This window comes from Lottia gigantea, assembly GCF_000327385.1.
Source record: "Lottia gigantea unplaced genomic scaffold LOTGIsca_16, whole genome shotgun sequence".
NCBI lineage: Eukaryota > Metazoa > Mollusca > Gastropoda > Lottiidae > Lottia > Lottia gigantea.
The window spans coordinates 1,630,478-1,702,566 of NW_008707965.1; the positions used below are offsets into that span (position 1 = coordinate 1,630,478).

At 31.4% G+C, this 72,089-nt stretch overlaps 1 protein-coding gene across 1 annotated transcript; it reads right to left on the reverse strand.

Moving 5' to 3' along the window:
• Positions 1-24,820: 24,820 nt before the first annotated feature.
• On the reverse strand, positions 24,821-55,391 carry LOTGIDRAFT_158254 (hypothetical protein; the record flags this gene model as incomplete). The annotated part of the gene is made up of 6 exons (XM_009050970.1): positions 24,821-24,837; positions 26,514-26,639; positions 28,511-28,611; positions 31,647-31,836; positions 41,571-41,692; positions 55,363-55,391. The coding sequence occupies 6 exons, from the start codon at positions 55,389-55,391 to the stop codon at positions 24,821-24,823; spliced, it is 585 nt and encodes a 194-aa protein (XP_009049218.1).
• Between the last annotated feature and the right edge of the window lie 16,698 nt (positions 55,392-72,089).

Below are 72,089 nucleotides of genomic sequence, written 5' to 3' on the forward strand. Positions count from 1 at the left end.
GTTATAAGCTCACAGCTTTTGACAGAAGGACTACCAACTTTAAAAGACATTAACTTTTATGTCTCCAAGGGAGAAGCCAACTTTAAAAGACATTAGTTCTCAACAAGTTCATTATAAGCCACTGGTCTGAGTATTAATAATCTTTAATATCCCATTCTTCATTGTAATCATCAAGTGCAATTTAATTATCAAATTATTATTGAACGGGAATTGACTGTCACACATTGCTAGTAACATTATAGTTCAACATTGTTATTTTGCTTGTATATTGCAAACTTTTCCTAGGGTTATTTCCTATTGAATTGAATTGAATTGAATTGAATGGAATGGAGTTTTACATCCTACTTTTCTACACTAATGAAGACGGTATATTTCCTGATGAGGTTTGTGTATCAGAAACCCATCTTGGCAAAAAGAAATAAGGTCTCATTTATAACTACTAGGTTATATTTCTATTTGGAGTTGAAAGATACAATAGTGTAACATCTGAATTACATCATATTTCAATGGTTTAGTCATGTTAATAACTTTTCACAATTTAAAATATATCACTTCACAAACTTGCCCTTTATTCAGTGGTACATTTTCAATAAAAATTTGTATTTTATGATCTGAAGAGACAAGAATTGCTAATATTTTGTAACAGTTTTTCTACGTAGAATCCCAAAGTTTTAATTTATTACAGTGTATCATAATGATTTCATTAATATGCTTTGATTAGGTTATAGACCGAAGGTTTAAAACCATTTAAACTAAATAATAACTATACAACACCAGTTTAAATCCATTAATTAGCTTTAATTCAATTGTAGGTTCAAAATTCCATTCCAAATTAATTTGATAATTAGTTTTTAAGACTAATTAGAATAATGGGCATGTCTGCCGAGTTTGGGGAAAGGATCATCAAAAATACATTTATAATATTAATGTCAAAACCATGACGAATTTGATGAAATTCAAAACATGAGAAATTGACCATTTAATGAAAGATAAACGTGCATGTAAAAATCCTGGCCACTTTTTAAACTTCCATCTTTAAAACCAAAACAATTAGTCTGTTATCTTAAGAGATGGTGTCAAACATCAACTTGCTTTCTGCAGGTATAAAGGATCCATTCCAATAAAGATGTGTGATATTAGCAAATTTTAACAATGAACATTAGTTGAGTTGTTCTCCACCTACACGGTTTATTTTTGTGGCTTTGATATAGTTTACTCGTTAGAAAGTTTAATTGCTAGTGGGTTTGAATACTACTCAAGGTGGGAAAAATTATGATGCTATGGCCAGTTTTACCAAGAGACAACTCAATCACCTCTGATCTTTTAAGATAGAAAAGAAGAAAAAAATTTACAGAACAATAACCATTCACCTCAAAGCACTGTATGCAAATTTTCACAAACCATTCTCTAAATCGTTAAAATTAAACGAAGCAAGACAATTAGCAAAAGAGTTTCTGGAGATGTTTAAAAGAAAAGACAAAATAAATTCGATATAATATTTTTCAAGTACATTAAAATTCTCATGGAAATTGTATTCAAGTGTGTCTGATGCACAAATGAGACGTTTCTTCTATTTATTTTGAATTGATTTCTCAACAGACAAAAGCCGAGGAAAATAATTCTGTCATTGATTTTTTAGATAATTTTTTTTTAGAGAATCAGTCAATAATAATTGTTCTTTTCGTTGTTTTTTTTGTTTCGATGTTGTTGTACAGAGCTATTAGATTCTATACTTGAAACTTGGAATTATTCAACTAGAAACCAGTTCTTAATACATTGTCATATTTCAATCAAAACTTTACTAATTATCACTGACAGAAGGTATCTCTAAAAAAAAATGTGAATATTGGAAAATACAATTCCCTTTATACAAAATAATCTGGTCAGGATTTATGGAAATAATAGGGCTGTGTTCATTTTCAGAAAAGTAGGACATTTCATTTTACTGTAATCATTTGAATTTACAGTAACCTCAGATGTCAGAAAAGAAGAAAATAATCAGAATGATGGTAATAGAAGCTATAAGTGTGCCTGATACATAAAATGATTAAAAAAACTACTTTGAATCCTTCAACAGAGTATTTTCGATGTTCAAAATAAAAAACTAAGTGAGTAAAGGTATACTGTATATTTGTGTGTATAACGCAAAATTTTTACCCTAAAAAGAGCTTGCCAAACTAGGGGTGCTCGTAATACACAGAGCAGAAATTTTCAACACAAGTTCCCCAAACAATATTGACGATCCTCTATTATATAATCAATCACTGATGATCAATTTTTGTCAGATTTTTCCCCAAGATTATCTTGTATCATAATATTAATTCTAATCATATTATGATGTCAGTACCAAGTAACATGAGGAAAACAGCGCTTTAGGTTCAAATCCCAATAACAGTGAGAAGTGAAATGAAGATATCTTCCTTTCCTTTGAAAGATCATCAAATATCCATGGTGTTAATATAAAATATGAATATTTAGCTCTGACTTTGATAAATGACATCTACTTTTCTTGACAACTCAGGAGAATTTGAGATTCTGACAAGATATTACACCATATTTGACAAGCATCTTACTCTGCTGAGGTTGACCCCTTGTTGACACAGTAATTTTATGCTCTTTAAAGGTATCTACTCCCTTAAACATTAACTATGACAGCTGATGAACTGTCTCACTTTGCACAAACAATCTTATCATCAAATGCTATTTTGATGTTCACAGCCAAAGATAAATCTTAAATGGGGACCTGACTGCATAGACCTAAATTTTGCTATATACAATTTTGATTTCTCAATCTGAAAATCATTGATCAAGATTAACTTTCTTTCTCATACGTACTGCCATTACAGATACCCAAAATATTATCATATCATGTGCAGAAAGACTCGTGACCCTACAAAATACCTTTGAAAAATTAGCTAGTATATAATATGGCTTCAACAATATCCAATTGGACTGGTATACTCATTTCATTTAGTCTTCTGACAATAGAATAGCTTCCTCACAAACCACTGCCAAACTTTATTCAGTCTATCAACAGTAAGATAGTTTTTTAAACATCTTAGTCAAATATCACAGCTCAGAGATTCTCAATGATGAGATATTATTTATACAAAGATTTTAAATTTTTTATTATTAATGGCTAAAATATCATATGTCCAATTTAAATTGAAAAATGTTTGCTCTGGTTTACATCAAGGTGTCCTACATCACTTCTGTATAAAATATATCTTAACATCATCCATCATTTTCTTATTTTATTTTCTCAGCGTTACGATTTGAATATTCATCAAATTCTTTCTATTTTATTATTGCTTTCTGGTTTTGTCATTTCTTACAGTTGTTGTATTAAAGTTGGTATGTTCCAGACTGACATATACACTCTTGCTCTCATTGCAATACAAGCATAACATTAAAACAAACTTAAAATCAACATCTCATTTACTTTTAAGCAGAATTGGTCAAAAAGAAAATGAAAACAGAAATGCATAATGGTTGATTGAGCATGAAATCTAACAGCTGAAATAAATCATTTTCAAATCCCATAACTCATGTAGCCTACTAGCTAGCACCAATCAACACTTTAGAAACAATAGCAGTTATCATATCATCAAAGATTCCATTAAAAGACTTGCAGACCAGATGGAATTAGAGTGGGTCTCCTTTCATTTAATATTTAATCATTCGTCAACTTATTAGAGCAGGAAAAAACTTTAGACTTGATGTGATAGCAGCCATCTTGCAAAAATACACGAGGCAGAAACAATACCAAAATTAAATTTAACTGAATCAATTATTAAATCAAAAACTTTTTTAACTCAAAAAGACACATGTCCAAAGGTACCAAGAAATGAAGTTCTGAAAATACAACACTAATCCCAAAATTTAGGCAATAATGACCTCTGTTCACACTCCAAAACTTAACAGTTCAACTAAAGCACAGATTGTACCCAATAAAAATGAGAAGTTATTAGTAATTTATAAGGAGGCTATCATATAGAATTTCCATCAAAATATAATAGAATTTAGTTGTCATGATGGATATTTTCTGATCTGGTCCAAGTCTAAATGGACTGATGATTGAATCAAAGTGGTCATAATGGATTCATATTAGATCCTAAAAATAAAATGACGTTTTACATCTTAATATTGCAAGAACAAACTAATTGAATAAGATTATATTATTCATAAAGAATCAGATATGAATTAATTCATGGACAGGTAAATATCATTGGGCAATACGTCAAATAATAAGTGCTGGTATATGCAGGCTCGTTTAAGTCATCTTAAATTACAGGTGGGGGGGAGGGAAATCATTTTTTTCATGGGACCCCCTCCTCTATCTACAGGCCTGGGTATATGAAAACATATTGATATTAAATGAGACGGCACAGAGTCACAAACTTCTTGTCAGCATAATAAAATATCCAAACTGCAAAACAAACCTGAAATCCAAAACAAAATTTAGGCGAAAAGATTGGTAGCAGCTAATGAACTTTTCACACGAGGAAGTATAAAAGTATAAATGATTGTTTTAATTTCCATTTAGTTTCATAATAAATGTCCAATATGGTTCTCTATTCAATTGTGAATCCATGCAATCCATCTTTAAGATCAAGCCCATAAACTTGATGCAAACATCATTTAATCTGCATTGAAATTTCCAGGCAACTGCCCTTTAAAATGAGAAAACTTTATTTGCCTGAATGAATATAAACTGAATGATTCCAGTATTGGCACAAGAAGCCTGTAGCCAGGAAAAATGTAATAAAATATGAAGAAAGAATGAATGTTTCTTGACAGGTTTCCAATAATTTACTTTATGAAAAGCCCCATTACAATCTGAAGGGCATTAAGAGAATAAGTTTGACTGGAATCGTTGAACCAGGATAATGGCCACAGGAAATGATCCTCGCGCTGCAATTGAGGCCATTTCTGATTCCTACCCTAATATAACGATAATTCGCCATTTCATTAACGCTATATTGAGAAGAAATGAAAGAGTTAGGCTAAGATTTAAGACAGTGCCTGTCAAATTCCAGGTAAAGTTCAAAAGACTGTGTGACAGGTAAGATATGAAGATCAATGCCAAATTATACATCAACCTAATAAATCTAATTGACTTGGAATGGAAAAGAAAATGGAATATTGGTTTTTCCATATTTAGTTTTACAGAATAATTGTTTTCACCGTGACAACTAAACAATTTAAATAATGAAATTTCCGATCATCATTTATTATACTGTCTATTTCAACTTCATTTGCCTTTTATATCAATTTTCTTGCATTTCAAGGGATTCTTTCTCGTATTTCTCCTTATGTGATTTTTCATATTCTTTCTCGAACTTCAATAATATATTTCAATTTCTCTTTAGTTTCTGTTTTAGAGAGTGACATTTGCATTTGAATTTTTGTCCACTTCAAAGGAATCCATTCTAGTAGTCTACATATATTTACTTATATTTTTTGCTCAATTACTCTTTAATTTCAAGGAATTCTTTCTAGTATTAATATGTATGTGGTTTTTACTACCCAACTTCTCTATAATTATAGTTTAAGAGTTTTACCTTTTGCAGTAATCTATCTATATATATTTCTTTTCTTTTTACTTTTAGACTTTTTTTTAATTTTCTGACAATTCAAGGAATATATTTTAATATTCTTCCAACATATCAACCAATCATTTCTCATACTCTACAAGATTTCTTAAATTCTCATATTTTTCATGATGTACTTTTTGCTTTTCTTTTCTTTTTCTCAAGCAGATCTATTTCAATTTCATTTTTATTTTTTATAAAGGGATCATTTCCCAAAAATCTATAAGTTTTGTTATACTAAAATCTTATTTACTATTTCATTTGTCTCCACAATCAAAATCTTAGTTTGTGATAAATTCTGGCACACTATACAGCTTTGAACCTAAAGCATCATAGATACTCTTCAACAAACCCACCCTCCAACCTTTCAATACTTTGTTACCCGAACACCTGTATAAAATATAGAATTAGAGGAAAGGATGCCTTGAATATCAATCTTACTTGAAGAGAGATTCATTATCTTTCAATGTAGTTTATATCTTTCTAGAATACCACAAGATTTCATATTCCATTCACGTTTCAAGTTGACAGACATCCTCACAAAAATGGTAAAATGAACGAGTTTTCCATTTTTCTTACTCAAATTGTAAGTGATTACGGGATAGCAATAATGGCAGTCGGACTGTCATGGATGACAAATGGGCAAGAATTACAGATTCTTGTGACACTAATCAAAATCTATTATTGAAAGATAGAAACTGAAATTTCCATATTTTTCTGTCAGCGCCGGGTAAATTTGATATGAAAATTGGAGAGAAAACAGGAAAAGATAATTATGATTATAAAGTAGAAGAAATCCTTCACTTATCATCTTCTAATATTCCAAATCTCGATTTTTATTGAGTTAAGTTAAAGTTGGGTTTCCACTAAATTTAAATATTCCAAATCTCAATTTTTTTTTTTATTGAGTTAAGTTTAAGTTGGGTACCCACTATATTTTAATATTCCAAATCTAGGGTTTTTTTAAGTTAAGTTTAAGATGAATTCCCACTTAATTTAAATATTCTAAATCTGGATTTTTTTTTTATTGAGTTAAGTTAAAGTTGGGTACCCACTATATTTAAATATTCCAATTCTTGATTTTATATTGAGTTAGATTCAAGTTGGATTCCCAATAAATGTAAATATTCCAAACTTGGATTTCAATTTCAACAATTCCCCCATAAGATCAAACAGTTTTCAGATCTGTATACACCAGTTTTTACATGTTATCAGAAAACTTTGTATTTGTTAATTCAAGTTATTAATCTGGAATTTTTTGAATCACCTAGCAACCATTTAACAAAAATGTACAAGAAGGGAGGTAACTTGGAATGGTAAATATCTTACAAACAAAGAACCTTTCTTCTATCATGAGATACCAAACTTTGATCAAAAAGAACAGATTGTAATATTCATGTCAGCTTGTGAATTTCATATTTTATTGATAATTTTGAATATCAGATTCTTTTTGTAATTTTTGAAGATATTTTGTACAGGTATATATCAGTTCTCTGTATAAATAAACTGAATAAAAATAAATAAGAGTAAATGAAATGAAATGTTTATTTTATTTTGTTGTATGTTTTGTCTCAATGTACTAACATCAATAGATCTGTTGGTAGCCAACAATAATAATATTCCTTTAAACATTAAAATCTTCTTATTATTCTATTTCTTTTAACATCACCTCCTACAATCTGGTATCTTTCTCTTTGTTTTCTGATTAAAGGGAGTGTGCCACGATTCAAACTGATTCTTGAACACATCTAACTTCAGGTTTGTTTAAAAAAGCTGTGTCAAACTCTTAAATGCCTTTAGCCTTTCTCTTGTTTTCTGGTTTAAATGAGATGTCACACAATTTTTGGTTGAATTCAATGTTGCTTTCATTTTAAAAGGGGTTGGAATAGATCATTTTCAAGAGAATTTTACTCAAAATTGTCGCTGTTGTCTAATGCAACTCCTTTCAATACAGGCCTACCAATTTCAAATTAATGGAATAGAAAACAAAGATGTTTATAAAAATATAAAGTTAAATTATGTCAATTCTAAAAGAATTTTTAACCAAAATGACCATTGTTGCCTAATTCAACTCAGTAATTTTGTTCAAATTGTTAGCTTGCTCTCCTTTAATACGAAAATGTTTATAATAATATTGAGTTGGAATGTAGAAATAGTAAATTGTGAATAGAAATATCATCAGTATTAAGACAAGAGGTATAAATTAATCTGGAGTTTATCATATTACACTGTTTATAGTGATATTCACAGTTTATTACCATCTAAACTTACTGTATATCTTACTCTCACAAATAGTCTCTAATACTTTTCTGCACCAGTTTCGGTAAAAAAAAATTGGGCAATGTCCTGCGTGCAATGAGACTTTTGCCCGGAAAGTGACATGAGCCTACTCTTTTGCCATTTCAAACTGTCAAGGGTGTTTACAGCTGACAGGTCACAGGGTATATTGAGCCCTCCGAATGACTAGACACGTTTTACATGTCAGCCCCTCCTACCTGCATCACTGACAAGATAGCATTTAATTCACTGAGCCACAGTGAATCCCTTTTTAAACGGCAGGATATAGGATTGTCTAGAATAGTTTATATATCTCGTAATGACAGAATAAACTGACAGAGTTTATTGGAATGGTGTGAGAAGTTATAATAACCAGAACAAAATTTTACATCTGAATATTTATTTTTATCATTAATGAATATATTTTAGTGAAATCTGATCACTTAACAATTTAATATTTATTTAGATGTCAAAATTCTTGTCTAATTCCATGTTTCGTCTTAGTCAGCTTGAAACCTGAAACATGACCGAGCCTAGAAAAGACTGTTTGTTGCTTCAGAATATTTTCACTTCTCGGAAAATTTGAACTCACAGCACCTAATCACCTAGCTCACACTTCTCTACCAAATGAACTAGAAGACAGTAAAGACTGGAATAAAAATTTCCTATCAAATTGATGTATTCCAATGCTGAAATCCATAGTCCCTACTTGTGACCTAGGCCAGTGCTTCTATAAGAGAGTATCTCATATAAAACCTTATACTGCTAGTGTCTGTTGCTAGTGGTCTCAATGGGGGTATATTATTTTACCCCTGTCAAAAAAGCAGATTAATAAATGTTCAGAAACCGACGTCTGCCAGAACTAAAGGGAGATAATAAAACAGTTGTTGAAGTTTTTATGAGGGTAGAATCTGTTTATTTGGGATGTTAAACATGAATTAAACAATAAACATAAAAATATTGTGGGATAGTATTGTACCACACACAGACACAACTAGTAGTAGTACTCCTATATTGATATCAGCAATAGATATGTAATTGAGTTGTCTTAAGTCATACTTTTCTATTCCAGACTATGATGGACAATGCCGTACAGTGTGCTATGAAGGAAATTATGCCAGAGCTAATAACCCTACTCTTTTTTTAAATTGCTTGTGCCATGAAAATGAATAATCACAATTTCCATGTCTGCTTTCATTTCCAATAGGCATTTGGAACAATGCAGTTCCAACAGTTAAAAAAAACCAGATATTTTTTGCAATATTATGAAAAGATTCGAAAAAGAACCCCACAAGATTGAAAACCTCTTAGTTTAGAGTAATTAGGCTAGAAAATATGATGTGAACAATGACATACTTTGACGAAATTTCCAACTTGAGGGTTGTATATTATATACAGCTCATATCACACGGGGCCCACATTTACTCTCAAGTTAATGGGTGGAAAATAAAATGTCATGGTTGGATGTTTCTATTACCCCTTACTTTAATAAATAACAATTTTTATCAGTTACATCAATTTATATTCAATTTTATTTCTTCTACAATTTCTAAAGCTCAAAACAAGTTTTGCAACATTAAAAAGACAATTCAGTATTTTGTAATTATACTCGCGGAATTCACAAAACGAACATGTGTAAATTTTCTTGAAATGGAAACAAATAAATACTATCAGTTGATCTTGTTGTTAAAAGAAACCATTTGAACTGAGAGATGATCACTGATAAACTTCTAAATGCTTTATGATTTTCTCGTTTCAAGAGCTATTTCGTATTTTTAGGCTTTTAAATGGAAACATTAGAATAAAACAGCGAGTTATCTCACGCTCCATCATGACTGGATAAAAGGGACTATTCAACGCGGCTTTATTATTGTGAGTGTCAAGTTACATTGACAACTAAGTATTGAAGACTACATCGACTGACAATAATCTCACGCAATTGTGACGAAAATCATCCAACCGATAGATAAAGATATTAAAACTATTTAAATTTCTTTATAATAAATATTAAAAATTCATAAATCATAAAAATATGAATAAAATGATATAAAAACTATATGAATTAACTTTATTTTTAATGTCTTTTTTTTGGTAGTTAAAATAAGTATATAGTTGCTATTCTTTTTCAGGGTGGGATAACAGATACACTCTATAGCCCCATTCTATATCTAGGTGCATTTTGTGTTTGTTCCCAACGTAGCAAGATTTTAACTATCTTCATCTTTACAATATCAAGTTAATATGCACTTTGACTTCTACAACTTGATATAGATGAAATGTAAAGATGGATTTTGTCATTTATAAATTTGAAAATTTGTCATAATATGAAAGGGACCACAAAATTAAAGAAAAGTTTATCAAATCAGAAAAATAAAACTAACATGTTTCCAACCCAAAGTCGATGCTTAGATATAATCTAAAATCTCAACTGAATTCAGAGCCAAGAGAATGCATTGAACCGTTTTGAAGCAAATACAAAATCTTAAAACTAACAAATAATATGGAGGATATTCAGAAGATTAAATATTATTAAAATCATAAAAGATTTATCTATCTTTGAAATAAAATAAAGGCAGCCGTGAGGTGATTATAAAAACTATTAATTTATAATAATTATAATATAAATACAGTACAATAATATATTGATATAGTTATAATGTCAAAGGTCACCAAATATAATGATATTTCAAAATCATTGAACAGTTAAAATCAATGCCAGTAAATAGTAGTAAGTACCATATATAGGCATGGTGTTATGTCTACCTGCCTGAGGACCACAGGAGAAACTGTTCCTAAATATTGAAGATATATTGACAACTATCTTGTTGAGAATGAAGTAAATTAACCGATACCTGGTTCATGGCTATTATTCTAAACAGTTACTCAATCTTAATAGAATAACTTGTGCCGTTGGGATTATCAAATAAAGTATATCAATCCAAATAGACTACAAAAACACAGTGGGAGTTGTATTAATAATAAAATCGCAAGTGTTTAGTAAAATTTATATACAATAACATTAAAAAACAACGCACATGGATTTTTTTTTTACCCTCAAGTCACTTCTGACACAGGCTGATAACAACTGATAATAATAATGAAATGCTCTTTTAATTTGAAGTTTATAAAAACCGATATGATTCCATATCTTCAGGCTAAACTTCATCAAAAATTCTGTTTGTTATTGCACATCAAAGAGGGATTACTCTCAGGTTTGTTGATTTTGCTTGTTTGTTAGTTTTTAGATCATTTACGCAAGCTTTTAAGTTTTAATAAAGTGATGCATTGAAACTGTTTCACTCATTACTTAATTCTCATCATTGATTATTTTCACAGTGATGGATTCTGACGGGCAAAAACTCTGCGAATATCACATGAAGTCTATATAAATTGCAGCATTCAAATTAGACGTCTATAAAAATTCTTTCTTCCAACAATGTATCGCATGAATAATGACATTACAAATAGGAATATTCAAATTCTATATGACAAGCAAATCAGAAGACATAAACAAAGTACACACAAAACCCAAAACAACATATTGGCAAACACTGGTCACATTAGGAAGTACATTGAAACATTGAAAATTAAAATATTCAGATTTAGATTTTGTATCTTCTCAAAGAAAAGAAGAAATTTAAGATTATAACTGATAATACCATTAATAGAATTCAATCAGTGAATATGGAATCGTCTGTCTTGGGGAGAAAAGAAAGAAAGCGAAATAGAAATAGGATAATGACTATAACAATACATCTAAATAACCGTTCTACCAACTACAATAGTCGCCATTTACGACGTGATCCAGTCGTCTTATCTCAAACAGATAAAAGCTTTCAATTCCCGTCGTTAAAACTTCTAAATGCGATAATTCCGACAATAGTCTAAACAAATTAAATCAGCTTATTACCTACAATTGCTTTCTGCCGACTTCAATTTTTTATCGGCACCCCAGGGAGCCTGGATTTAGCGATTGTAGAAATAAGGAAATGGAATTGAATCTAGTTTAGAATCCGTCATTTAACGGACTGATTTTTAGCAGTCTAGCCGACAATCAGAAAAAGCTTTTTAACGGCTAATAACATGACTTGTAGACCAACTGACATTCCAAAACCAATTCTCATGACGAATACAATTTATTGTTTTATCTCAATTTAACTTTTTCTAATCAAACCAATGGCTTTCAGACAAAACCCTCACGTCCTCAAGTCCTCAAGTCCAAACATTAATTTAAAACAATTAAATTACAATCTTATATCACCATACTTTTCTCTCTTTTGTGTCAAGGTCTCAGACTGATGCTAAATTTAAATTAAAATTAAATAATCTTTAAAAGGTTTAAAAAAATTTGTCATTTTATCTATGTGATTCAAATCAATGAAAGAAATCAAGATCCAGAAAGATTTTGAAAATAGTTCATCAGAAATTAACAAATACACCTTTGTTTTTGAAGAGTTGGTATGCTTTTTGATCGCAAGTTTCAGTAAAGCTCTTGATAGGTTAAAGTTTACTGTAGTAATAGAAACTGTGGTGATTGATAAAATATATCTATAACTTAGAATATTACATATTGTATCCTCAATAAGAAAATTGTCCATTTGAAACTAGACATGAAATGATATAACAGATATAAAAATTAATAAAAGTTTGTAAAATTTCTCGTTGGGTGCCGATTTATCAAATGAAATGACAAGAAAATGATTAAGAATAATGAAATAATAATATTGTGTGTAATAAAATAGAATATGATTGTCTAGAATGTGTATTTATCCCAGTCAAATCAATAATAGAACAGTTTATTATAAACTGAATCCTCCGTCTTCTCGTCATACTGCTGTCTGTACAATTGTTTTGAATGATAAAGAAATTCTTTAAACAGTTAAAGGGGTAGAATTCATGAGCTTCAAAATACAAAAATTGTCTTGAAATTGCCACTGTACAGTCTTATCAATTTTAATTCACATTGTAAAATAGTTTTTGCTCTCATCCTTAAGAAAGTTATTTGTTGATAACATCTTGGCAGATTCACTTTTTTCTATCAAAAAAATTTACAGTCGAGATTCAAATTGTCATTTCAGATTCTACAAGGTTTATCATAGCTGTTTTTATAAATGTCTCTTAGAGCTCAATATTTGAGCTTAAAGCTTATTGTGTTCAATGATATTTCTATGAGAAGGCAATTAAATGGAATCTGAGATTTAAAAGATCTGAGCTGCAAGCTTAATGTGGTCATAGACATAAGAGATGGACCTCAATTGATAGTCTTTGCTCATATCAAATCAGAATACGAAAAGAAAAAAAACTGGATTTTGACTCCTAATTAAAAACCTCTTCAGACAGAATCTTAAATTAATACTAACGAATTTTGTATCATCTTTAATTTCTTGTTTACGTCAGATCAATAAAAGAAATAGATCTATCTACATTATTTATAAAACAGAAAACAAGATTCAAAACAATTAATTGTTAATAATTACATTCTACCTAAGATTAAACGACAAAACCGAAACCATCATCTATCAATCAGACGTGATCATTTTACCAGAAGACTCAATCATCCAGAAACATTACAAATACCATACAAATTATTCCTCATGTATGCACCATGGGATATCTAATCTACCCGATTAACTTGACTAGTTAAAGACAATAGAAATGGCTGGATAACCAAGTTGAAATCCATCAGTGGATAAAAATAATAGAAATGTCTGGATGATAAAAAATTGAATCAGCAATAACTTATAATAACAGAAATTACTGGATGTCCAAGATGAAATCCCAATTGGATAAGATTTATAAAAATGACTGGATGTATAAATCAAAACTATTAACTTTATACCTTCCTAGAAGTTGCAAATCCCTACACAAAAAAAAACCGAAGTCTAAGTTCTAAATCGCCATACAATATGAAGAAATGACTGGATAGTCTGGACTTAATCTTCAATAAATAAAAACAATTAGAAAGTCTGGATGTCCATGTCCAAGATGAAAGTATCATTAAATCAATCTCATTACAAATCGTAGATCAAGGGAGACGAGTTAGAAAATATGGTTTATGTCATATCAAAAAAATAATTACAATTCCAGCGTAGATTGGTTTGACTAATCTTGTCGAAGCCTGGTGTATGTTCGACAATCCACTCGGATTAGTATTTATATTAATATATTATTTATTTCATCTCTTCCTATTCCTTTATTCTACTCACATATCATAATCATTATGGGATAGATTTAGTCCTCGGCAATGATACCTAATCTTTATGAGTCTGCTGGGATGTAAAAAATCAGACATGATTTCAAATATTATGCTTATAAATCATTTATTTTATTAAATTCCAATTCCACATATCATAATTATTCTCATTTAAGGACCTCTAAGGAGATTAACATCCAATGTGATATTGAGAGAATGTCTGAGTTCAGAAATACTGGATTTAGAGGACTGTATCCCTTTAAATACAGGCATATCTGAGTTACTCTCAGTATAAGCATTGGTCAGCCATCTCCCATCGTAAACTTCGTCACAAAGGCAAAGGTTGGACAAAATTCATGTCATCCACTAGGGTAAGGTAATTGGGTTTGCCTCCCAGCAGACAGTCAATGCTAAATCGACTACGTTTCGCTAGACTTAGGCCATACCTGTTGTTAGTGTAGCAATAAGCGAAGAGAACAGGGGTCCAGTTTTCTCTCAGCAATGATGATTAAAGAGAGAGTCTAAGAGGTTTAGAATCTATTACTGTATCACTTTAAATGCTGGTGTATCATATTGAATTCAGAACAGAACAATAGCTAATAAACATCAATACAGCTGTAATACACACTTTATGATTAGTAAATATCATTTTATGAACTTTGTAGATTGGATTTGGGACAAAAGAAAAGGCCATTATAGAACGATGAAACTTATTATATTGTGATCACTCTAATAATGTGTCGATTTGTTTGAAAACTCAATAAAAACTTCTTTCAATCATTGGCAAAGTGTTCGTTAATTTTTCTTCAAGGATCACCGATTTTGTTTCAAACAAGAATCTGTATTTCGTCGATATCTTTAATGAATCGAAACGGATTCTTGTCTAATATTTTCCCTTGACGCATTAATGTCGTATAACAAATATATCTCGCGGCTTCAACAAAAGAGACTAAATTAAACCTATTTGATTGTAATATTGAAATGTGGATGTTTTGTTTTCAAGATGTAACTAACTCTCATTCAGATTAATTGAACTCAATAGTAACAAAAACAGTCATAAAACAAAATGAAGTGTTCTTTCACGATCCCTGACATTTACAAATGCGGACAAATATGATTTTACGCTAAATGACTAAATGAAAATTAGAATATTAACTTTGTGTAAATTGCAATCAAAACGCGTCTCAAATGAAAGAAATAATTTTCTATCTTTTGTGAAGAAGACAAAAGTCGTTAACCTGTGAGCGAAGTCGTTAATGCAGAGTTTGACTTGTAATTAACAGATCTTAATTAGTTTCTATTTTAATTATCATTTGAATAATGGTAACACAAATTTATTGTTAGAATTAAAAAAAATTCTGTAAATGGTTGATGCACATATAAAATACAAGAATGGAAATTCAATGACAGGTAGTCAATTTCTAAAATAGAATTTGAAAAGAATTGTAAAATAATTACTAAAATATAATGAGTTAGTTATTGATAGAGTTTAATATTATTTTATGAAGGTAGAAAAGTAGGTAACAGCACATTTAGGTATTAGGTATTTGAACTTAATCCATTTTGTTTTAAATAATTGACTTTAATGGTAATATGAATTGAACTACAGATATAATGTATATCCAGTTATGGAGTTAAATATTAAAGCGTTGTCAATTTGCCAGCCATGTCTGACCAGAGCACAGAGCACACTGATGATAAATACTGTCAATTTATAGAGAAGAAATAGATAAGCTTTTGTCAACTCTTATGTCCAGTAAAAACTAGTTGTTTAGAACATCAAGTCATGGAAGGGAACGGTGGTTCCAACACATCAAACAGTTTCCTTTGAACCTTGGGAGTAACAGCCACCTACCCACATATTAGTTTTAACTTCTAACACTGTTTCTAGGATATCCCAGGGTTTTAACTTCTAACACTCTTTCTAGGATATCCTAGAGTCTTAACTTCTAACACTGTTTCTATGATATCCTAGAGTCTTAACTTCTAACACTCTTTCTAGGATATCCTAGAGTCTTAACTTCTAACACTGTTTCTAGGATATCCTAGAGTCTTGACTTCTTACACTGTTTATAGGATATCCTAGGGTCTTAACTTCTAACACTGTTTCTAGGATATCCTAGGGTTTTAACTGATAGCATTGGATTTTCAATTCATTCAGTATTGTCATGCATCAAATAAAAGTAGAGTTTTGGGGAGTTTTCATAATTCTATTGTTAAGACAAAGACAATAGGAAATATCAACAAATTACAGTTAAATTGACGATAATACTATTGTTTTGTATAGAGATAAACAGATAAATTTTGCCAACTCTTAGTTCAGAAGAACTGATTATAGTAGAACTATAATATAAATGACAATTTCCCAGAGTTTAGACAAAGACAATTTGAAATATTAATAAATGGAGATTTAATTGTAAGATTCCCTCGAATTCAATCAGTTATTTGATTAAACTTATTTCATCAATCTGATGGAATAATTATAGAAGGGTCGTAAAAAGGTCTGGCGGCCATCTTGTTAATGGAGTAATTTTATGAGAAGGAAATATTACGGAGCGTGATTAAGATTGTCATTTGGTTGGAGATTAAAATTACTCGGATTTCTTGTTCCTATTATGATTATATGGTTATTATAGTTTTAGTTATATTTCTCACTAGATGATGATTTCAGTTAAGGCCCTGTTTACACTTCAATAGATGGACTATATTTCCAATTAGATGATGATTTCAGTAAGGCCCTGTTTACACTTCAATAGGAGCTCCAAAGACATCCAATAGATTCAAAAATATTTCACATAATTATTTTATTTTTAGTTATATTTCTGACAAGATGATTATTTCAGTTCAAGCCCTGTTCACAATTGTCTACTTATCTTGCATTAAATTTCATGACTTAAGCCAGTCCTTTTTTTGAAAATGGTCTTCTCATTTGTGACTGAGGCAAGTGCTTTAATTGATATTTGCCTCAATACACATTAACACTATATTTAGAGTACCACAGATTCCCCAAAAATATGGATTTAAGACCTGTGCACATGAAATTTAGAGCAGTAAGAATTGTAAGCAAATGATCTCCAGATTCAAAATACATAGTGTAATTATCAAACTTGTAAATGATAATTTGGACTCAAGCCATGTTCACACTAGCTCTTTGATACCACAAATTCCCCCAAAAGATGTGTTGTGATTAGATTATAGTTATTTTTCTACGAAGATGTTGTTTATATAGCTGTGTAAATGTTTGTATGTCAATATGTCTAAAATATTAAAATTTACCTTTCTCCAAGTTGATTTGACGTTCAAAATGTCTGGCATTTTCGGCTGCGACCTTCAAAAGACCTTGAATATTGAGCAGGAGGGTCTCAATGGAAGATATTCCTGTATTTTCACCGTTAAGTAGCTGAGTTGATAGATTTTGATTGGTAGATTTGTCGGTGGTTTCGGGAGGAAATGATGTATCATGTATATCTGATTTGTTATCTAAATCTGAAAAAGAAATATCAATGGATTAATGATATGTGTGCGCGGGGAAACGTGAAATGGAGTTTTACATCCTCCTTTTTTTTGCATCCCATGGGCTGATTTGGATTGGCCATAATCACAAGAAAAATACTAAATAATTATAAGATTAACGTATTGATGACGGCTTAAATTGCAATGATATGCTCTGATCATACAGAAAACTAATAAACACATAGATTCAGAATAACTGTGTGTACTGAAAAAAATCATGAGTTTCACAGTGTATTTTGATTTAATCAAATTAAGCTCGTTCTTCTGTAAAAGCATCTATTACAACTACTATATTCCTATAACGTGTCACGTTATTTAAGGTCAATCTAATTTTTTTAAAATACGAAGCTTTGTTTCTTGCTTTTTCTGTGGGTTACTACACATACTGCAAAAATTCACAAGTTCAAATAAAATGTCATTAGCAAGTTAAAAGCAACGCTAGTTCAAAATTTCACTGTGTTTTCTCCTGTAAAAGCATCTATTTCAAAAACTATATTCCTATAGCATCTTTTTAAAGGCCAATCTGATTAAAATAAAAAGTTGAATGTTTTGTTTCTTGCTTTTTCTTTGGGTTACTACACATTCCATCCATGATCTGACAAAATTGTTATGCAAGTGCTCTTTTCAGATGAGGGGTGAAAAGTGTAGTTATCTGCAGAAAAAAAACATAATTTATTTAGATCTGCACTTCAATAAAATGTTCAATTACTGAAGAAGATCTGGAGAATAGATAATTGGTGGTGTTGTATATATAAAACCCATAACGCTGCATCTTCCAGTTCGTTTTTTGGTGTAATCAAAAGCATAAAAATGGCAGCAATTCAGCCACACAGGTAAAGAATAATTACATTATAATGGGTGCATTCTTTTCGTATTTTCAATTTTTGTTCTGTAAATGTTTGCTACTGTTTGTTACATTTCTGTTAGTTTGCTAATCTCTTTAATGTTTTACACTGGGATTTGAAATACAGATGTAGATGTAAAAACACTTAGTGCTACCAACTAACTAGACCCAATTTTTATTATTACATATGTGGATTGTTAATCAAGATATCAAGTTAACAAACGAAAAAAGACATGTGGACTCTCTGAAAGTGATTCTCAGTAAAACTAAAATAGTGAAGTGAACTCTCTGAAAGCTATACCAATTTAACAAACAAAAAAGGACATGTGAACTCTCTGAAAGCTATACCAATTTAACAAACAAAAAAGACATGTGGACTCTCTGAAAGTGATTCTCAGTAAAACTAAAATAGTGAAGTGGAAGCTTTACCAATTTAACAAACAAAAAAGGCATGTGGACTCTCTGAAAGTAATGCTGAACTGATCCACCCAAATATCACAAAAACATTATTAGTTGCGTGAGCACTCTGAAACAGGCTTTGAGTTGATGATGGAACATCAGGCTTGAGCTTGCAAATGAACACCAGACTTTGCAAAAGCTTTTGAACATCATAGAACCTGATAAATTAAAAAAAACCTCAAAATGTAAAAAGTTGAGTCTTGAAAATAAGCAGACTCTTGGGCCTTATTCTTGAAAACTTGACTTGGTTGGTTAATCACTAAAATCAATTTTAAATTTAATTTTGTTATCCAATCAGAATACTGTATTTCTTAAAGTCTGGATTTTATTTAAGTAAAGTTTTTAATAAGTACACCCCTGTCTGTCATCTTTCAGCCCCATCACAATACTCAAACCACATGAATCCTAAATGAAATATAACCTCTTTCAACATACTTCTAATTTGTATCAATGAAACAACATAATTCTGCCGAGAACAGCCAACTTGCACCCCTTCTGTAAGATATTAAGACAGAAAATTACCCCATGCACTGGTTTGCCTTACAATCCTCCAGGTCTAATTAAACATTCGTGCCATTAGCTCATCGCTACACCAGCTCTCTAGCTTTGAAGTCTAATATGTCATAATTTGTTTAAATTAAATTAAAGAAGAAAGTCCTCCATTTGCAAACCAAATGTATTTTGCGTATTAAGTAAAATCATCTTATTTCTCCCAACCAATGGTATGTACACTTACAATAACTTAGTTATATGTTATTTCTTACTCTGATTATCAACTGGTGTTTATATATAGAGCCAGATAAATAAATTCCATATTTCACATTGGTATATAATATATATAAAGTTCGGTAAATTGGGTGTATCAAGATGAGTCTCAATGAAAGCACTGGCCAAGGTCTCAGTTTTTTGGTACAAATGTTTTATTGGATTATTTTTTAAAATTTCACCTGACATGCAGAGTTTGGATTTACAGAGAAGTAAGGCTAAATCTTATCAGAGAAAGGATTTTCCCGACCATTATGAATTCAGACTGACATATTGTTTTCAGCCTAATGTGATTGGAAATGACAACCAAATCAGCCAAAATCATATACAAGAATACAGTCTGACACTTAATCTCTAGCCAGATATGACTGGCAAATATGATTACAACATTATTGTATTATTATTATTTTGTACACAAAAATAATAATCACAAATATTTTTGACAATCATTTAAATATTTTTCAAGTCTGCTTTTCTACAATGAACCACCCAAACTCCAACGTTTAACATTTAAATAATTTCTTCACTACATTCTCCAGTCACAGAAAAAATAATCATTAGCTCGTTAAGGAAATAAGATCAAAGAAAGTTGATTTAATTAATATTTCTTTGAGTTTTGAAATAATTAAAATAGAAATGCTAGAATATAAGTATAATGAGTCTAATTATCAAAGAAATTTTCATGATAGAAGATAATATTCAAAGTAAAATATTTTTTTAATTTTAATTTTACGTTTTTCGCTCGTTTGATTCTAAAATCTTTAATAGGTTTGAAGCATAAAAATAAATAATTTAGTCTGTTCAAAATCAAAGAATATCTATAAAATTTAATGTCTTGCATTTTCCAAAAATAATTAATTTAATGCAAATGATATTAAGTTTGTTAAAGCTCATTAGAATTGGTAACTCGAGACTGTTTTAAGTTTTAAGCTTTTTCTCGTTCCTAATTTGGATCTTCGTAACTATTAATTTCATCTAATTTGCATGTTCTAGAATCATAATGAATTATATTCTTTAGATCTTTTGGGTTATAAAAATTGTAAAAAATTTGTCTGAAGTTTTAGAAGCACATATAAAAATTATGAAGAAACTTCAGGATTTTTCCAGCTTTGTTTAAATGAAATGAAATGAATGAAAATATTTTGTCAATTCACAAAAACGTCTTCTACAATCCACCAATATAGAACTATTGTGACAATGTGATTTTGACCATTTGCAGGGAGTAGGTATTTGATGCACTATGACATATTCTGATACAGACGTTCTGATAAAATCACAATCTCAGCATTGCAAGTTCTAATCCCAGTCAGTGTGTGAAAGTTTGGTAACTAAGTCATCTTCAATCATTACACTGTCAATTCAGCTGTAAATGGGTACAGAATAAGTCATCTTTCCTCAATAAATTGTCAACCAAGCTGTAAATGGGTACTGAAAATATCATCTTTTTACATAGTTCCAACCAACCCAGCTGAAAATGGGTAGTGAATAAGTTATCTTTTCAGTACTCCCAGTGGTAAATGGGTACTAAATAAGTCATCTTTCATCATTGTTCCAGTCAACACAGCTGTAAATGGGTTCTTGCCATGGGCAAGTACATGTTTCTTTCATAGTAGATGTATCAATCCAATATACTTCTTGAAACAAATTCCTACTGATTTTCAAAAAAAATTCCTGAAGACTTTATTAGATTATCAAGAAATTACTTTTATTAAAAATACAAAATGTATAAGTCATTGTTAATGTATGAAGTTATTTAAAATATTGAAATATTAAAACTATGTACTTTACTCTACATCTGTATAGAGTATAAATAAACGAGAGAAGCCAACCATTCTTTATTTTCATTTAATATTACAAATTTCATTTTTATAAGAAATTTGCACCAGAATGACTCGGTAATGTTTGAAATATCATTAAAACTTCAGTATAGTTAAATTTCAAATCAAGAAACAGCGAAATGTAGAAAATCTGTGAACCATATGTAAATTTGATTTAATATGCATGCATGTAGATTTAAATATAACTTAAGAATTGATATAACAGATTGAAAATTCTGGCTCTCAACCTGCTATCATCATTACATTTTCAATCGGATGTCTTTGCGTGCATTCTATTTTCTGTTTTTGACAGGCTGATATTGGTAATTACTCTACACCGATACAACCTGGACTGTGCGCCCCCGTAAGTAACGCGAATTACGTTAAATTTTCGTAGCTCTTGATGTAAACAAACAGATATCCTCACATTCACAAACAAATATTACCATTAATTTATTTTCAAATCACATTTTTCTCTGATTTTACACGTTTGATTTGCCACCTGGGCCTACTTAGAATACAAACTTTTTACACGAACATAAAAGTTATGTAAATTATCATCAGCTGCCGTTTTTTCCAAAATATATTCCCGAGTTCAACTCTGGTGCATCAAAATGTTACATATCACAAATATTTCATCTAAGTCTGTCAAAATAATCAGCCAAATAAATTTCTTTTTCATCTTTTAAAATATTTTAATATCTACTTTTCTATTTACCAATGTTTTTATATCTAATGTACCTACAACTTGATAGTTATTAAAGTCAATCTTCAGTTCATTCTGTCAGACCAATTGTCGAATGATAGTTTTGGAATTTGATGGAATTTTATTCTGATGCTGTTAAGAATGAGATATCAATAAGGGAAAAAGTTGTACTTATTACAAAAAATATTAAACAGCTTGGATAAAAGCTTTACACTGACAAAAAGGACAAATGAAAAAATTTCTAAATAAAAACATTGAAAAATACTTGAAGAAAGACAAATTTTTCTTTGAAAAAACTCAAATTACAAAATTTTTATAGAGTGAACTAAAAAATATTAAACTATATCCCAAATTCCCATAAGAAGGAAACTTTAGGTAAGTAAAAGAAAGACAGAAAAAATGTGATCATAAGCCACTGAAGTGTTTCTGAAGAAGGCAATTAGCCAAAACGTTAACCAACAAGACAATAGTATATACTTAAAAAATATTAAAGTATTGATTAATTAAAAACTAAAAAGAAATTACAATGTTTTGAAAGAACTAGAATTTTTGATGGCGGGAACTCAAAATATTACATTGTTTTGCTTTGGAATGAACTTGATGAATTACTATTAGTTTTGATTGAGCTAATGAATTTGCAAAATGTTAATGGCATTATATCAAAATATTACTAACTGTTGAAAAAACAAAGTTTTGATTAAACTCAAAGAAATTACAAAGTTTTGATTGATAGAAATTACAAGAAATTACAAAGTTTTGATAGAAATTACAAGAAATTACAAGAAATTACAAAGTTTTGATAGAAATTACAAGAAATTACAAAGTTTTGATTAAAACTCAAAGAAATTACAAAGTTTTGATTTGCTATCCGTGAAATAAAAGTCAATATATAAGAACCAGTGTTTATTTAATAAATAAAACTCAGAGTGCAGAAATATCCCTTTCCTTTAATCTCACCGATTCATTCACACTAGAAAAAAGTTTACGCTAATTTCAACTACATATAAACAAGAATTATCAGAGAGAACTAATAGAAAAACATATGAGTTTGTATTTCACGTTTTCACCGAGTGACCTCTCACAGTCGGTAATGACAGTTTTGTTGTTTAAATCTCAGTGCAATTGACACATTCCCGCATCAACAGGATATGACATCATCGTGAAAAACACGAAGAAAATATGAGAAACAAATTAAATTGGCAGATAATTTCTACACATTGGATTAACATGTCAGTGTGTTTGGAATTCAAAGGGTTAAATTACTGCTTGTCATATCATGGCACTTGTACAGTTTCAGAACCATATCTCTCCACTAATCAGAATAATTTTCTTGTTGACAAATTTCAGCTTAAAAAATGCTCAGGAATATAAACAAAGTTTTGGTGATATGGAAGGTAATAGCAGTCATAATGATATATTTCAGTTGTAAAGTACTATAGTTTTTTCAGTTAAAACTGCCCATAGAAATGTGCAAAATGTGTAAAACGGCCCTAGATAAATTGCAGGAGAAAGGGATATCAGATTTTAATTTTGTTTGATAAGTGTTACGGATGGCTTCTATCTTATTAACAGGTTAAGCATATATTTAGATCATTGTATCACTATTAATGGTAATGATGTTTCATGTGTAGGGTCTGATCAAATCAAGGATTTGGTCAAGGAGTGAAATTTGTATTGAATTTTCTTGTAGCAAACCTCTCGCTCAAAATAAAACTTTATATATGCAATACTCAGATCAAAGGTAAAAAGGGGGGAGGGGGTGGGGGTGACACTATCAGGGAATGATCACCCTTCCACTGTAATTACTCTCCTCAGAATACTTTAAAGAGAGTCCACGCAGCTAATAATATTACTAGAACATTTTGTCAAGCTACTCTAACATCCTCAACAAATAAAAGAAAATAAATGAAATGAATAACAATAATTAATTATAATTACTTAGTATTGTCTTTCCTCCGGATTTTAACAATTTTATTGATCAACAATTATTATTTTCTCTCATTTCAAGTTTTTTTTATTTTACTATGGATGGTACAAATAGCCCCACTGGTCAATTATTATTGAGGAAAAGAGGTGAGGGATAGAGTGTGCTATGTGAGGGATAGTGTGTGCTATGTGAGGGATAGTGTGTGCTATGTGAGGGATAGTGTGTGCTATCTCATATCGAACGCTGGATCCATTTGATTTGTCAATTTTGGATGAAGTTCCAATAACAAAATTAAAACAATTATATTCTCTCATTTCAAGTTTTTTATTTTATTTTACCAGAGATGTGTGAAAATATCCCCAGTGGTCAAAAATATTATTGAGGAAAAGAGGTGGACCAGAGGTATCTTTCATTGTTATCCTAGTGCCCCAGTTGAACAGAATGCCAAGTTGACATTCATTCACATGGAAAAATTAACAGCTTTGAATTTACTCATTTAAACAAAATAGTGCCAAAATCTTTAACAAGTGTTTCTTTATCTAAAACCATTATAGTGGTATTTTCATTAATTTTTCTTGATGGAACTTGGCAAAAAGTTAGTATGTGCACATCACAAGAGATATTTTATTGTAATAAGATTATAGAACAGGCTTGTAACTATAAGAGTACCTTCCACCTTAAAGTAGGCAGCTTGGCAAATACCACACACCGGTTATTTGTTTGAGTTATTGAGTTAATGAGACTACAATCAGACAAATAGTTTTTATCAAATATATTAGATTGTTTTTAATCTGATAAACAACCATTTATTAATTGTATACCTCTACTTCTATAGCTATTAGATCTGAGGAAATATAGTTTATTTAGAACCTGAAACAGCTCAATCAATGCCATATGTATTACTTTTCAATAAGCAAGTATCTTGTTCCCTTAACTTACTTATTTCTGATATTTGGGCTACAAGAAAATCTTACATAAATATTGTTAGTGATTTTGATACAAATAGATGTATAAAGAACCATGAATTCATTTTAAATAAAAAGTTTAGACTTAATATATTACCAAAAGCTATTTTTTTTTGTCATCATTTAAAGAAAATTTCCATTTGAATACAACAGAAATAGAGGTGCATATAAGCTCTTTTTCTTAGTTGTCTTACAAAAGATGCGAGAAGCCAATAACAATAGAGGAAGAAAAAAATCCCATTGGTCTGATGATATATAGCTAAATTAGACATCAAAAACCACACAGAAAACATAAAACACATAGCTAATAGGATTAATTTACACAAAAAACACAATTTTCCATTCTACCATTATTTTCTAATTTGTTTAATCCTTTTCTTTTCTGCCATTTTTAGATAAAATAAATTATTTTGAAAGAAATCTAAAACCGAGGAGCTTTTCATCTTGGCTAGTTTATTTTTCTCTAAATAACTGTACAAAAGGTAAAATTATCTGCGATACATCTGTGAAAATGTTTATCAAGACTAATTTTTCGTCATTTAAGAATGACAGTCCCGCAGTTTATGAAGTGCGAGGCGAAATAAGATCACAGGACTGCAGTCGAATTTTATCAACTGGCTTAATTTACTTCTTATTACTTCTACATTTATCTGTATTTTAATGTCTCTTATTGTAGTCCCAATTGTCAAGACATAATTTGTCTGTACCCATTTGTATTGAAGATTGTACTGGATGTTCAAGATTTACTACATGTCAACTGCAGATCTGATTTAGATTCTTGCACTGTGATTATAAGAAAGGTATTCCTAGATCCTAATTTAATTTGTGGAATACAAGATCAAAAAGATACTCCAACAATTTAAGCTTGCCAGTAGCGGAAAATTTCCATAAAAGTATCAGGCCCTTAATGATATCTCTCTTTACCAGCCAACTGCATGAAAACCATTCAAACTAGTCTAGAGTGGATTGACCCAAGACCAGCTGGTAGACTGGTCTCTCATGAACCAGAGGTGTGAGACTAGTGGATTAACATAGTCAATATCAATAAAAATATGTACAAGCAAGACAATTCTGTCAATCAAAAATCTCATCTTTGAATGGCATTTAGAAATTATGAGTACGATATATAGACACAGCTTTATGGAACAACAATCTCTGGTCAAAAATCTCGTTCAAAGAATTATGAGATTCATCTAGGGACCTTTTTCTCCAAAACTTAACTTAAAAACATCCAGATTTTAAGAAATACAGTAATCTGATTGGATGATAAAACTAAATTTAAAATCAATTTTAGTGATTGACTAATCAGATGACTGGAACACATAACTTATAAGTTGATTTTTCAAGAATAAGGCCCCAGATCAAGCTGTTTTTCTCCTGTCATTGTTGGTGCTGTTGAGAGCTGCCCCTTCCGACTCCCCGCCCCTACCCCCAGACTCAAAGGGAGACTTACCATCCTCTGGGTCATCATCTGATAATTTATCATCTTCCATCTCCTCATCTTCATCACTCCTAGTGTGTGAGGATGGTTTATCATCTTTATAGTGACCATTAACATGTAGATTCAGTGGTTTATTGTCTGAAAAATACAATCAAAACATTAACATTCATATAGGTAGGTTATACAAAAACTTGTGAAATACATGGTAAAAAAAAAAAGGAAATAAACAATTTTTGTCATTTTTATAATTTTGATGCAACAAACTTTCAAAAGCTGATCTCGACTAATATTCTATTTAAGCCAAATAAAAATCAAAATCAAGCAATTTTTCAAGTGTTTCAAATTTGAAGTAGAATGATACTAATTTATTTTGGGGCAATAGATTAGGGGGATGATTTGCTGAATTCATCTTAAGAATTAAGTCAGTTCCCTAATTCCAAATATTAGAATTCAATTTATCATACAATTATAAAACATCTTAATTCTGAAAAGATAGCGAGGGAGTAGGGGGGTGAGGGAGTAGGGGGTGGGGGATGGTTGTGGTGGTGAATGGTCGTTTACTCTTAAATCAATTTATATATCATACGATTTTAAAATATATTGTCCCTGATCAATACGAAAACTAATATAAAATATAGTCAGAGACAATAAAATGTGAGCAAATAAAATATCCAGAAAAATAAATAAAACTTGGCCAGCCACAAGAAAAACAAATACGTGGAAACGATCATAAAGTATAATTGACGTAGCGTTATCAGCGAGAACAATTTTGATATTCATATTGGATTTATAAGAAGCTCTCCAAGTTTCAAATCAACGTTCTCCAAATAATAAATATGTCGTAAACAATGGCAGATCAAAGTTAACAAGTCAGAAAGATTCGATATTGAAATGTTATAAAACTTGGTAAAAACTTTAAGTAAATTATACAGAGTAGATTTATACTGTTCATTATCAATAAAATATTTCATTTTCAATCTCTGAAGACTCTTGAGACATTTCATATATCAAATAGTCACAGCCAGAATTTTTATTTTCATATCTCACTCCTAAATTATTTTATATCATGGTAAACCAATGCACATCAATGAAGCGAAAGAGTCAAAAATAGTTAAAAGATAAGTTTAGTCTTACAAATAGATTTTATTTTGATATGCTACTCCAAGGTAAATTATCAGCAATAGCCAGTGAACTATAGAAAAGATGATATGATTTGGATTAAGCTGCATAAGACCTAAAAAGGAAGTGTATTGCTTCTAAAACTTGATTTAAAAAAAACTATTGCATGCAACAAAAAACAATGATGGGAATAGAGAGATGAATTGAGAGTAAAACTGATATAAAATAAAAAGGAGGAAGATAAAGTACTAGAGACTGAGGAGAGGCAAAGAGGATTTCTTATTATGGGCGGATGGAGAAGGGATGAAATGAAATGCATGGAGTGTTAGGTCCTTCTTTCCTGCACCAAGTGGGCTACTGAAGGAGATGAAGGAATCTGGATAAAAAGAGGATGAGGTATAAGAGGGCAATTGTGATAGGATAAAGATGGTGGATCAAGACGAGGATAAATTGAGAATGGGGATAAACTGAATGGTGGACAATGGTGGATAAAATAGGAGACTGGGATAAAAAGAGGGAGATAAGGCTGGGTGTAAAAAGAGGTTTGTGAATGAGGCTTGGGGCAAAAAGAAGAGTATAAGAAGAGGCCAGGGATAAAACAGAATGATGGGTAAGGCAGGGTTTAAAAAGAGGGTGTGGATAAAATGGGGGAGATAAGTTGAGGATATGGAAAAGTTGAGAATGGGGATAAAATAGAATAGTGGGTAAGGCTGGGTTTAAAAAGAGGGTGTGATTAAAATGAGGGAGATAAGTTGAGGGTGGGGAAAAGTTGAGGATGGGGATAAAACAGAAAATCTGGGTTTAAAAAGAGGGCGTGGATAAAATGAAGATTGGGGATGAGGATGAACTAAGAAACTTGCATTTGAGGAGTTGTAGTGCAGGATACATACTGGTATAGAGACCAAGACCTTTATTAAGGTTGTGTTCTGTGGTATATGGTGAATTGGGGTTGTACATCCCTCGACTGCTCTCCATACCATCTTCTCGACTTCTGGAAGTTAAAAAAAAAATTAATTGGTTATGAAATATTTTGAAGTATCTCTATGTAGGTTAGCAAAAGCCTAAGCTTGTTTCTGAAACCTTATTAATATTCTTTGAAATTATACATAGCGAAATATAATATTTAATTAAAATACGATATATCTTAATTTCACTTTGTTATTTTATTTATTTTACGTATTTATCAACAATAACATAAACATCTTGCCTAAAGTTTCAACAAAATATTCTATAAAACTCTTTTAATAAAGATGTATGTAAAATCTTGTATTTACTATAAGTTTATATACTTTAACCTAAAATATTTGAAATTTCTTTAATTTATTTTTTACGACATTTCTATTTTAAATAAACTCAAGAGTTGAATTTCAAATAGTAATATATTTTTCACGTCTGCCTCAAAATTCAAATTAAACCATTTTCAAAGACGTCAAAGTAAATTGAATCAAATAGAATAGTGTTTATTTAATATCCCACCCAATGTAGTGTTCGCAATCTGCAATCCATTTTGGATAAAATAAAAACTTGCATGTGTTTCCACCCTGTCCATATTTAAACACAAGGAAACGTCACCTGCGTTACAAATTCAATGTGTAATACATCCGAAAAGTTTTCAATTCCTAATGTTCCGAATTATTATATAAACCTGTCTTTGATTTTAAATCCAAACAATATTAAAAGGAATAAGACATTTTTCACGTTCTTTTTTTATTGGGCGCGTGTACCCTCAATAATGGGATGCATTAAGGCATTCAAGACCGTAATATTACATTCCATTTCCTGATAAACGAATTCCATATGTTCAAAATAAAATGAATTCCATTTGTACGATTTATTCGCGAAGTAATAAGAGTCCAAACTGTCGTAAAATTAAACAACAACCATCTTGAACGAACGAACATACGAACGAACAAATTCGTTCTCGATATTTTGACTATTTACTTTGCCTCGTGACTTTCAAGAGTTTGAAATTAGAAACAGAACGTGAGTGATCCCTGACTTTTAACTTAAATCAACGAAGAAAAGGTGCGAAGAAAACAATAGGAAAAGGGGTGATTAACTCTTCAATGCGGGTGGTCAAAGGTCTGCAAAATGTTTGTGACATTTGAAACTGCACTTTACGTAATCAATTATCTTATACTTGGTTCCGGCCTCGAATCATTTCAGCCTCTTTCTGATGTTTTTCTTCTACTGATCATTTGTTTACATTATGTAATAATCGAATTATGGGTGGAGCTTATACATGTCAATCATCATTACAATCTGTTTCCTAAGAAACTGAATATTTCACTAGTACTCACTATGTTTATATTTTACATGTTCTTTCAGGTCTTGAATGTTTTAAAATTGATGCTAACTCATATTGTTATGAATTTTGTCATCTTAAGGAGTTGAAGTTGAAAAAATTTATTATAATTTTAAATAATTTTTACAACCAGTTTGGCTCTAGTCAGATATAATAAAAAATACAGTAAATCAACAGTTTAAGGCTCCAGTTAGACATGACTGGTAAATACAACCAAATTAACAGTGTAGAGCTCTAGTTAGACATGACTGGTAAATATAACCAAATTTGCAGTCTAGAGCTCTAGGAAGACATGACTGGTTAATACAACCAAATCAACAGTCCAGAACTATAGTCAGACATGACTGGTAAATACAGTCAAATCAAGATGTTTAGGGCTCTAGTCAGACCTGACTGGTAAATACAGTCAAATCAACAGTCTAGAGCTCTAGTAAGACATGACTGGTAAATACAACCATATCAACAGTTCAGCGCTCTAGTCAGACATGACTGGTAAATACAACCAAATTAACAGTGTAGAGCTCTAGTCAGACATGACTGGTAAATAGAGTGGAATCAACAGTCTATAGCTCTAGTTAGACATGACTGGTAAATACAACCAAATCAACAGACTACAGCTCTAGTAAGACATGACTGGTAAATACAGTGGAATCAACACCCCAGTCCAGTTGTGCATCATTAATAAAATAAAGTGGAATGAAATATATTTAATTGAAGTGAGTAGATCTACTGAATGACCCAGCACCTCGAGTTTGATTTAATCCAAGCAGGATATCACAGTATACAAATCACCAAGATAGAGTCATTAATACTCCTAACTACTTGAACTGAACAACATATTGAAAGTGAGGTCTTGTTTTATTCCTTTCTGACTGTATGTGTACCATATTTACCATCCGTATGCCTGCTGAGCACTTGAAGAACTCTGGGTTATTAAGTGCGTCTGTTTAACTAACACCAAAAGTTTCTTAGGCTCATCAAGTTTCGTTTACAAACCAAGTTAACAAAATTACTTTTCCTTTTCGTTTGGCGATGTTTGAACAACATGAGTATTCGTAACATCTGGGTATATTTGGAATAAGTTAGTTTTATAAAATCTATGTCCACGTGCGTCTTCAACTCTCCTGTTTTGAAAACAATCTGGAACCTATCTTGCGTTGCCGTGGTTGTCTGTGTACCGTGTGCTACCATGGTGAAATAAAACAGTTACTAAGAAACGACAATTTAATTATGTTTTGTAATGTAAATGTTAGTTTTTATGCATTTTAAATGTGTTGAACAGATTTTTCTGTTTAAAACCACTATTTTGGTCTATTTCTGTTCACACTCCGTTGCTATGATGGCAACTTCCTGTAGGTTAGGTTCGGTGTTAATTTAGACAAATTTCACTTTTTAAAAATTATTTTAATTTTTTACTGCAACTAAATTATCCGTTTTCAAATCAAAATAGGCCAAAGTCTCTAAGGAAAATATTTTCACTGCATCTGAAGTTGCAAAGGTGTTTTTTGCCAGTCATGTTTGACTCTCTTACCACAATGTCATCTTACAATATAACCTATATGGCACAAGGTATGATTATCCCAGATTTCTCCTAAAGATTGATCCAAATTTTTAAAATTGAGTTAGGAGAGAGTGAATTCAAAAATTTCAAAACTCAAAGTCAGGGAAGGTGACTCATTATCATTTTTTTTAACAAAAATTAAATTTTAATCGACACTTACCTGACAGGCATCAAATCTGATTCTGAACTTGATCTGTCTTTAATTATAGAACCATCAGGTCGTAATCCCAGGTGTGACGCCATCGCTATGGATACAGGTGGTGACATCATCGGGTGACCCAGATGCATGAAGGGAAGTGGTCCCAGAGCATAAGGATGAGGTGGGAATCCATTGAGTAATGCTTTGCGGTCTGAAATGAGAAAAATAGGACAATTAGAAGTCAGTAAATGACCTCAACTGCAATCTCCAACCCTATCCTTGCCCTGCCAGGCTATATGAATAACTCTTTTAAGGGGTTAACAACTTTTGAACAACCCTATCCTTGCCCTGCCAGGCTATATGAATAACTCTTTTAAGGGGTTAACAACTTTTGAACACTGTAAAAGTCAATACTTCTAAAAATATTTCTTAAAAATTGTGTAAAGTGCCCACACATCTGAAAATGTTATGAACATAAATTTTAAAAGTAACTAAAACTTGAATATATATATTAGTGGTCTGAAATCTGAAGAAATATTTTGGGATAAATTCATTAATTTCCTAAAAAATTGAAAAGAAATTGAATATTAATGAAATGTGAGAAAATTATCATTAATCTTAATCATTTAGTCTTTTGTTATTTCAGTTGTTGAAGTGTTAATTCATTCATTGTTGATATCTTTATAAAACAAAATACCCAAAAACTAAAAGTTAATTTATCAATTTGACAGTGACATGTCAGTCAGTGTATGAGTTTGTCACTTCAACTGTCAACATCCCACATTAAAATGTTAAAAATATAGAAATATCACCTGCTAATAAACATCGAATAAAAAAACAAAAATACTGATTACAATCCTTGAAACAAAAATGGCAAATTAGTTATTAGGAATTATTAGAAATACTTCAGAGTTAAATTTCTTGACTCATAAAAACTCACAAAAATCCATGAAAAAATCATAACCACATTTCTTGCAAGGATTCACATTTGATCCTAGATCATGTAATTCCTTTTACAGAATGTTTGTGGGAGAATTGACTGCAATCTTTCATTCAAAAGTGAGTGTTGGAATGGATGTCTTATAGATACATACAATGTTTCTGGAACTCCCAGCGAAAAGAGAAGCACTAAAATAAACCAAGTACTAATGATCTGAACCACAAAAACGAACACTGAAATCGAAACATATTGGCATTGGTAGCATTGGAAACATTGGTAGCAGCTGATGAATTTTTCACTATATCACATTATTGCACAATATTCATTTTAAGAATTTACAGAAACTGCAGTTAGACATCATATAATCCCACTGTATTCTATAAATAAAAATTAGCCCATTTTATCAAGAAGAATAAAGCTATTTTTGGAGAAATTCGACCTTGGAATTCAGACGAAAATAAAACCTGAAGATTTATTTGTTGATGGGTGAATTAAACTATTATTTATTATAAAAACCAAGACAAAAATACTAAAAATTATATTTATATCTAATTTCTGCGTTCTTGTAAAGTTTTTAACACCCGAATATAAAGACATATATTACATATATCAGTTTTTATATACAAAAAGTGTCATTTACACTCGGAGATCACATCTTCAAACGAAAGATTAAGACAAATCACGACTTTTTATTGTAATAAGAAATTAAAAATGGTCAAAGGTCCACATAAATTTTTTTTCAACATAAAAAACAAAAGCCAAATGTCAAAAGTATGTCTTTTGTGTCCAAAAAATGACAAACCTTTGTGTTTTAAGAGAATTTGTAAAATTGCCTATCATATTTTAGTACTATGTTTTTAATTTATCACTGAGTTTTTACATTTTTGTATTAATTTTGTCACACTGTTGATTCTATAATGTTTAGTAGTTGAATATAAATTTCAAAATTACTAAAAAAATATTTCAAATTCTTATGTTCATATGAAACAAATTTATTAAGAAGTTTCTCATGCTAATTTACTAAAAAGGGACTCCAATGCAGATTATTCATATTCCAAAGAATTTTCATATTGTACATCATACCATGTATAAGCTTAGACTTGTGATAAACTTTTAATTTTTAAATATTCAAAACTTTTAATTTCATCATTGAGGTAGAAATGAACAAGTTAGTTCGATTCGTAATATCAATTTAAAATATTAATATTGAAGATTATATTTCTTAAAATTGGAAATCTTTATCCATGTTAAGATGAAGAACAAATAAAGTATAAATAACGGATTAGCGTCGACTACGCCAGCTGAAACAATAATGATATCATCCCAAGAATAATTCTATCTTAATTCTGATTGGATAATATAAAGATAAATCATATTTATTACATTTCAATCAATGTCTGAAATTTGCGATTAACTTTTTGTTGACACAAGTCTTGGTAATCCACTTCACGTCTAAACTTTGATAAATTCACGAACGTTTGCAACTAAACCTTGTAAGTAGTCTTGATTATTGAGTTTTCTAAGATGAAGAGCGCTCTTACAAATGTCTTGTGGGATAGCTTTTGTTTAAATTTGATGCCGATGCCATCCTTGAATCAAATTGCACGATGTTTTGAGAGGCATTGATCAGAAATGAAAAACCTCGTTTCCGCTACTCAATGTGGCTTGAGTCAACAATAAAAGAAAGAGAAGCCCTATATATTGATATGGAACTATTATAACTTTCCGGCTTAAAGACAGAACAATTTTCTCGAGACAAGTGGAATGGAGGATTGTGGGACAATAGAACGATCTTGCTGTCATATTGAATTGTGGGTAAACAAAACCTGCCGAGAAACGCGAACAAAACGATTTATGATTTCAAACAAATTGCTCAAGATGGACAAAGACAAAAGATTATTTTTCAATCAAAAGAAATCTAACAAGTCATCTTGATACTTAGAAATACACTTCACCTGTAAACACAACATATTACTCTCTCTTCAACCCTTCGACACGAAAACAACATTCAATCTTTAATGATATTTTGATCATCAACATGCACATTATGAAAAGTTGTTCGCTCTTCAGAAATAAAGACAAGGAAAGTAACATTAGTATTTAAAATGATATTGTCGTTCCACCGTTTTCAAAAAGCTCTTCACAGAAGATGGAAACACAGGAATTTTAAATGATATTTATGTTATTTGGTTTCAAAAACTCTTACAGACAACAAAAGAGGATGAAATCTCAGTAGGTGAAAAAGCTCAATGGAATGAACTGGTAATATAATGATTATAAAACAGTAAAGTTTCAGAATGGAAATTCAAGATTAAAGTGACATAGTCATCTAAATATTTGTTTACCAATATTTGAAACACCTGATGGTACTTCTCTTTGGAGGAGTCCATTACTATACAACTTTTACTCTCGATGTAGCCATACTTTGGGCAAGATTTTGATTAACGGTATTGTCTTGCTTGTGGGGATTTTTAATTAAGATATAGTACAATGTAGATATATTTCGTCCCCCTCCAGGTTAAACAATAATACAAACAGTCTACTTTGTCCTTAGTAGTTTCCACCCGCTATTTTTTCTACCTGTAATAGAGTTCATGTTAAGTTGTAAATCAGACCTGCATCAGCACAAATATTTTTGCGCAAATATAGCCAGTATCTAGGTAACAATCTTTTTAACTATCACCTCTTTAACCTTTTTGAAAAGGATAACAACTTGGGTTCACAGTTAAGGATCCATTCTACCAGCTGATCCTTGACAAACCTCTTGAGATTGATCTTTCCTGGATTATCCGTACCAATTTACAGCTGAGTCAACTGGAATTATGAGTGAAGACGACTTATTCAAGGCCATCAGACTTTTGAACACCAATCAAGATCAGAAACCCACAGCGGCCATAAAATTGTGTTCATATATTCAAATTAAGTAGCATACTTTATCACCAAATATACTTTTCTGTTTTAATATTTAACACTGGATACAATCTGGTAAGTTAACAAGTACGTTTTTATTAATAATGAAATATCGAATTAATTTCCAAGTACGAAATGATACATTAATGATAATTGTAACAAATGATAAAAACGATTGCATGAATAATATAAATATATGTGGATACTGTTACAACTGATAATACTTCATAATCAATTCAAAAATAATCATATTTAATTGTTAACAGTTTCATATTCTCGTTTCATCCAAATAGAAATAGATTCGTTTATATTTCTGTAATTGTCGCGACCTCTCTCGTATCTCACGCTAACACAATAGCGCTACCTGGTGGCGATGGTATCAGGAAACTGACGGAGAGCAGCGATAACGATATATCAATAACTGTCAGGAATAAAATGATTTTTATGAACAACCATGAAATATGAGCTGCGTACATTAAAATGGCCTGTTTCAGAATATTGATTAGAAATTAAGACTCTATTTCTCATTGTTAGAGAGAGTCTAATGACCATTATTAAGAAACAAATTATACTTGATGAATTTTCCCAGCCGTCAGATTGATCTGGTGGTCATTAACAGAAATGTCCGGCAAGATACAAAGATTTTAGACTGGTGTTTTGAGGCGAGTCTGGTGTTACAGACAATTTACAAGCTTGGACATGTATACTTATACTGAAAATGTTTATCACTTCATTATACCAAAATATTTTTAAAATAGTTCTGCAATTAAATTAAAATTAAATTATTTTTTTTCAAATTTATTGTCACTTATATTTGAGTATGATTTTGATCTATCAATAAGGACTCATGTTTTGTTTTTTATTTCAATTCATCTGAAATGAGAGTAAGACAAAATACAAAACCTAAAGCCCAAAACCAAGACATAAGGACAGATAGTTTTGAAATAAGGGTTAATAATTAACAATATTATTTGATAATTATCTTAAAGTCATGCTGAAAAGTCAGCAAGTGTCTGAAGCAATTTGAAGATTAATTAAGTAAGTATTATCTAACATACAACTGAAGACAGTATGGGATATTAAAATTGAGAGATATTCCCTGAAAGAAATCTTTGAAACTGTGTAATAGGAACTTTAAAACAGAGTATTGAATCAGCTGGGGTATATTTGATAACATATTGTACTATCATGTATCATTGTATAATATCAAATAACCATGAATATCTCCACATCTTATTAATATAATTCCATTAAACACTGGACGTTTAATAGACTTAAATAAATACACTTAATAACCAATATTTAAATTAGGTGTCAAGATTTAAATTACGCTAATATATGCCAAAATATTAAAACTATAGCTTAGCTCAAGTAAGATTAGTCAAGAAAATAACGTTCATATACATACACCTTACAACTCTGCTTTCATGCTTGTCATGCATTTAATAGAGTCCACATTGTATTTGGAAATAATGCACATAATACCACTCAATATTTATTTGAAATTTCACCAAGCTAAGATTTATATATTGAATGCACCAAAACTTTCAAACTCGTCAACTATATTGTTTCATAGAGTCCACATAGTTAAGTGCATTCTTGGAGTTTTAATGACAATAACTGAACTAAATATTCATTTGAAATTTCACCTGGCTAAGATTTATATATGATATTTTAAGCACCAAAAATTTCAAACTTGTTAATAATTGCATTTAAGATATTTAATGAAAATAACATCACAGTATTTATTTGAAATTTCACCAAGCTAATATATTTATATGATATTGAATGCACTGAAATCTTCTCACTTGTCATTTTGGCATCAGCATGATAATTAGTAAGTTGGCAAACGTAAACATGAAAATAATCATTAAAGATGTTAGAATGAGAGAAATCTGGAGAAATATTCCCTGATTATTACGAGTTATTCAGTTCGTTTCTACGGTAATTTCTTGTAATGATATCATAATAACATGAAAGTGAAACCACAGAGATTGAAACGAGTCGTAGAAAAGATTTGTGGAGATTGAAGAAGAATGAAGCCAAGTGGAAGGGAGACGATTAACAGCTTCAAAGACACGTTTTTTCTCCTCATTACATCTGTGATTTGTTTCTATTACGAATGAAATCAATGAGAAAATGAGAGCGAAGACGTGGAATCAATGTAAACGATGAGTTACGAATGTTTTTACGATTGCTGATCATGTGATTACAGACGCGAGATTACCAACCAATAGTCACTTGAGATCAATTGGCTAATATTTTTCCAATTACTGGAATACCCTATTGAGTTACAATTACATTCCGACAGTCGTTTTTACCGTCTGACTTGTCGACACTTGATCTTCTGGAATCGTCATGAATAAATATCATCTTCAGTCACATGACAGTCGACAAAATCAAATAAACTGATTTGTGAATACAAGAGGAATATTGAATATGATTTTAAACGCCATATTCGTAAAGAAATGACAAAAGGCAGAATGGAGGCACATGAGGCAAATGCCTAACTAACAAATTCTAAAAGTGTGGTTTTTTTAATTGTTTAATTCATATCTATCAAGACCCCTCTATGCCTCAAATTTTTTGAGGATTGTGCCTGGCAGAATCAGAGAAACTATTAGGAATATATTGGGGTTTTTTTTGTACAAGTTAAGATGTCTCATTCTAAATATTAAAGGTGAAGTCCTGACAGTCTGAGGAAACCATATAAACTGAATATATTTAAAGAGGGATGTCCTATATCATAATTTTTTCTTGTCTTGGTTTATCAAAATCAATCGTGCAATTTTGGAGAATGCTACAATAGATTGTACAAATACATCTGCACCAAAACAAACAAATAAACAGAAAAAGTTGACATTTTACATAAATTCTTGCCTTAGGCAACCCTGTCATCACAAAATACCCCAAAAATATCGGTTAAACTTACTGCAAATGACACAGAATTTGAATATGTCTAATTTTCAAATGAAAAGGAGTTTATGTCATTTTAAAATGAAGACTTTGAGAGTACAATTTGAATGATAAAATGAATGAATGGAGTTTTACGTCCTACTCCTCTGCACCATGTGAGCTAACGAAGACGGGCCATGCCATGCAGGGTGCAATGAGGGAAATTTTGCTAGGACAGCAACATTAGTCTGCTCTTTTTCGATTTCCAACTGTCCAGGGATCTTTAACATGCACAGTCTGTAGCACACAGGGCCTCGGTTTATTGTACCATCTAACAAATTTCATCAGTTTCAGCATTCAAATCAATGTTAAAATCATAGATTTAGTGCTAACAGATAGGCAGTGGTATTTCTAAGTAATCATTAGATGAAGGGGACAAGTAAAGTTAGGTAAAGATGATAAGGAATATTTTCCGTAGAATGCTAGTACAGAATAGGTAGCCTTTCACATACTCAATGTTAATAGAAATCCACACCCACCAACATTGGCACCGTGGAATTTTGGAAAGACAACATTTTTGCAATCAAATCCTAAATTTTAAGTACAAATTGAAATTTTAGGTCTACTGAGTAATGCAACACAACATTGACTATACCAATACAATCAAACACTGATTACAGACCTTCAGGATATGTTATCACAATATCCAGTTTTCTGTCAAAATTAAACGAATTTCTATTGACAATTCAGTGTAATTAAATGGTTTGCAGCATTGATCACAGTCAAATACACACCTTCAGGGCCATATTTCTGAATTATTTTCATTTTTATGTTCAATTAGACAACAACAGTGATGAATTTTATTTGTTCAGAAAATCAGAAAATTGTACACAACCAATCACTAGATAGTCTAATTGGCGCGTTCATTTCCACAGGCAGGCAAATTTTTTTTTTTACAGTCTGTAGCATTAAAGGGCTAAGTTTATTGTCAGGTGTTATGTAGAATTTGATACAAATTTAACGCAATATGTTAGGCCTAATATTATCATCAGGTTACACAGATTTGAAAACATTTTATCAAAAATCTTAGAACCTTCTCTTAGCAGTTATTCTTAATAAGAATTGACCCTTTATTAACTAAAATACAGCACTGGGACAAGTCTAAAGGTAACAAATTCTCAACTATATAAATTTTAAAGAATCTATGGTACCAATATCATCAAGAAAAATCAGAAGATTATGAAAATATCGAATAAAAATGATTTTTTTTTCAAAAGAAATTTTATTGAACCTAAAACTTTACATGTTACAATGATTGATGGGTAAAATATTTCAATTTATTTGAAATTGTCACCCAGCACGCTCCTGTAGACAGACAGCCCCGGGGCCAAAATATCTCCACTCATATTACATTATATTCCACCATAATTCACAATACCTAAATTATACCTAAATCTTCGTATTTTCTTCGCTACATTAACCCTACCCTCCAGCCCTTTTTCATTCAAAATTATTTCCTTTGTTTAAATCTTAGCCCCCATTTATCAGATTTCAACAATTTTTTTATGAATTGTATTTTATTATTTGCTTAATGCTGTTATATTCTTTTATGGTTGTTAAGATTTAAATTTCAATTTTTTAATTTCATCTTAAAGGGATACTGTCATCTAAATTTTAAAATTTCATTTTCATGTAGATATGTATTTTGGCACCTTTAAAATTGATAAAAACAATTAATATGACATCATAAATAACAAGTTTGATTTGATTACAATATTTGAAAAACATTGCAGACAGAGTTTTTCAAAACACCAAATAGTGCTTCTCTTTGGAAGAGTCCACTACTATAGAACTTTTATTCTGGATTTTGCCATACTTTGGATGAGATTATGATTAACGGAATGAACTCTCATTACAACCCTATCGTATTCTTACAATCTATAGAAAAATTTCATTGTAGACAGACCCTACTTCTAATACGTGATCCGGGTAGATGAAATAAAAGTTTTAGTACGACCCATTTCTAAAAATTTTACTTAAAATAACTTCACTGAATCATCATGCACTTTCTTTCTTGTAGCAAATTTGATTTTGAAACAAGTAGCATCAACCAATCAGACAACAGTATAAAAATTTGAATATTATTCTTAGTTACTAGGCCCCTTTCTTGCAAAGCCAAAAACTAGTCTTCAATATCCCTTTAAAGAAAGAAAAAAGATGTTCATGTCCACAAGTCATCTTAGAAAAAATGAAGTAAAAAGAAACACCTTTATGTGTTTTAATGCGTAAATTTAATTTTTGAAAAAATACATTTATTTGCCGAAAGAATAAAAGAAAATTAAGACGAGAAAATTCTCTTAAAAGTTTTCTTTAATTGAAAACAATTATTTCAAGTTTCTTGTTTTTCTGACAAAACTAATGGAGTTTTTTAGTTGGAAATCAGCTTAAAGGATTAAGCTGGTGGGAAACAATGGAACTCAGCAGGTTGAAAAAACGAACACCATTCTTTTTTTTTTCTAGTCCATTCATAAACAAGAACCTTGTCAGCATCAAGTGTTTTAGAAGAATCAAGTAGAAGTTAATAGAAAGTAACGTTTTCCTCACTCTAAGCAATCTGAGTAAACCTAGTATATATCTTAATTCCAAGAGTTGGTCCGGTGTTGACTATCATTAAAGAAAGAAAAAAAGAACTATATTTTACAAAGATAACAACTCCAAGATTTTCCCGTACAGCCAGGTCGACTGAGACTATGAATGAAGATTCAAGATGAAAACCCACAGCCTAGCAAATGATGTCATGTAAAAATATATTACCACAGAGTAACCGAAATTTGAATTCAGCCTCAGCAGTTGTCCCCCCATTGAGTCAGTCTGCCCCCTATTTGTACCGCCAGTCTCGCAAGGCTGGCAACACCACTAGTGTCGGGATCTATATAAACCGATATCAAACTCTAAAAATGTTCTCCTTTTAAGGGAATAAAGGTTCCAGAGCTTTGAAACACAGAAAAGGGTTCAAAGGTTAAAAAAAATTGAGACCAAGGGTTCAGAAACTGATCAGTTAAGGTTGATTAATTGCCATTAAACTGGTTCTGCACAAGAAAACACAAAAGCTTTTTCAAGGTCGACAAATAAGTAAATTTGTTAGCCGCATTTCATATCAGTTTCTGAAAGACTGGAAATTTTAATATAAGTCTACTCACCATAAAGTCTAGGGTCAAACTGGTAGTCGCTTCCATCCAGACGACTCTTCTTCAATTTCTCGATAGTTTCTGGACTGGCGTGAATCGATGGGCTTCGTTTCGGAGGTCTGCCAGGACGTGCACTGAAAAGATAAACAACAAAATATTAAGAATTTAGTTTGTAAATACTAACTGGAATCTTCTGAGAAGGGTACTTTGGTTGGAATGAATGAATGAATGAATGAATGAATGAATGAATGAATGAATGAATGAATGAGACAAGATCTAGGCATCACCATGACAACTTTTTTCAGAAAAATTTCAAGTATTAGATAAACCAAGATAGATGGAAAGATTCTATTCCATTCAAATTTCTGAAATAATAGGTGTTATAACCCATTCAAATAACCAAAATATTTCAAACCATTATTAAAATCTTTACAACATACATCATTGAGGTCAAAACTATAAATTTATTTTCGAGTATTTCAAAAGATTCAAGTCTCATGAATGTCACAGGGGTTAACACCCAAATTTTTTTATCGTCAAGTCTTAGGAAAAGTACACCCCGAGGCAGGATAAAATACAATTATTTATATACCACTTGTCATCAAAAACGCAAAAAACATCTTCAAGAATTTTTATTTCAATTTTCAAGAACAATGCAATAAAAGCGAATTCCTACATTCAAGATTTGGACTATTCAGATCTTCCTAACTCAACAACTATTCCTTAATATAAATAAAACTTAAAAAGATTAACATAATGAAGTAATATATTTGAACTGAATTACGATGTCTGTTTTTATATCTTAATATAGTCCGAGACTTGCTGACTTTTATATGATTCATATATTAGCCATTTATCTACTAATAAAAACTTTGCTGAAAAATGTTGACTATAACTTATTCTCTGATAGCTATTTGTGACTAATCTTGGTCAGCTTTAAACTGATTCAGTTAATAGCCAAAATATTGCCCTTAAATTCATGAAAATTTCAACTTTCAACACATAAAAGGTTTATTGATGTAAAGCCTAATTCTCTCTTTCTGAATTAATAGCATTGCAAATTTGGTAAACAAGTTCATATTTCAAAGCCAAATAACAATTTAATGGTTGCGAAAAAAATGACTAAGTCCAACCTCCTAAAACTGAAGAGTATGTGTGTTTCGGACTAACCACTTTCAAGTCCTGACTCTTGTAATAAGTTTGAATTAAAATGAAAACGAAATAATTACAATATCGTATACATCAGCTTTCATCTTCAAAAACCCCTGAATAAATAAAAACCCTAAAGGCTTCAAGTCCCTCTTCAACATAAAATAAACACCAAAATAATAATCGTCAAGGGCTATTTTATATTTCTAACTATCTTGCCTCCATCTGGTGTTATATTTGCACAAGTTATAATACATTGTTACTCCAACCCTTACACTACGAACCATGGTAAACTTTTATTGGCAAACATTTACATTGAAACATATTACAGGTGGCGCTGTTTTGCTTTCGTCTTTTATGATTTCAAGTGAATGAGCCATGTAACACTTCGTACCTTTCCCTATATTTTCAATCAACTCCAAAGAATTGTGTAACAACTTTAAAACCATTTGCTTTGATTTGCTTTTCACGAGTTGTGTTCGTTTCAGCTTGATTAAATAATGAATACAGATTGAATCTTTTAAGCTTTGAGCTCAATTTTACTTTCATTTTAATATATTACAGTAATCTAATATTACAAACTTTAATTAATTTTGCAAATAGTTCTGTGACTAAGCCAGGTGATTCTCAAGTTGATGAACGTAAAATCGACTGAATGTGAAACATAATATTGTTGATTTTCTCTAATTAGATTGTATCACTTAACGTAACAAATCACATTTCCAAATGTAAGAAACTTGTGACAAAAGAAAATGTTACAATTTTTATCACAAATTTTGGAACTATTTTCTTTATATGTAGGGAAATATAAAGAATGTGATATTAGGTTAGTGTAGTGTTTTGTCAATCAATGTAATTCTTAATATTCATTGGTTAAAACACGTAGGTGTCAAAACACAATACATCGCAAATTATGATTCTTTTATCACCAAATGAATAGGAATTTAACGGGGTGGTCCATTTAACTCAATGAATGAAACCTTTCTTCATAAACTTGGGGCTTTATTTTCTTTTTAATTTCCCCATTGTTAGATCGCAGGCCTAAGATTCTTCAAACCAACAATACGAGGCAAAATATTGCAACCTGTATGCAAATTCTTGATTGTTTGATAAAATGAAGACACAATAATATATGGAAAAGACATATGTTTATGATCAGATGTAAGCAAATTGAAAGTAAAGAATATCTGTAAGATCTTACAGGTTCTAGATAATTTTTTCAGATCGATTTGAAACTTCAAAGACTGAGAAATTTGATAAAATAATCGAAATGAAAAATATTACCAAGAATCTTGTAGCAGTGAGATATCATTATATTGTCATATTATATATAATATTGTCAGCTAATAGAAACATCAGATATCACCTAACTCTGGGTTATTGTCAGCTAATAGAAACATCAGACATCACCTAACTCTGGGTTATTGTCAGCTAATAGAAACATCAGACATCACCTAACTCTGGGTTATTGTCAGCTAATAGAAACATCAGACATCACCTAACTCTGGGTTATTGTCAGCTAATAGAAACATCAGACAGCACCTAACTCTGGGTTGTTTTCCTATTGTCAGCTAATAGAAACATCTGACATCACTTAACTCTGGGTTGTTTTCCTATTGTCAGCTAATAGAAACATCAGACATCACCTAACTCTGGGTTGTTTTCCTATTGTCAGCTAATAGAAACATCAGACATCACCTTACTCTGGGTTATTGTCAGCTAATAGAAACATCAGACATCACCTAACTCTGGGTTGTTTTCCTATTGTCAGCTAATAGAAACATCAGACATTACCTAACTCTGGGTTATTGTCAGCTAATAGAAACATCAGACATCACCTAACTCTGGGTTGTTTTCCTATTGTCAGCTAATAGAAACATCAGACATCACCTAACTCTGGGTTGTTTTCCTATTGTCAGTTAATAGAAACATCAGACATCACCTAACTCTGGGTTATTGTCAGCTAATAGAAACATCAGACATCACTTAACTCTGGGTTGTTTTCCTATTGTCAGCTAATAGAAACATCAGACATCACCTAACTCTGGGTTGTTTTCCTATTGTCAGCTAATAGAAACATCAGACATCACCTTACTCTGGGTTGTTTTCATATTGTCAGCTTATAGAAACATCAGACATCACCTAACTCTGGGTTGTTTTCATATTGTCAGCTAATAGAAACATCTGACATCACTTAACTCTGGGTTGTTTTCATATTGTCAGCTTATAGAAACATCAGACATCACCTAACTCTGGGTTGTTTTCATATTGTCAGCTTATAGAAACATTAGACATCACCTAACTCTTAACTAATAGCAACATCATATTTTAGAGGATGGTCCACTGTTGTACTGTATATAGAAACACCAGACATCACCTGACAGTGGCCAGTTAAGAAAACACCAGGCATCAGCCAACTCTGGGAACCTTTTTGGAGGTTAACTAGTCAGTGGGCTATAGAAGTTCACAAACAAGACAAGTTTTTCTATCTCTACTTTCATTCAGTTGAGGAAGATTGGGTAGGCCTGTCATTGAGGACATCCCTTTTCAGATGTGACCTTTCTACCCTTACAAAAACTCAGTTCACTGTGGGTCATTAAACACTTCGGTTTTTTGAAAATCTAAACAATCAATTAATAAACAGAAAAAGGCAAATGGAGTCAAATAGAACCAATAAAATCACTTCATTTCCAAGATGAAAAAACACGAGCAAAAAAAAAACCAGTCACAATGTTACAGAAGTCACATGTTTGAAAAAGGATCAAAGAAATTTGGCTTGCATTCAAATCTTCAAAAGGATGTCTGAAAGAACCATGTTACAAATCAGTGAGCTAGTGTTCGATATTACTGATAACTCACAATGGCTGATTTCCTAACATGGAAAAGACAGGTACACACAAAATACAAAGTAACAAAACTTTGAATCAAGTCAAAACATCAAAAGTTTGTACGAAAAAAAAATAATACAAAACAGTGAACCTGCTTTCTGTTCGAATTTTTCTTTTTGAACGAGATTCATTCAAGCGATGGATCTGAGTGTATCAATTTATTTGTTTTTTTATCTTTGAAATCTCATTTCTTTACACGAATTCAAACAATCCCACAGAATAAAATATGGAATGATTTGATTGGTCAAAAATCACTATCTTTTCTCCCGAACATTTAAAAACATGCTGATAACTTTTCAACTCCAGTCAAGCATGTTGAATCTGATAAAAAAAATTATCTGTTTTGAGAAATAATCTCTAAGAATTGTCAAAGTCAAGAAATTTGAAGACTTATCATTAGCAGTCACGAAATTGACTTCTCCCGAATTTTGGGAGAATGGAGATTCAAATTTCATGTCAGATTCGAACAGAGTCATGATCCTATCTTTGATATTTCCCTTAATTTCACCCAAAAATGAAATTTGAGAATTTTTAATAAATGAATCAATTAAAACTATGAAAATGATCATGTCACTTTGTTGTTGTGTAAAATTTTGATTAATTTTGGATGACTATTGGGTTAAATATTTTAACAGTTTCATTTTGACATCTAGAACTCTGATAACATTTAAACTGTGCAGCTCTGTTCTATTATGACTGATTTAAGAAAGCTATTGCTTCATATCAAATCCAAAATCTAAAATGTCTTGAAACATTTATTACATGAACACTTATCAGATCTTCAACTTCTGAAAGAAGTCCATTGCCTCTATCAAATCCCAATATAACACATTTATGTTAGGGATTTTTCTTCACTTACTATCAAGAGCTGCTAACTTTAAATTATGCATTTTAACTATATAGCTCTCTGATGTCTTTAAATATCTATGACAAAAACTTATCAGACCTTAAAAATCTTGAAATTTTTGAACTGATGATGTTTTCTTGTGGAATATGTTTTGGGTTGCATTGTTTCATTTTCTTCAATATCTGTTTTTCGGTTCGTTAATTGTTCATTTATTTGTGGGAGATCAGAGACTTGAAAGTTGATCGAGACATAATTTTATCATGAAAATAATTTGAAAGGGAAGACAAAACATTTCATGGCTGGCTGGAGAAAAGTATCCTATTTCACCAACTCCATATTTCCATTTCCACACTATTATTGGCTATCGTTTAATAATTCACAAGATGGCTGGCAAGTCTGACAACTCCTCTCAAAATTACAAATTATTCTTTTTAAAATTTCTGTAAACAGTATCCATAGTATTTAAATATTTTATTTCATATCTTTAGTTAAGAATGAAAAATCCATATTAAATTTCTTTTAATAAAATTACTCATTATGATCAAAATAATGTAGTACATTCTCAAGTGAGTGTGGGCAATTCAGAACTAAACTTTTTAAAATTTTTGATTGATTAATTTCATAATGCATATTACAGTATAGATTATCATCACTTTTAAGGATAATTTGAAAATTTTCACACTCGATATCATCTAATTCTGAGTCAAAATTCTCTGTCATATCACTGTCTGTTTATGGATTCTGACTTTTTGAACCTTTATTCTAGTGATTTGAAACATAAATCTAAAAATCTAAATCAATTATTCAGCAAATGACAAATTTCAAATGACCTGCAGTTAACAAAATTAAATTTCAAAAATTAAATTTTCATGCTGTTTTTGACACTTTAAATCAATCAAAAATCAGATCAGAAAAATAAATGTTAATTCTCTAAGATAAACAAAGCAGTAACTAATGTATTCTGTCCAATGTTTAAATATTTTGTTCTGCTCTGGTCCTGACCTTGTCTATTGTCTAGTAAAAACTGACACTTGAAAACGTGTATTCATTGAGAAGGTTAAATCATATTGAACATGTATTTATCAATAACAAAATCATTTTAGTTTCAATACCCAATGTCTCAATATCTCAATGGGCCGCCGGACCGTCGGGGGTCACATGACCTATACTTAAGGTCAATTCTTTAGGGTTATGAACCCTTTAGGCTATCAATATTCCCGACTAATGTTTTGTCGGTCTGTTTCCTATTGTCAAGCAAATGATCACTTAACCATCCTTTTTACACCCAATGTGTCAATTGTATTGCCATCTTAATATTAGTTTTGTCAGTTTCGTTCGGGGTCATTTAAGGATATCCAATAATCAGAGCCCAGGATTAAAGAGCTGGTGTGAACAGGAGTATAATTTCACCAAGTTATTTAAATTAGATTAGAAAGTTAAGTCGTATCAGAAAGATTGCTTGCTACTTTAACCATATAACTTACAATTTAACACCCTTTTTTCTCAAAAAGTCGTTAATTCACCTTTAATTTTATTTTATTTTATAAATGTTTCAAATTTTATTTAAAACTGGCTTTGATTTTTATATTTCGAATTTATATAGACATATTAGAGCTCCAGTCAGACATGACTGGTATTTTTGTCTACAAAGACATTTCAATCAATTACGAATCATTTCATTTATTAAATACCATAGAATAAATCATTATCATTCCGACTACATTGCAACTCTAGTCAGACATGACTGGTACAGCTAAATCAACAGGTTTATAAAGATATTTCAATCAATAGGTAATTTACACCTTGTCATTATGAAATGTGTCTTTTTACAGCTCCAGAAAATAATAAAAAACAGTACAGCAAACAATCAGGGACATTCTACACCTTATTGATGTTACATATTGAATTTCTGTTTGTGTCTTTCTCGGACAATGACCCACTCTATCCTCTCTTTATTCTAAAAACTAAGAAAAATACCATAACATTCAAATTTTTTACAATATTATCTTTTAAGTCAGCGTGGCCAAATAATAACCAGTATAAGAAGAAAGAAAAATAAGTCTCAATGTCATTTATGACTATCCTGGTGTCAAATATAAAATAACAGTGACAAATATACCACAACATCTCTACCCCAAGGGCAATTGGTTTGTGGGTGGGTGAGGTATTTGTTTATTTCAATTAATCCATACCAGAATTAATATCATTGAAATGTTTTATTTTGATAATTTTGTAAAAATTTCAGGAATTTATTTTTCTTTGTTGAAAACAGTTTGTCATAGAAACATTTATAAATACTGAGTATATGATTCATTAATTGTGTCTATCCTCATGCCAAAGTATTCCAAATATTTCAAACTATGTGCTATTATGAGTACTGGTACTGATTTCAAAGTCCAAGAAAGGAAACCAGCTCCTAAGAATATGCTTTTTGAAGTATTGAGTATACCATTTTCTTTTTTTGTTTCGACCAATAACTGTATTGAAAATTTCAAAGTCTAAAAAAGGAAACCAGCTCCCAAGTATATGCTTTTTTCGAGTTTTGAATATACCAAGTCTTTTTTTTGTTTCAGCCAATAACTGTTATGTATTGAAGATTTCAATGATCAAGACAAGTTTGCAGAGTTTTTCCCCAGTCTTGGCCACAACCTAATGGAAGACATTTCCTAAGTAACCCACAAAAGAACTTCAAATGATGTAAATTCAAATCTTTTCCCAATTTCAAACAAATTTTCACAGTTGACATTTTTGTTAATCTCTATTTAATTCATTGTTGCTATTTACCGCCATGTTACACTGACTAGCTTGAATCCAGAATTTGTATACATATAGGAAAGAAACAAGGCCTCAATAGACACCCTTGTCTGACCACTCGGCCAGAAAATCTGCCTCAAGAAACAATGAGGCTATTTCAATGTAGGTTTTACTTGAATCAAATACCTCACAGGAAACACCTCATCATTTCACAAAAACTCAAAGAAATTGACGGAAAATAAAGGAAATTTCGACAGTTGGTTCGTGAATTGAAAGAACAAAACAAATAACTATTCCTTTCTCTGAGCATTATCAGCCATTTTCATGTAAAATTGTGCATTTTGTTTGCCAATACAATGAGTTTTGAATCAATATAATTGAAATTTGCATAAACAAATGTTCAAATTTGGAAACAATTGAAAAAAAAGCAAGATTGAAAATTGACCATTTTGAATCTAGAGAATGGCTGGTTTTGAAATGAGAATGTTTCTTTCAATTCAACAATTAAAAACTTTTCTTGAAACATCAAACAAAAAGAGAAAAAGCTATTAAACTCACATTAGAAATGTGTTGTTCTTTCTTAGAAATGGAACCATTGGGTTCCTCTCTTGAAAACCTAATCTGTTTCCACAATTACATTCTCCATCTATTTGCAAATTATTTAAAATTTTCTAAGTCTCCTGACTAGAACCCACTTAAATTTCCATTTCAAAAGAAAAATAACACTTAAAACCGACTTTTTAATTAAGTTTCAGCAAACAATGTTATTTAGATTATTACAAATAGAATTAAAATTGCTTTGAAAATGCTTCAATACTGACTAGACATTGTATTCAAACCGAATAATGTTTGTCCACATGAAAAAAAACATCTAAAAACTATTTTCATTTCCGACTGTTATTTCAATTGTCATTACTTAAAAATTACCTAACACAGATTCAAAAATAGACAATAAATTTTATTCTTATCTGATTGATAAAATTTCCTTTATTTCATTTCCTTAGGACAAAAAACATAAAAACCACATTAATTAACACAATTTCAATTCTAAGGAAATGTGCTTTCAACAGTATAAATAACTCTATTTTTAATTTTTTTTTATACAAACTTAGACAAATGTATAACCATTGTAATTTTAAAATAGATTTTATTGATAAATTTTTGAAAAATCATTTACCAAAGGTTCAATGCACGAAGCACAATACTAAAATATCAGGCAATTCACATGGAATTAAAACTTTAATTTTGTCAAAAATTCATTTGTTTGTTCATGATATGGACTAGATATTAATGCACAATTTTCAACCTTTTTTCAATCAAAGTCAAAGTATGGACCCTGTATTCATAGTAGAAATAAGTAAATAAGTGATTAGCATAAGTCATGACATATTACAAAGAATTATTACATCTACTGGAAACCTGATTTCAGATGTTAAGTATTAATAAAAAAAAAAAAAGTAAGCAATTTCTTTGACTTTTTGTTTAATTTGATATATGTATATTACTCAATAAATGAATGCCTGTTCGTTCGTTCGTTCGTTCGTTCGTTCGTTCGTTCGTTCGTTCGTTCGTTCGTTCGTTCGTTCGTTCGTTCGTTCGTTCGTTCGTTCGTTCGTTCGTTCGTTCGTTCATTCATTCTTCCAAAATGCAACCAAAGTACCCTTCACAGAAGATTCCAGTTAGTATTCACAAACTAAATTCTTAATATTTTGTTAAGGCAATTTCTTTGACTTTTGTTTCAATTGAAATATGTGTGTTACTCAATAACTGATCTTCATTTCAATGATTTTTCTCACACTTTCAAGTTGAAACAAGTTTAATTGAGAATTTATTTAAGGAAAACAAAAGTGGGAGAAATTTTCGGATCTATTAAAATAAAAGCCATGAAAATTGACAAAGTCAACAGAGAAAGCTATTAAAACATGGCCGAGTGTTATTGAGGTTGTATTGACATTACGATCACAGACCAATTTACATCAAACTTTCAAGACGACTAAATGACAACACAATGAAGTTTTAGTGAAAACACAAACATATGATGGCTGAATATTTGTCCATCTTTTCTCCATTGTAATGCTTCAGCTTGCCACTTTACCAAAGTAAATATTTTCAATTGATTTGTCGTTTTATTTTAATCAATCCCTTTCGTTCCCTGTCAATCTTATAACAATTGATAATTTACTGGTAATGGGAATAAAAGTAATATATGTCAGTTCTGAAAACAAAGGCAAATACAAAATCCAACAACATACAGTGGAGTGTAGTATAGACCTACAATGAGAATTGAACTGAAAAGTTATCAGCCTTGAGGATGGGCATCCTTGAAATGGTCAGGAACTGCTGCAGAAAAAGGGGTGACAAGGGAAACGAAAAGCATTGTGATGTGTTTTTCAAAAGCAATTCAAAATTTTAGTAAAGACACTGGTGTTTAAAGTCAATTTTAAAAAAAAGTGGTTTACTGGCAACTTTCTTCACAATTTTGGACTATAAGAAACACATTTACCCTAACAAGGTCAGCCCCAAATACTTACCTGTTATTTACCTATATTTGTTTAAATATAACAGGAATAATTAGAGCTGTAAAAGGTTAGATAAACCAGATATTGACTGTGTTTTATAAACTCATACTTTCTTTGGTTATATCTTAACCTGAACAAATAGCTCAATATAACCACAACAATCTTCAAGATTTCTTAAGACCAAACATAATATTTTCAAAAGAAATATTTTCACTGCAATTCCTTTTCCATAGCCCTACTTTTGTTTTCCATTGTTGCCTATTTGTTCTCCAAATTGGAAATATTTTTCTTGTTCTTGCACCCTTTCATACTTTCAAATGTTAAATTTGTGAATGTTTGTATCTTGTTTCCATAGAGTGTCATACATTTTACAGTGTTAAGGCATAGACCTAGATTAGGAATATAAATTTTCATCATGCCATTTAGATTCTGAAAACCACCTGCATATTACTTCTCCAGAGGAGTATATATGGCGTAATAATAACCTTGGTTTTAAATTTTGAAGGTCAACAGATCACACCCTGAAAATACTCTTCAAAATCAAAATACGGTCTTGCGGCCATGTCTGGCTGAGCCTTCCAACATCTAATGTCATTAGTTTAATTCTCAAATGATCAATCAATCAAATCGTTAACAAGCTTAACGATCTTAAGGTAACAAAAATACTAAAATTATCAAATTCATGGTCGACCTTGAAATTGCTCCGTACAAAAATCAACTATTTTATTTTTCGTTGAATAATTTAACGAAAGATATTCATTAAGTCGAGTAGACGGATCCTGATTTAATTGATTGGTGAGAGGTAATCATAATATTATATCCTCTACCTGTAATTAAACACAAAGTTACAGATAAAATCGTCATTTCCTTAGTTACATATTTACGCGGGAAACAAACGCCATGACAGTTCACGTGACAAATATGGCAGGTCGCTTATATAATTAATTGGGAAAAATAAAGTACAGTTTAATGAAATTGATTGAGAGCGACTGTTATGTTCTTTTCATATCGCTGTGACAATACAAAGATTAGAAGCGGTAAAATATGCCGTCTTCATTAATCCCTCTAACGAATTAAAATTGAGAAAATAAAACGAAACGAATAGTTGCCTTTTGGCCAAATTGGCCTCTTTTGTTGACAAGTTAAGGAAATTTACCCTCTCGGGATTTTGACGTTTGGTAATAAGAGATGAGGAGTTGTTGAAATTGTGCGAATTGACCTGGGAACAATCAAAATACAAATTAATATCCCGAAACGAAAGAAAAACCGTAGGAGCTAACTAATCAGGATGAAATGGGATCTATTTAAGAAATATTCAGTTGTGAAAACTGGGGTTTTTAAACATCTGGTCGTCTTGAATAATGTTTTCAAACAATTAGATAACATTTTCATTGTTTGGGATCGAAAACCACCGACTGTTTCTGACAAATTGGCAGGAACAAATAAAGAGTTTGGAGATACCGAATAGGATTATGGACTCTTATCTCAGCGAAAATTGACACAAGAGAATTAGCCGCCATCGTTTTGAGATTCAAGTGGCATTAGGGCGAGTAGTCTCGCCAATAAATGGTCATTGATTAACTAGTGATTAGTCAAAATTTGGACGTAAAACGTTTATCAGTGAAAGAAAAATTAATTTTATCTTCAAAAAAAGTTCCTAATTCACTTAGTTTATCTCCGATTATTGTATTTTTTTATAACCATTCTTACTAATATGAGTGTTTTTCTACTAACTTTTTTTACAGCAATGACATAGGCCGTAACCGACACTTTTAGTTTCAAAAGAGTATCAGGGTTGGATGGGAATTTAGTAAAATGTACATATTTTTTGTGATGAAACCTCTAAAGGGATTCAGGATTAACCAGGGTTCAGATATATTCCTAATAGCTTTAACAAGCGTTAAATTCCCATTTTGTAACAGTTAAGGGACAGAATGTTTACAAAGACATAAAAATTGAAGAATCACCGTTTGATTTCAGTGCATGCTTTAATAGGGACGCCTAACGCTTAAGTCCTTCATGGGTTCAAAACAGGAAAGAAAATCAAGGAAATCAATCAAAAAAGGTAAACCATTTATAAAAATAGACAGAACTATTATATTTTCTTTATCTCTTTTGTACCATTTCCTTTATAACCAATAATATTTCATTCGAGTTTTAATCGATATTACAATGTTATATAACTTTATCAATATCAAAACTCACGTCAGCATTAACACCCATTTTTAGAAAGGTACTGGATAATAGATGTATAGCGACATAAGGTGAAGAGGTGAGGAGCCAATAGGGCCTACAGAATGAAACAAAATTTCTAAAATCTTCTCAGACGTTCCATGGAAGGGAAGGGATGCAATCATGCTCCTCCACGGACCACGGAGATGCAGCATTGTTAAATCTCAACCCCGAAAGTCGCCCCAGACCCAAATTAGTAGGTAGGTAGGTAGATGACAAGTTAACGTTCGCTTCCAGCGGATGCTGATATCGCAAACTCACCAAAATTAGTCAGCCAGCTCCCTATTTTTACCCCCGTATCGAGAGGCTGGCGCCGCCACTTGTGAGATGGGATGAGAAAGGTTGGCTCTGGAGGTCGTCATTTAAAAGAACCACCATATTAAGGAATCACAATTGAACTGTAAATTTATTGAAAGAAATGGCGTCGATTTGTAGAAGAAACGGTCAAATTGAAGATCAATACAAAACAATTGGTTTCGGGAATTCTGATTTTATTTCGCAAATTACGGAACTATGAAGAACCCATTATCTCGGTTGCCTAGGGTGTAAATTGGCTAATGAGAAATCACTCCGCGTTGGTTAATTGAGTGTCAGATCATGTGATGAGTGGTTTATTTTTCACTTGCTCGCCCCCTGGCGGCTACATTAACATCCTTACACATTACTTAATACAAACATAAACATGTCCATTTGGGTGCTTCTATTACCCACCTAATTTCCAAACAATCGTAAAGTACCCTAATTAGCTAGATAAACTCTGTTCATGAAATATTTTCGTTTCAGTCTATTAACAGCAGCCAATAAAAGATTCTACAATTTTGATTTTCCCACTGCCATACAGATTAGCGCGACAATAAAGACGTCGCTGTAATGTTGATATTTTTAACTCTTGTTTAATTATCATTTCACAATATTAAATACTGAGTTATTGCCCTTGTTCTTATCGAATATCTATCAACTAATAACGATTTATAAACAGTTTATCTAATTTATGACTGTTCCTTATCGCAAGTTTTTCCGTCAGCTGCAGAAAGTTTGCTACTATCTATAAGGTAGCAGTAGGCCTACTCTTTACAATGTTCAATAATATGTTCTTGTCACGAGGGGAATTACAAATCAGCCTATAATATAGGCGCTTACGAATCGTCAAACCATAATGCATAGTGGCAACAGATGTTCTGAAAGACTAAATATAGGGAGCCTAACTTGTTATGCTTTAGGCTTATCCTCTTTCTTCGAGTAAAGCAAAACCTGCTTCACCGCTTCTGAACCTAACCTAAAATTAATATAGTGAACAAATCACAGTGATTCAATCATAAAAGATAAAATTGATTATTGATTGAGCATGTTGAAAAATACGAACAGAGCTATGAGATAGTGGAGTCATGCATTGACGATAGGGAAATAGACATTACCTTTTTTGAAAACCTGATGGCACCGACATTTTGTGCACTTTCAAAATATCCGAAATCATGCAAAGTTGTCACTTAAGTGGCCTATATTTGAAATTCAAAAAATAAAGTGACATTTGAATAGAATTCCCATAAAAGGCGCTCTCCTAGGTAACGAAGCTAGACTATATATTTCTAAGTGCTGTAAAGTTCAATTCAATTAGTATTTATTTGTGCAATAATAATAAAACGAGTTTAAATCTTCAAAAATAAATCCAAATCTTCAAGGATTACATTATTCAAATAATAAGAATTTAATCTGTTATCTGTAAGTTGTTATGATAAAACGAGATATAAGTCGGCCATTGATTCGATCATAGCAACAATGATAAATTTGCTTTATTTCAAGTTCGTCTTTGAAATTTAATACTGTTTTTAACTCTAACTTCGCCAGGAAGTTCTGTCCGGTCTTATTTATACCAAGGTGCCCGAAATAATATCGGCGGTATAAATATTTATATCAAATACAAAATCTGACAATATTTTATTCGATAGAAATCGGTGAGTTGCTCACTGATCTGATAACTAAATCGATCATAAGTAGGCTAATGCCTCCAGAAAATTTCCCTCATTACACACTGCATGAAGTTACTCAAATCAGCTTCAGCCATCACATTTTCATTTAAACTCTAAGATTCCTGAATATGTGGCGAGTTTTATACATCGATGAACAAAGCTGGCTTTCAAAATATACAAATAATTTATTCTCTTTAAAGGAAGATAACACGATATATTTTATCAAAGAGATGCCTGTGTTCACACCCCGTAGATTAACCCCTATTACAGATTTACCCCAAAAATAGATTAGGATTTATCAGCCCTTTAAAGGAAATGAGTCGGCTATTATCTTATTTGATTGGTCCTCGCCTGCCAAGATTTTTTTTAAATTTTCAAAATTTTTTTGAATTCCACACTGCTTACCCATTCTCAAGACCATGCCATTAAAGTAGAAACCTAAGGAAAACTAATAAACACTTTGAATTTTAAAAAATTTCTGGACAAAATAACTGCGTCTCACACCAGACCCTTCATCAAACCCGATACGACCTCTGTCAAGAGCGGGAGAAAAAAGTAAAATTAACTGCCAACTTCACATTAATTAATGAAGGGAATTATCTATGTTTCGGGTGTATTTGGGTGCATTAATGATTTATGACGCACCACTAATTCATTCATTAAAGGCTGCAATCCACTTAATTAAACCTTCGACTCGCTTTGACTTCAAAACGCATCCAAATCACCCCAGTTAAAGATAATTATTGCAAGATTGCAAGTACAAACCACTTTCAAATGCTGGAAACAAATTTATTTGTGAATATTTAAAATTTTTTTATTTCGGTCACTAAGTCTTTAAAAGCAATAAATAACAAAACTAACCCTCGACCCCATTTCATCTTTTTTATGTTCACAAAACATCCTTCAAAATTCAAACTTAATACACTTTTGGCCCTTAAAATGTGATTATAACATGAAAAATATTTACCAAACAATTCAGCCTTATAGAAGGTAACGTCAGAATCAAATACGGCCATTAGATACCCGGGATGTTAAGTGTCACCGCAATCAAATACGTCCCTTCAGACTCTTCAGGCCAAAATGTTAAGTGCGTTCGATTTGTTTACCTAGAAATATGTTTCTTAGTAGTTTTTTCTCAAACAGTGTTTATTTTTGTTGAACAGAACACGCGTTTATTCATAATATTATAGGATAGAAAGGGACAATGTGCGCAAAGAATAGGCATCTCGTGTTGAAAAACTTTCGTTTTATTTATTTTTTATTCAATGTATTTTGATGGCAGTATTTTTCATTATCGCCCTTTCTTTGAATTAAAATAGGAATTCTTTGTACGAGAATTAATTCATTGAAAACTAATCCTCAACGACAAGATCTCTCAAAAACACTTTCTACTTCTGCAATCTCAGATTTTTTGTTTTGAAAAGAGAGACCGGCTTTCATTTTGTTGATTTAGGTAGATAGCCCACGGCATCTCGTCCACGTCTTATTTTATTATTTCATTATATTAGTCTACTTGGCGAATGCATTCTAAAAATGCTTTCAGAAAACATATTTCTCTTTTAACTTGCGTTTCGGATTATTGAATTAAAGTAAAAAGAAGCCCACCTTTGAACGCAACCAGGTATAATATTCTTCTTTTATCTTCTAAAGAGAAAATAATTGATTTTTTTCAGCAGGATTTCGTTTTGTGATACTTTTTTCCTGTAGCAGCATATATTTCGATTTTCATGTTTTCGTTTTGTTTCCATAATTTCTTGGCGATCAATGTATTTATTGTAGCCTGTATTTTATGATTACTGTAACGTGAAAACTAATCAGTAATAAACAAGGCTTCGTTTCGTTTCTTTTCCAATTGAGAATTTCTACGTCTGCTAGTAACAATGATAGCAGAAGTGAAGTGGATCTATTCAAATGATTGTTTGCCAGTAAAGAGACAGAATTTGATTGAAATGTCGATACTATTTCTCTATTCTGTTGACCATCAACTATTGAATTATTTCGTTTTATTTCGCCTCAAGTACTTCTCTATTTTTAATGTAGCCGGTTTTGCAGGAAGCCAAGTGGTCGAAGTATGTGACGATTAATTTCGAGCTGACATTCAGAGCCATATAGAATTGATATCGTTGATTGATTATTGAAAAAGGCATTCTAATGGTCTTCATAACTATTGTAACTATTGTAATGGGTTGCCCAGGACGTGGAAATTGGATAGCAAACGGCGACAACAAGTTAAAGAGTGGAATTGGAAGGTGGCCTTATACGCAGGCTTAAGTTAAATGAAACGCAATGGAGTTTTACATCCAATTGTTCTGTTTCAATAGACGGTTTATTGCTCACGCTAATGCAAACTTGTGATTTCTTCATTTACGTAATAGAAAAAACAAAACGCACACCATTACGAATGTTTCTACATACATTATGTGTATTGTATTACGTGTTTCAGCAAATGAAAGTTCCCAAATATGGTGACATACTTTTGGCGGGAACCAAGCAATGGGAGTCCTGAGAAATGACATCAATCTATTTCATTGAGAACTGCATTTACCAATTTGTCAATCCGAATAAAAACGAATTAGAAAGCAAGTTTATTGATAATGGAATCCAATCCAATAAAATCACGTGTTAAAAATTGACCCTGCTGGGCTGCAGATTTGATTGTGGGATATATATGAGAAACGGGACAGATCCTATTAGCTATTTTATGTCTATTAGAAACACAATTATTATATTATTCATTACTCCGAATTCGCAATTAGATGTAGCCATTTTCTCTTTTTGACAATTGCCCTTCAACCTCATTGTCCTCAAAAATATTTTGACATAAAATATATTTCAAGAAATAAATGATAAAAAACGAAATAGAACAATTATTCTCTTGTCAAGATTTTAATACTTAAAGTGACAAATGGGGGTAAAGATCACAATGGGGGAATGGATTAGGGGCTATCAAGGAATAACTCCTGCTACGTTTTGAACAGTAGGGGCCGCGTAGCTTACACGTCGTATACATAGCGATTTTCATACAATCATAACTTAACACGTTTCAAAATCTCAAATTTTAAATAAAACATTTCGCCTGTTGAATTTCTAAATCAACGAATGACCAAAATTTGAAAATAGAAATCACCCATGGTGCCGTTTTTCACGCTTTGTGACAGCAGCTGCTAAATTTTTTGTAAAAAGAAAGAAAAAGATAATATATGTTGTATTCATATTTTAATGGAGGCATTGTCATATTGTCAGTTTTCTTAGCTTTTTGTTCGAAATGTTGGATACGAGAATAGGGCGGGTTTTTAACAAGAAATATAATGAACTATCACAGATACTTTCTTAGTGGAAATCGGATACCCTAGTGAGCCGCAGTCCGAAAACAACCGAAGCGAAAGATTTCTTGTGTGTCATTTGTACGATTTGAAATGATATTCATGCCCAATGATTTGGTTTACTATTGCAAAAACCATATTTTTAATAAGTTTTGACAGACTTGGCAAGGCCTACTGTCGGGAAATGTTGATGGCGATAGTAGCGAATTATTTAAACTAAACGATGACAAAAGGGTGGCAATTACTATTACTCTAACCGGCAGGGGGCGCCATTGCAACGAGATCCAAGCATCACATCAACTGACGTTTCTCAAAAATACTCCATATACTTGTAATTTGATTTAAATCGGCTGAAAAGAAATCTTTCGTTTCGTGTTTATTACATTTGAATCAGTGTCTGATTTCAGTAAATGATTTGACGACATTGAGACGTTAAGAACTCTCCTGTTTGAAGTTATTAAAGGTGTAATTGGATCCTTGAATGAGTTTGTAAATTATATTTTAAAATATAGATGTTATAGACAACTTGCTATATATTTATTTCATATAACTTTATCGTAATTGTCAAATCCTTGACAAAACAGTGAATGAAAAAGTCTCATGTTCCTTTCACATTAACCAGGGGGTTCTCTCAACATCTCGACAAACCAAACAGTCAAAGTAAAATGTGGGTGAAAAAAATATGACAAAAATAAATCGGAAACGATTCTTCACACTTTGAGACAGGTGAGATGTGTTGTTAGTGCAACAATTGAAACGGAGTTTTACGTTTGATTCTTCTCCTAGCCAATGAGATATGGTACAACAAAATGTAAGGTTGCTTAGGTACCACTTTCTCAAATGATTTTAGCAGAATTCTACAATTTTAGTTTCCAGAAATGCAACTTATTCCATCGTTTTTAATGTAATTCTGTGCCAGATTGGACCAATGAAAACATCAGCGAAAGTATCTGATAAAAAGGAAATGCGATTCCTGTCATTTAGAATTTTGCTTTTAAAATACATTTTCATTATGTAATCATTTATGTCGAACTGAAGTGACACAGTCCTTTTCTTTTCCTCCCTAGGATGCCTGGTTGTTCAGATTGATATGCGGGAAAATGAAATGAGTATTTGAATAAATTATTGACGATAACACAATTCTCTTAATACAGCCTTTATTTGATTATAATATGACGTCATTAAAACATATCGTTTCATAATGACCGACAAATTAGAAAACAGTTCAAAATGGCGGTTCTTAGTATTCAAGATGGCGGCCCTGTTGTGTGTAATGTTTATGATATTAATGATATTTTTATAAGTGGCTAAGGGAAGCATGAAGGATATGAGGGACGTCTGCTGAACGGCTTTCTCCACAAAAGATTTTAATTTTGAAGATGACAGCATCCGAACAAAACACAAATGTGTCATAATGCATTTAAGGAAGATTCAAAATGGCCGTCTTTTTTTGACAATATAATCTCTTATATATCAATTCATTAATATGTCATCCTCTCGCATAGCATTTTCATTAATTTTTGACTATCATCTGATAAGACATCCCCTCCATTAAGTCCTGATTAGGCAATGCTAGGAGGTAGGTGTGTCTTCGTGGTCGTTTCCTGGATGAGAACAGGGAATTTTCGTTCTGAAAACGATGAACTTCGTTCAATGTATATGTCAAGCGGTCTAAAAAGCCCCTCTAAACCCCAAGTCCTCACTCGTAGCTGACAACTCTTTGTCTTGCGAGAAGGTAACGACAACAATGCACAATTTCTGACAATAAATATAATAGTAACTATGTATTGACATTGAAGTGTTGAATTTTGAACGTTATTTGGACCCTTATCAGTCTGTTTAAACAATACAATTATCACATTGTCCTATCACACAGTGTTCAAATTCAATAATAAACCCATTCAAATAAAACCTTGTTTCCAATCGACGGACAAATATTCAATTTACTATTACATGTAACCCAACACCTTTAATACTGCCTTTATACTTAGTAACTCAATTATTTTTAATTATCTTCTTAAAGGACGTGTTTCCTCTAATGTTCTCTTTATGTTATATTGTTATATGGAATTTAATATATTGATTTTCATCTCATTACTGATCAGTAGCGTTTCTAGGAAACATTTATTGAGAAGACGAGCAGGGGTCACACAAATTTTCAAGGGTAGGGAGGAGAGGGGGTGGGGGGATATTCTTTCACTATGTAAAATAATATTATTTTTTAAAGTGTGGGGGAAGGGGACAAAGTCGGGTCAACCTCTTTTCTGGTAAGGGTTTGAGGGCATGGATGTGATGGATATCCAGAGAGGAGGAGGGTATGTTTAAAGGGGTACAAAAAGGTGGAAAGTAGAAATTAAGTTCAATGTGATTCGTAACCCCTAATATTGTTATATACGGTTTCAATGTATTACAGAACCTTAAATGGATATGAATTAGGCGAGTAGCTGATTTAGGCACAAAGATCTTGGAAAGTTAGGTAATATATCTCAATAGTTGCTGTGTCCTTGTCATTTTTCAAAGTTAAATCTGACGTCTGATTCCCCTACAATTAAATAAACAATTTACTGATGGCTAAAATATAGAGCAAATATTTAGACGACTTTATCCCATTAAAAGGAATGTCAAGAAACAATCCCTTAAAGATGTTTGCGGTCGAATCAGAAATATTCAAATCATTTTAAGGTTTGTAAATGAAACAAATACTTCTTTGTTTTGTATTTTGAAGATTTAGAAACAAGTTCGATCAGGACCAACTCGAATAATTGAATCACAGTCCGCACAAATTTCTTAATTATCAACACATTCCACGATAAGATCAAAGCAAAGTAAAAAATTCAACATAACGAATTGTTACCTATGATTACAGTGAGATTTAGGCACGTTCGTAGCATCGCAATTACAGGTGGAGTCATTTCTTAGGTGTAATTCTACAGCTGGGTCAAAACATAGGGTTTCACAGGTGTGGGGCTGGGTATAGAATATCGACCACCTCTTAAACATAAATACTTTACAAGCCATCTACAATCCTATCAAAATTCATTTACATGTGTACATAAAGCCTGGCTTATATTAATGTTCTATATGAATATTTTGTATGTGGGCGACACGTGGTTTACTTCGACTAAAGGGCCTATGATCATTTCATAACTGATGAAGATAAAAACACAAACTTTGAGTTGACATTATAATTTATGAGAATCTTTAAAAAAAACTGTCCTGGTCGCTCGGTCCATATACATGTACTCTATCCATAAATAGTGCACTAAAGCTCATCTTGAACTGTCCGCTGGGGTACCACCCCTGCTGTAAGTCAATTTAATGCCTGTCAATTGAAGATTTACAGATTTTCAGTCTGTAGTTAAGGCTATTTCTGGGAGGCGGAGCCCGCTTAGGAATGGGGACCCAGTCATTATAGTACTTGAGCTGATAACATGGATCACGGATATTAAATTCACCATCAAAAATGCAAAGCCACACAAAAGGATCTGTTTCGATCATAAATGTTTAAAGTTTATAGCATGAAAATGAGCAAAATGGCCGACAATTGTGCTCAATTCGGAATCTCTATGCTGTGAAGGTACCATTAATATTTGCACATCGACGCAATGTCGTTAACAGAAATATGAATCTATGCTGTCAATCTTTTGAAATTTTATATTTTCTTTGATAAAAATCAGTAATTGTGGAATTGTCAAAGCTATAAACAGAACATTGTAACATTGTCTATGTAGGTGAAACTAGAAACCCTTGATACGAACGATTCACCTATTGTGACAGTATAGAAAAGTTAATAAGTTATAATGTTTACTAAAGTCTTGTGACAGGATAATCAACGGTTTGTGTTGCACGTCATTTTTCACTTCTCTCATATTTCACAGCCAAATGTTTCATTATGATTTCTTGTCGTTTTATTTGGCTAAACATGTCACGTCCAGGCTATTTCCAAAAGCAATTATTTCCCGGGCAATATTGCTGTAAAGGTGAGAAAATTGTTGCTCTGTCATCTGTCATTCAATATAACATGTTTATTTCTAAAAATGATCTTTGAATGATAACAAACTGCTTGGTTAATCGGGTATTGGAGAAAGAGGCCTTTCCCTTTCATTTGATCATCTTGACTGATCTAAGGTGGCTGTTGGGCTAATTTCTCGGTTTTAGTGCCGAGGGCATTGATATATGGATTGCGATTGGAAAAGATTCCACTTTGTTAAATTTAATACAATTTTTTCTCATTTTAGGCAAGCTGAGCATCAAATATGTTTCAGAAATGATATTATAATGAAATTATATCAAAAATACTTTTTATATACTTTATATTATATGCGTAATTCGCACATCAAAACCAATATACACAAAAAAATAACATAGCTTCCAATAAAACAAAAATCGTAATGAAGTGAAAAATCATATCTGCATTTCAATTTTTTAATATATAGATGACAATATAGCCCTATATTAACATCAACCCCCTACAGAAACGTGTCAATACCAACACGCCCCACAAAAACCAACAGGTCGTCTGTAAATCAAATTTATCAATGTCACCATTCAGCTAGTTACTTATATCCGATCTACCCGATTAACTTTTCACAATTCAAATCATCAATATTTTCAAATCATAGACTAAATCTGTATTCAATCATTGAAGAGGTAGACAGTTTCCTTTCATATCAAATGCTTTTGACACTTCACTTAAATAAGGGTCGAACAAAACCGTCGCCGAATAGCACATTCACCGGTCTAAGTACTTCGATGAAATGGATGCTTAATTCGCCGTGAAACTTTGATAAAAACGTATCCAATATACCCATTTAAATTCGCTACAAAAACTCGGTCCTATTTTATCTATCTATTTGCAGCAAACCCCTACGTTTGTCAGTGAATGAAAATGATGTATAATGTGCCCAAAATCATCAGAGCGCCTATTTTCATGAATATATTAGCATTGAAAGCCGAGGAGAGAAAATAAATCTATTTCCTAGTGCAGTGGACTGAGAGAACGCAGAACCATAAAGACGAAGTGATTATTTTTGATCATGGTGTATTAACAATTGAAAAAGGAAGACAAAATGAGTTGGACTTGTGAAAACCATTGAATTATAATCAGTGTTTAAAGCCAAGATAAATCATATTTTAAAGGTACTGTCCCAGATAGATATGATGACGGTAATAGGCCTATGTGTATCTAAGTTTTTGGCATGAAGATCACAATTTTTCTAAATTTTTCTCTACACTTTGACAACTTCGACTGTGTAATATTTACATGCTATATATCACATCAGACTATTTTTAAGCGAAATCTGTAAATTTTAGGTTTTCTACACGTACCTCCACCTTTAATTCAGAGCAACTAGAACAATAGAAAACCACCGGCGAGTTTTTCATATCAGTTTTATTCTCAATTCTCTATAATCTTCTGCCACGCGAAAAATAATAAATGAATATCATTTCTCATATCTGGTTTTAAAAGGCTTAAGAAAATGAATTGGAGATAATATCACAAAAATAAATGGAAATTCCAGACAATTTGAATAAGACAGAAATAATATCAAACGAATCGCTTGCTGCAGAAAATACGTGAAGCCATGTTAATGACCATTTGCTTTGTTGCGTTTTATCTTTGCCTATTCCTCCAACCCCCCCTGTGAACACAAAGTACGCACTGATAAAGTATTTCGAAGACCCTCCCCTAAGTGGCGCAAGAATCACAATATTTTTCGAAAACTTCACCACTAAAACTTTATAAGATTTGAACGACATTTAACAGTTTGGCACCTTAAATTAGAAATAAAATGCCGGCTCAGTGAAAATCCAACCAAAGTATGTTGATGAATCGAATAAAAATCAAAGATGTCATAAAACAGATAACCAATTAATTATCCCTGAAAATTATCCTTCACATCACAAAATACATTTCATGTCCGAATTCAATAAACCTAATCAATCGCGATCAAATCCCGCGTCGCCATTTCTTCGTTTCCTGTTCCGGCAAACCACAGGCAATGGATTTAACATGTCATCATTTAGCAACAAACGGTTTGTAATTTGTACGGTGCGCGTCAAACGTCGTTGACTTCTGGAACAGGTTAATTCTCTAATTAACGACAAACATGATTAGCAGCTAATTAGGATAAATCACTTGGTAATCAGCTTCTCGTGCTCGTCTCGTGGCGGTATTGACCACCTAATGGGCTCGAGTACTATACCAGGAAGTTTAGACCCTAACTTCGTTTTGAAAAAAGAATAATTAACTGTTTTTTTTTTCATTTTTAGCATCATTAGGCTTGATGAAGTATTGTTCTTTCCATTTTTAGATGAAAAAAATTTTTTTATATTGATTGAAATTATATTAGTTATGATTTTATTCTATCGAATTTGTACGAAACAATGGTCGATTAAAAATTATGACGACTTATATGAATAAAACAAAACGAATATATATTTATATCAAATAATTCAATATAAGCTGTATTATTTAAAGATGAATTCAAATTGATTCTTAACAAAGAGGGGGTAATATTCTGACAAACGTTTGGACCTAGCGAAAATAATCACTGCATGAAAAGTTTTAAAAATAGTGAAAGAGTTTAAGTTATTGAGACGATTTGACGCTAATGGAGCATAAAATCAGTTTTCACTTGAAGTATTGAACGAAATCAATTGAGGTAGATTTATTAAGAGAGTAGGCTCACAAACAGGTGACGGGGGCGTTCTCAATGAGTATAACGTTTGGTGTATTGTATTAAACCAAGATCGAAAACCGACATCTAAGGAACGAATTTGTCTGAACTCAAGTGAAGAAATCGTCTATATTCGACAAAGGAGAAATAAACATCGAATAAGACCTACCTTAAACATTTTATATACCCTGAACACCTTCTTTAATTTGACTTTTAATTTATTTACTCATTTCCGTACACCCCTAAACATTTATACTTCATATTTTCTTTATTTCATGTTTCCATAAACCGACAATAAAATGTAGCAAATTATATAGAAATGTAAATATGGGCGTAAACACCCTTTGATATAGAAATCATAAATACGACCACAAAATATCTCTCAATTGTACCCTGTCGTATATAATTGTTTCGTTTCCTTTCCTTGCTTTATGTAAAATATGGAATGTTTAATTTGAATTTCAAGTAAATTTATTTATTTTCATATTTCTGATATTTAATAATTGAATCTTTGTAAGCTACATTTGTTTTCTTATACAGTGAAATAAAATTTCCATAAAATTTCAAATTTTAGATGATATTTTGAATAAGACACCTAAAATAAAATAGACCCTTCTTTAGATTAATTTATTTTTTATAGAATGACAAGGCCCACAATACAATCATCTGATTTAACAAAATTTGATTAAAACAACTGCAAAAATATGATCAAATATTTTTATGGGTAGAATTTTTATTCAATTTCACATCATGACATCTGTTTCTCTTTTTCTATATTTCTTTCCCAAAAATTGTCAGTCGTAAAATATGATTTATTGCTTTTGTTTTCAATCTGTTTATGCAAGAAATGGAGGACAATATTTGTTTTTGTATAATTTTCTATTATCATCTAATATCACATACTTATTGAAGCATTATATAATTTATGACATCATATTAATCACGGATGACGTATTTCAAACAAACCAATCAGAATTGTATTTGAATAATATTACCAAGTAGCTAGTATATCCTAGGTAAATATCGTCTAAGTATTAGAGTCTACGTCTAATATTTTATAAAGGAATATATTATGTCATAAATAGTGTAATATTTGCCCTGTTATCTCATATTTTATGACGTAATATGAAGTACTATGTATCATATTCATAATTCACCAACCATTTTTCATTATTCAAATTATCATGTAATAAATTTGTAAAGTAATATCAGATTTCCACCCCCTGCTAATGCGAGGAAATATAAACAAATGTTTCATAATATTTCAAATTCAGTATAGAAAGACTGCATAATAGATACTTCATGAATATTCAGCAGTATTCATGATTATCCAATATTTATAGATTTGCATATCACACTTGTTATGAATAAAACAATAGTCGCCTGCATTAGGTGATCAATCTACTATATTTCAAATCAAGTTGTCAATTCTCTAATAGTGAAGCCGCCGAGTCAATAAAGACAAATTCAAAAGGGCATCAAGTGATCGGAAAATTCCTTTGTACCAATTCTATCTACGAGGGCCCTTTTCCAAACATGCTGTGAAAGTATCAGAGTTGCTGTTGAAATGGGCATTTTCCGCTCCCAAATATTTATGATAACTTTCTGTCCAAAATTCAAAGATAACTTCATTTTTTATCAATACTATTTTAGAAATAAGAGGCACGTTTCTCTTAGTATTTACTCTGCTTCTCCGCAAAATAATACCGCATTATCGAATTGTATAAACGAATTCCAATTTCAAGCGAAACATTATAATATAGCCTAACCCTGATGGAAAACAAAAGAATCGCTTACGAAGCTTTTACGTTATTAATATTGTAACACGGTATAGTGTTTCATGTTTGAAGTTATGAACCTGTATCTGATTTCAACACAATTTCAATACGTATGACATAACTACCAACAGTATCTCCAAATCACAAATTTCTTATAAATTTCAAACAAATAATGTCTACTTAAACCTTTAATATCTTAAAAGCATCGCAATGTATTAGTATAATCCTAGTCCACGTGCATACATTCGATAAGATTTTGAAATTTCAAACACATTGCTATATATATATTATTATATATTTTATACAAATGTCGCTAAAGGATTATAATATGGACATACATATATATCCAACAGTTTTAAAGAAGTATAGACATTATATAAGTATCTCAATATTGGTAAATCCTTATAATCTATTTGAAGGATCTTACATCTAGATATGATGATAATCGTCACATTTTGAAGATTATCTTCAACGTAGATACAGTGCAATGCTGCAAGAATGACTTCTTGACTCTTTGACGTAACCTAATCCGAAAATAATACAGTTGGTTGAATTTATAAACAGGATTTTAATTGTAAACAAATTGTTAACAAATAACAAACATCTAAACCACGAAGAGATATGCCACTATGAGCCGATAACAAGGCTTGGATAAATGACCTTAAATATGCAGCGGCTGGTGAAAAGGATTTGGATAAATGGACTAATATGTATTTGAGGATTGAAATAAATGATATATAATCCCTAAATGATATGGTCTTCACAATAACGGATTGTTAAATGACAGGCCATGTCAATGCTTTTCGACATGTAATGAACCTTGAATGTCGAGCAGCGTTGAGAAGCACAAACGCAGAATATAGCCTACGTTGTTGGAGAAGGATGGAGTTAGTGTGCTCTGTCATGATACTCTGAGATCCTCAGGGAACACGAACTTATGCCTTGTTGGAACATCAAAATCACCCAGTATATTGTGGATAATCGCATTATCAGGAGGGTTCAGTAAAACATCACACTAATAATAGCCTTGGTAGTATTTGAAGGGATCAGAAAACACCTCCCCTACTAAGTCATTATTTTGGTCAAAACTTTATAAGCCCCGATGTACCGTAAATAAGCTTAAAAAGGGCCAGATCATAGTCCAGCAGAAAAGTTTAAACAAGAACAATAGGAAGAAAATCTGAAACGAAAAACACCAAGAATGTGTAATCTGTATGTGTAAGTATCAAAATTTAGACAGATCATAAACAGACAATAGTACAACAATAACTCACTTTCTAAGAAACCAGGAGTCAAATTTTTCAAATTTAGGCCAAAAACTACTAGAACGGAACATGGCTAAATGGAACTGACTTTTGACATTTTGGCACCAATTGTCAGGAATAATCTGGGAAATATTCAAGATTTATCAAATTTTCAGTATGTTATATATAACTTCCCTTTTGTTACAAGCTAATTCCTAAAACTCATGGTAACCATTTCCAAATTTTCTCAGAGTCGCCAAAAATTTCCAACCAAAATTTTCCACATTTACCTTTGACAAATACTGTAAAAATGGGAAAATCAAAGATTTGTTTAAATTTGTTTTGCTGTTGTTAGTTTTGTGTTATTTAAAGTTTAGGTTGTTACAATTTTAGACTTGGTGTGTTGACGGAATATGCTTTCTCTCTGATATCACCAATTTCGTGCGATTCAAAATCCCGTTCCTCAAAAACTCTTTCAATAAGATTTTGTTAGAGATTGAACGTAAGCATTGAAAATAGTGAATTGCAAAATAGGACAAAGGCAATCGAGGTCCTAAAGGGCAACTCTGATATTTGCAATCTACACAGATCTATAAAGAATTTGCACTGACGTTGATTGCTTTTTTGTTGCCCTGTAATTAGGTGATGTGCATAAACAGTACATTGCCTTTCTAAACTGAATACACAATGCAATCCAATGTTGCACCAGTAACCCAAGATGAGATACCAGCAAGTGCAGAGCCTTGTTTCAGATAAGAAAGATCAGTGTGTTGATGGTAGTGGCTGATAAAAAACAATATACCGTTTACACAAGTCACGTGTTTTTAAATATCGTGACCACGACATTGTTCTATGTTGTAACTTTGGATGTTATCATAATTATCTTCCTCATATTTTTGAAAAGTTTGAAAGCATGAATATTCGTTATCTACTTTCTAATCTTGTACAAGTTATACGATCTATCTCTTAAAACCTAATAAGCAACATTTGTATTGATCATGGTACATGTTATATTCAATGTGAACTCACTACAATGGGTACAGATCAGTATGTCAACGTATGCCAGTTATTATGCAAATTCAAGCGGTTTGTATCCACGAACTTGTGGTTCGTTTTTATCGCTTTATCAAGAGATATTCAACCTTTTGTACAGTTACCCATGTATTTCGCCCGTTAAAGGTGACGCCTCGCATAAATGGCTTCGTTTTTGTGATTTTTTTAAATTTAAAAAAAGGTTGAATGCTCAAGTTTGAATTTGAAATTAAGATAGGCCTGTTCGTCTGAAAGATCTAGTGAATACAAGTTAATGAACAGTTTCGAATGATCAGATAAGAGTTTCGTCTTCTTTATAGTTACAATATTATTTCAAAAGGCTTTAGAAATTCGAAGTAAGATGCGAAATACGGTTTGAAATGTATCTAAGGTCACCGTGTATGTAAAATTGAGATATATCTAGCTTGTATCGTCTGGCAATCACAATCTACCAGCCAGTTACACCTGTCCTTTACATCACGCTTTTATCACCCATTCAATGGCTACATTCAAATTCATCAGTCGACGCAAAAATACAAACTGAATTCTTAACCACAAAACGAAAGTGTTATTTTTTCACACAATTGATGAAAAGTATAAAAAGATCTAAGACGAGATCCATGTCTTTTATTTTGTTTGTATATACATATATATTTCGTGCCGGTTTTGTTGAATCTGTCATATTATTTCGTATTTCTGTTTTTGCTCGAGGCCTTTAGCAGATGTATGAAATTGTACGATGTCCTTGTTGCCACACTCGCCAATTTCACTACCCTTTTATTCAATATGCGTGTGTTTTTCATGTTTTGATTTTCATAAATGAAAACATGGATTTCCTTACACAATTTGAATTTTGTGTGTTTTGGGCCGAGACTGTCAATAGTATGATGTTGATATGTATTGTTATGAAAAGACATCAGAAAAATCGAAAATTCAATAAAAACGAATAAAGAACAATATTTGCCCACTGTGTCTTCAAGAAGTTTCAGTTTTATTATTGAGTTTTTCTAATGAAATTTTCAGCCTAGAAACGTACATAAATATAACTCCACCACTGCAGTTTCCAATTCAAAGTTTATTTTCATTTCGCTGTATATTGATACTTGCTTAACCAAAAAAATCTTTGTTTTATTTTCTCTGTTTGAAATATTGTTGTCTTATCACCATGTGATTCGGTATGATTCAATTCTTCACATTTATTTATCTTTCTCTGGTATAATAAAAGTGTAAATGTGGAATTGTATTTGAATTTGTAAATTATGTCGCCATTTTGTTTGAAGTTTCGTTCTCGTCTCGGCGAGAGTTGATGTCAAAATAATAATCTTTTAGTGAATGAGTTAGGGAGAAATTAGACTCGACTTTACTAATTGGATAGATTAGCCAAAAATAATGCTGAATTAGAATAAATTCATTCTAGTTTGCATATTTGAAAAAATCGAATTGGTCGCCATCTTTCTTCAAGAATGATAACTCAGTACACATTCTTGCAATATTTCGTCCCAAATTTGAAAGAGATGACCTTGGTGTTTATTTAAGGAAAATTAAATATAGTTTTATGAAAATGATTTATTTAGAAAATATGACCTTTACTTTCAATTTTTTACGATAATTTACTATCAATGTCACGATTATCAAGACATCATTCATATTTTGACAGGATCATCAAGACGTTATTTATAGTGTATTATTGACGTATATTTTGATTGGGTTTATAAATAATCACGACTATAAATATTGCTCGTTTTTTTGTCAAATAAATTCTGTTTTGTTGTTCAGTTTTGGCATTTTTATTTCGCATTACAGGACTTAAAAGTTAATTTTGCTCGCTGTTATAAACGTCAAGGTACATGCGTGTACTTATATCTTTCTCACTAAGTCATCTATTCAGTCATTCACAGAGTTACTTCAGGCTTTATCAGAATAGTAGCAACGATCTACTGGTCGCGGAGGGTCGGTCGAGTTGATCCATTCAGTCGCACAGTGTTTCTGGATGATGAGAATGTCCTGTTTCATAATTTTTGAAATAAAAGGATAAGTCGAGTTGGACCATTCAGTAGCCTCACACACCAGGTGTTCTGTGCTATGCGGGTAGGACAAGAAAAGTGGAGTTGACCCACT